Below are 72,089 nucleotides of genomic sequence, written 5' to 3' on the forward strand. Positions count from 1 at the left end.
TGTAGCCCGATTAACGACTCAGTTTGAATCAGTCTGAAGAGCAGATACTGAATCAACATCTGCTAGCTAAATGATCTGCAAGAAATCAATAACTTGTTCTCTGTAAAAAAAATTATAAACCTAGCTACTCTTAAAGACCAAGCTCTTCGGTGACCAGGAAGGGACATGTTCGGTTCACTTAGTTTTGTCGTGGCCACAAGATTATTTTGTCAGGGGAAAGATATCCTTTTGTTGTGTCCACGTGATGTGGAGTCGTCACTCTTTCTTCAAAACCTTAAACAAGTTCAGGCAGTTTAGACACAGTTCGCAGATCTCATACACTCTTTTTGCACCATGATAAACTGATGCAAAACCCTAAACACAAGAAAGCAAAATTTAAGCACAACTGCAACACAACTTTTATTGTTTACACAGAATAATTCAAAACGTGCACACTTATTTCTAAATATGTGAATGTACAAAATATAATCCAGTTCAAAGTGCAGAGATGGCATGGGTGCATCCTTCAATCTGAGAGGTACGGAAGAGTGTGTATATGAGGAGGAGGAAGAGGAGGATGAGGAAGAACAAGACTAAAAACAGTCATTTCAGATGAAACATGAGCTACTGTGAAAAAACATGTTCTTATGTATGGAATGACAGAGGCAGGACAAAGAGTTCAACCTAAATTGAGCAGATTCTCTGTGGCCACCATAATCAGTTGGAAAGTTCAAAAGAACGGCAAAAGAAGAGTGGAAGAGAATCTTGTGTAGAATTTCAAGATTACCAAGCACCAAGACTAAAGCACTCTTTCTACTAAACCTTAAACAGGTTCAGGCAGTTAGGCTCTACTTGCAAATCTCATGCACTCTTTTTGCAAAACTCTAAACACATTTTCATTCACTTAAACACTTATCACACTGCGATACATTTGTGCTGCAAAATGCTAAACACAAGAGGCAAAAGTTAAACACAACTAAAGCACAAATGTCATCGTTACACACAATGATTCAAAATTGTTCACACTTGTTTTTGATGATGTGATCAAACCAACTACAAAAAAAATCTGAGCCAGTTCAGAGTGCACAAGTTGCACAGGTGACTGAACGATGACACGAACAATAGATGGAAACAATCTGAGAAGGAGAGGAGGAAGAGTGCCTGTAAGAAGTAGGGGATGAGGTGGAAGAAGAGGATGAGGATAGAAATAGTAAGGTTAAGAGAGTGTTATCAAGGCTGGATCTGTTAGACCAGAGGGTTTTTTCTCTTAGTCTAGCAAAAAAAGACAACATTACAGGGCCTTCTCAAAAAATTAGCATATTGGTGATAAAAGTTCATTATTTTCCATGAATGTAATGATAAAAATAAACTTTCATATATTTTAGATTCATTGCACACCAACTGAAATATTTCAGGTCTTTTATTGTTTTAATACTGATGATTTTGGCATACAGCTCATGAAAACCCAAAATTCCTATCTCAAAAAAAATTAGCATATCATGAAAAGGTTCTCTAAACGAGTTATTAAAACCTAATCATCTGAATCAACTAATTAACTCTAAAAACACCTGCAAAAGATTCCTGAGGCTTTTAAAAACTCCCAGCCTGGTTCATTACTCAAAACCGCAATCAGGGGTAACGGACTGCCGACCTGACTGCTGTCCAGAAGGCCATCCTTGACACCCTCAAGCGAGCTGGGTAAGACACAGAAATAAATTTCTGAACGAATAGGCTGTTCCCAGAGTGCTGTATCAAGGCACCTCAGTGGGAAGTCTGTGGGAAGGAAAAAGTGTGGCAAAAAACGCTGCACAACGAGAAGAGGTGACCGGACCATGAGGAAGATTGTGGAGAAGGACCGATTCCAGACCTTGGGGGACCTGCACAGGCGTGTGCTTTTGAACCAGAAACAGCGTCTGTGGGACGCCTGACCTGGGCTACAGAGAAGCAGCACTGGACTGTTGCTCAGTGGTCCAAAGTACTTTTTTCGGATGAAAGCAAATTTTGCATGTCATTCAGGACAATCAAGGAGGGCCAGAGTCTGGAGGAAGACTGGGGAGAAGGAAACTCCAAAAATGCCTGAATTCCAGTGTCAAGTACCCACAGTCAGTGATGGTCTGGGGGTGCCATGTCAGCTGCTGGTGTTGGTCCACTGTGTTTTATCAAAGTGCTAGGGGTCAATGCAGCATAGCTATCAGGAGATTTTGGAGCACTTCATGCTTTCCATCTGCTGAAAAGCTTTATGGAGATGAAGATTTCGATTTTTTCAGCACGACCTGGCCTGCTCACAGTGCCAAAACCCACTGGTAAATGGTTTACTTGGACCATGGTATTACTGTGCTCAATTGGGCCTGCCAACTCTCCTGACTGAACCCCATAGAGAATCTGTGGGGATATTGTGAAGAGAAAGTTGAGAGGACGACAAGACCCAACACTCGGGATTGAGCTTAAGGCCGCTATATCGAAGCATCCTGGGCCTCCATAACACCTCAGCAGTGCCACAGGCTGATTGCCTCATCTGCCACGCCGCATTGAAGCAGTCATTTCTGCAAAAAGGATTCCCGACCAAGTATTGAGTGCATAACTGAACATAATTATTTGAAGGTTGACCCCCCCCCCCCCTTTTTTTGTATTAAAAAACACTTTTCTTTTTTTGGTCCGGATGAAAAATATGCTAATTTTTTGAGATAGGAAGGCAACTTTTGGCGTTTCATGAAGCTGTATGCCAAAATCATCAGTATTAAAACCAATTAAAAGACCTGAAATATTTCAAGTTGATGTGCAATGAATCTAAATATATGAAAGTTAATTTTTATCATTACATTATGGAAAATAATGAACTTTTATCACAATATGCTAATTTTTTGAGAAGGACCTGTACTTGTGATGTAGACAAAGTCCTCAGGCCAGACTTGAACACAAAGTCATTTCGATGGTTTTTTTTACAATCAGCCTTTGTAGTTGGACTGCAGTATTTTCGCAGTACAAACATTCAGTACTATTCAATATTCAGCACATTACTATTCTTGCAGTACATACAGTAGGCTTATACAATATTTCATCTTAATCAGTGGCCAATTTACTACACTTTTTTACAGAATTGCAAAATTGTTTACTCAATACAATATACTTTTTTCTGTAATGTTCTGGAAGCTGTGTTCTCCATTTTCTCTGTAGTGTCTAATGAATGCTCTGTAGTGTTTATTTTATTGACTCGTGTGTGTGATCTGAGAGCACTGTTTGATTTGGATTGCAAGTGAAATGGATTTGCAGTGATTGTTTGATTTTGATGAAAGAGTCAGATCGGTTTCGTGTGAATTTAGTTGAAGTGGTTGGTATTGGGTTTAAGGTTTTGTGAGAAAGAATAAGTGATGGTTTCAAGAAGAAATGTGATTTAGCAATTCAGAAAAAACTGTAATATATACAGTATGTATGCATTATATGCATGTGTACACAACTGTATATATATTATATATATACAGTTATTATTAATAATTATTATAAAAATTATTACATTTTAAAATTACAATACCAATACAATACAATATAAAGTTAGTAATAATGTGTGGATGAGTGCTCTTGATGCACTGTAAATGATCCGTTGTACTGTAAGGTTAATACTGTAATATGCAGCTCAGCAGCCAGCTGGTTTAGTTTTTTTTTTTTTTTTCATGTCAATGTGGTCCTGTCTGTATCCAAGCTTGACTTCTCTAAAAATTGTAAAAAAGCAGTCTTTGCTGTCTGCAATGTTTTCACATACTAATACAATTCTGATTTTTTTTTTTAGCATTTTTTTTCTTTCATATGTGCTCTATATGGGCTCCTTATATCATGGATTATTGGTGTCCTTTTGGAGTTTCTAGGGTCCTTTTTTGAGAGGGAAAATAGGTGTGATTCATTGATAAAAGGAAATGTGATCTTCTTTTGTTTATGTGTGTGTGTGTGTGTGTGGTGTGTGTGTGTGTGGTGTGTGTGTGTGTGTGTGTGTGTGTGTGTGTAAATGCCTGGTCTGGACAATTATGCCAATTAAGTTTATGACTTTTTGATTGTATATACTCCTGTATGTGATGCTAAATGAGCGTGTTGTGTTTTCATTACAAATAAAGCACAATATTGACTTCATTCCTTAATGAAACACTAGTATTTATAATTATAGTCTCTATTAATTAGCATAAAAAAAAAAAAAAAAAAAAAGGAAAGAAAAAAAAAAAAAAAAAAAAAAAAGGAAAGAAAAGTGTCCACAATCAAAAAAGCTTTATTGGCATGTCAAGCATATCACAGTAGGATATTATTAAAAAAAACTCAATCATTCAGCAATGCTATAGAGATTGAGATTGAAGGGGAAAAATTAATCAATACATAACAGCAAAAATAAAAATAAAACCATTAATAATAATAAAAATAATATACAAATATACGTAAAAAAAAGATGATCTGAGTTAATGCACTATAAGACTGTGGGATAGATAAAAATGATTTCTTGGAAGGGCCTATTTTATTTTATGTAACACTATGTAACGTATTTCAGTGGGACAAACTTCATTTTTGAATGCTGTCTACGATCTGTAATTTAAAAAAGTGTAATTTAATTTTATAATAATTAATATAAAAACTGTCTTTAATTCACTCTTAATTCTTATTAATAATTATTAAATATCTGATAATCGCAGGTTGCTATGGTCATGCAGTTTGTTTACTCAAGCAAACCCATGGCTATGAGAAATGGATTGTTGTTCCTATCAACGATAGGATCTCGTGGCCACATTGGGACATGAGGATGTAATTACCTTGACAAAATGATCTAGTGGCCAAAGACACATTCGGTGCGTTTCCAACGGGATATATCTCCCTCTGAAGGGCACTTTGGGGAGTGAAAACAATCATGGCCACCATATTGAAGGGTTTTTGTTTTCCAAACGGAAGTGCTCAAAATGTGGCCACTTTCAAAAGGGCTCTTCGGAATGGAAGGATTTTAAGGGTTCAACTTATGGACACTTCAGGTCCTCATGATCCTTTGCACTGGCAAGTTTGGCGTATTTATGCGTATTTGGTGAATAAGTTGTTTGGCATATTTGGCATGAATTATACATAGGCTAAATGTATCTATTTAAAACCAATTTCTTATGAAGTAATATCCATTGGTCTTGGTGCAATAAACCAAAAATATATACATAAATTAACTAACGGTAAACAAAGGCGCAGCTTGCACAATCTACTCATCATTCCAAGCATGTTTTTTTTGGTGTCAACCAGCGTACAAAATGTGCAATGAATGCACCTTCTTGATCGTTTCGTTAAGGTGACACAGAAGTGCATTCCAAAAAAAGTTTTTTTGACCCCTATACCCTTCATTCCTTTGAAGCCCGCACTACGGAGGGAGGGAGGAATTAGTGCGTAGGGATGAGCCCTTCCGAATGGAACGTAGGGTGTATCATGTTTCCACGAGTTTGTATGATGTGGCCACGACAAAACAGTAAACCAAACAAGTCCCCTCCCAGTCACTCTATTTTTCAGCTAACTTGGACTTTGGAGAGTTTGTATGATGTGTAAAGTGTTTGGGAACACACTGATTGTTTCTGCAATGCGCATGGATCTGTTATTATTTCACACTGTTGTCCCAGATAGATACATTTTCAGTGTTCCAAGTGCATTTTTGGATCCCAAGAAGGTTTGTGAGCAGGGGGAAAGAATCTGTGGATGATTGTCTAACATTTGTTGATGGTTATATAATGGTTTATTTTGTTACATTTAAATTGTCCACTTATCCACGTCAAAGGTTCACCGTAATCTGCAATGACCCAGATAAACTTATGCTCTTAATTTAGTTTTATGTTCGGCTATATGTGGGTATATCTGCTCAAGTCAGTAAAAACATATTATGAACAAGTTACAGTTAAAAGGGTAAGACGAATTGGAAAATCAGAGACAAAGCACTGAAGAAAAAACAAACAAAAAAAAAGATTTTGTATAACTGATTACGAATACAAAGCTGACCTACAAGCCAAAAGGACAACTTGCTATTGTGTGGAACTGAAAAAAAATAACTTTTTTATTTTATTTGTCCAGGACAATTATTAAGTAGGATTACTGGAAATCTGTCAACTTAGATGTTTAGTAATTAAAAGGATCTACATAAAAAAAAAAAAAAAAAAAAAAAAAAAAAAAAAAACGATAAACGACTATAAACATACTGTCCTCTGCCTTTGTATTGTCTGCAAAAAAAGTGAGAAGTCACACCAGGCAAGAGGCATTAACTTCCACAGTATTCAATATTTGGTTTGATGATCACCATTTACAAAATCATTATAGTAATTGTAGCAGTCCTTTCTAATGTCGACAAAAAGAGGCAGAGAGTTTTTGATGGGTGCTTCAATTTATTTTACTCAGTGCTATAAACTTTATTGCTGAAGTATTTGTTGTCTCAATTCTTTGTTGCAAACTTTATCCATGCATTAGAAACATTGATGATTCACAGCATCTTAACAATTTCACTAGCATCGCAAAAAAACTACAAAGAGAAACAAATAACAAGAAAAATACACAAACAAAAGAAAAAACTCAACCAGCATTCACAAACATAAAAATTCACTGCATTCAATAAACCATGTCATATTTACTTTATTCAATCTAATCAACAATATCAATACCAAAGAAATGCCATAAAAACAAAACAAACAAAGTTAATGTGACAGTATTGACAGTTATTACAGTAATTGTTTTTCCTGACTGTAAAAACCAGGCCAAAAAAGTTATTAAACATCGTGAGTGGCTACTTTTGCAACCCAAATTCTTTTGCAGTGCTCATGAATGGAAAAAAGGATGTAAGACAATAGCTACTATACTGATCATGCTACAGGGGCTATGCTAACACGGCATTAGAGTACATAGTCGTGCAACTTAGAAGTGGGCAGCCCGACTCACAGGCTTGCACTGAGTGATAATCTTCTTTTTGGAAAAGAAAAACAAAGATTTGAAAAAAACTTGGGCGTTTATTTACAAATTATGCTGTCAGGTTATCTAAGTCCCTTGCTTCTTTACATTGCTTGTATATGGAGTGAGTTTGGTAGATGGCAATCTCATTTGTATTTGTCTAATGGAACTTTTGTGTTTCTTACCTTGTCCATGATATCTGCATTTCAAGCGATTCTCGAACCATCTTTTTCCCTCGGAGAGCAATGGGCCATGCTATAAACACTATCAAATTTAAAACAGTCCACCTCAACAATATTGTGTTTACCTACACTTTATATCAGTATATTTCAGTGTGTCAGAAGTTGCTTCAGTGACAGATGAATGACAGTACACAGGCTACACTGTAATGTAAAATTGTTGGGCAAACTTTAAATGGGGTTCATATGATGGCAATTTAAAATTTTTCCTTTCTCTTTGGAATGTTACAAGCTCTTGGTGCATAAAGAAGATTGTAAAAGTGTGCAAAACACTAAAGTCTCAAAACCCAAAGAGGATATTCTTTATAAAAGTTAAACACTCGTTCCACGCCTCCCTGAAAATGGGCTCGTTCTAACCACGCCCCAACATTTCTACGTCAGTATGTGGGATATATTTGCATAATGGCCGCCCAGATGTTCATGACAAAGAAAGAACGGTGTACCTTTTATTCTCGTTGTCAGTATTGTTGTTAGCCACCGCTTGCCTTGTTGTATTAGATGCCTGTTGTGTTTGGTTCGTGAAAGAGAAAACTACTTTGTCACATGCCTGGAGCTGATCAAGTTCAAGATTACAAGATTTTTATTGGTCACATACACAATTATATAGAGCATATATAACCAGCAGTGAAATGTGAAGATAACCAGCAATGAAAATTCCATGATTGGTCACTGAGGAAATACATCAACTTTGCACAGTGGATCACCGGATCGGCTTTCATGTGGATGAAGGCGGGAATAGTCCAGCCCCGGGGTCATCATATGTGGTTATTGCCGCAAGTCTCAATATCAGACACCTCCTTCGTAGAATCTGCCGGAAGGCGTCGTTCTCAAGCTGCCCGCCTCTTCTCTCTCAAGCCGGCCGCAGCTCACTCTAGGCCGCGGTGTGTGATGCTGTTTCATTGAGAAAGCGAAACTACTTTGTTAGGCCTTCCAAAAGAGGACACGACTAGAAATCATGTTTATATCACGTTTATAATGGGTTGTAATGTTTATTTCTCGTCGCTCCTGCCGGATAGGGCATCACAATATGTTAAGGGGTGTAACATTTCCGTCACACACTTGAGGTATTCGGCCCAATCACAACGCACTGGATAAGATGGCCAATTCACAGCTCACCTCGGCTTTGCAGACCAATGAGTCTTGTGAAAATTGGCGGGTTTTCAGAAGGCAGGGCATACAGGGAGAAGAGAAGAGAAGAAATAATGTGTACAGTATGTGGAAAATAATGTGTTATTTGAACTCTTCTAAAATGCATTAAACACATTTCATTACACCAAAATACACAAAAATAATTGTCTTTTTCGCAGCCATTCATATGACCCCTTTAATGGGACAGTAACACAAAAAAGGCAGAATACTGATAACTCAATTTAATGGATCCAAAACAAAAAGTCACAAAGTTGCGTAACTGGATGCTTATACTGTGTTCTTGACTTGGTTTTCTTCATGGGCTTTTTGAAATTTCTGTTAAGGACAATCCATTATGTGTTAAAAAAAGCAAAAAAAAAAAAAAAAAAAATGACCTCAATGATAAAAAAGCTTAACACCTGATAAACGAGCCGGGTCTTGAACATCCCAAAAATATCAATAGCTTATTTTAGACCAAAAAGTTACAGCCTCTTGCCTTTCGACACATGCAGAGAAAGCATGTATTCTCTGGCGAGATATGGAGAAGAACCTTAATGGGATACCTTGAATCCACAGATTGACTGGAAGAGGATTCAATCAACTCATTCTGCAAGAAACATAAGCATGCAAGTTAAAGTACTGTATTGATTGAATTGATAGCTTAATTTTTTTCCATGGGTGAGGGAAAAAGGCTGCATTTACAGCAAAGCTCTTGTGCTGTGCAGAGTGGTTACAGCACCACACCACACACTGAAACTGGTACCAAGTTTTCAAAGGGGTCACATAACTTTCTTGGGGCCATTTTTTTTTTGGGAAACTGATTTCACATACTGTTTTATCATCTTTACCTCTGTCAAAGTTTGACTGATCGTCACCAAAATTGGTTCAAAATCATCACTGTGCCTGGATTGTGCTTTAATGGCTTTATGTTACAATATAGATCTGTCTAAATGTGTTGGAGCTCAGTGATTGGTATCAGTGATACTTCTGATTGATGTTCAACCCATTTAGTGTAGCCTAAAGAATGAACTGAAGGATGTGTTCACAGGTACGTTTCACTTATGTCCCAAATGTCGTAAAGTCTCACTGATACCGAACATGTTTATGTGGCTTTATATGTTGCCTTTTACAACAGATGCCAGTAAAATTCAGAGACTGGCCAGCTATAACACACACGAATCTCCAGCCTTGAACTAGCTGTGCCATTCATATCAACACATATATTCATATCTTCTCATCCAGAAGGTTGGTCCTGCTTTGTCAATAGACAGTATTTTAATTGTGACGATGCAGTTGCATAGAGATAACTGTGGATTATACAAAAGACTTTTAGGAGGTGATGTATTATAATTGGCTCTGATGACATGATTGTAATTACATTGAACATTGTGCTGCACCGACTTGTTTTAATCAAGTATATTGAAACAAGCAGCAGATTGTCTTCATCTTCTTCTTCTTCTTCTTCTTCTTCTTTTTCTTTTTTTTTTTTGTGAGTGTGTTGAATGACATTCCATTCAGAAATGCTAGGAAAAAGAAACAAAATCACAAAACCAGGTTCTAGTTTTATTTGACATGTCACCTAAATATTTGTACAGAGCGCATTTAAATATTCATAAACTTCATTGTACTATGAAGGCTCAATTTTTATTTACTCAAAATCATTGTACCAACATTGATGAATCAAGCTATCATATGTTATATTTATAATTCCAAACACCTTTTAATATGAATTGTAGATTTTAAAGTTTGGTTGTATCCTTAGGGTGCCACTGGCACAGTTCAGGCTCACTTGTTTTTCCAGTGCTTTTCCAAAGTGAACACAGTTCCACACCAGAGATCAGGCTGAATCGCTCTTTTCTTGACAGCAGTGGACTTTAAAGTCTAGTATGGAGGAAATCAGCACCTTTTTCTCATGAGGAAGCTTAGAATATTTTGTAATATTCAGCCCCTTCCCCCTTCACACGTGCGGATTTCAAAAACAAGTTTTAGTTCAAAAAAGTTTAGTTTTGCTATGACTCAAGAGCGGATGTAAAAACAGCCAAAGCGAACATCTTCAAAATTATTATCATATGCTGTATGTATCTTTGTATCAGACAAAGTATCATAGCATTTATTTTGTATGTCTCTTCAGAATCTGTATCGCTTCTGTTAACAGAAAGTGAAGTGAATGCCATTTAAATGCCTTGTCTTTGTATTTTTCTTTATCATTATAAACAGCATTATTTAAATCATCAAATACACCATAATCAGTGTGACACTTAAATGGCGATTAAATTATTCTTTTTCAAGTTTATGCTGTTTGGTCTTTTACATATGTCTGTACCTCTTTGCCAAAACGTTTTAGAATGCAAGCTATTACCTTATTTAGATATTCTGTCATCTACAAGGTTGTGCCAGTGTTCCCTCTACACCCCTCATGTATAGGAATCATCAATCTGAATCCGGGGTTTTGCCACTATACAGTGGATTTATCTTCCCTTCAACGAAGCAGCTAACCTGAGGATATTGTTGTCTCTTTGTCAGGATTCTGAGTTTTTTGTTTTTCGTTAGTTTCAGGTGGTTCAGTAGCAAGAGAAGATGCTGAAGATGTCGTTTCTTACAGCTAGATGAACATATGACCAATGATCGTTTCAAACACTTGAGATGAGAAAGCTTGGAGTTTTATATAGGATATCAAGCGTGTGTGTTCTGAGACGTCATGTGCTAAGAAGATTAAGACAGACAATGACCAACACACTTAACATTAGGCACAGTACAATTTTTAATTGTTCTCATTCAGTAACACTGACAAAAAACTGTAGAAAATCAAATCACAGGGAGTACAACTAAATAAGGTACATAACATAATGAAATCCTAGATTTAACCCTTCTCTCTACTGTGGGATCAAATAAAAAAAGAAAATTAAGGATGGCCAAATATAAATACTAGTTCTTGAAACCCCTTTGACTACAGACACGATCGTGATTCTTTTGAAACCAAACACTTCCTCCCTCAAGCTCAGAGGAGCACATATGAAGTGGTTAAGAGAGAAAAAAAAAAAGATTAGCTTATAATCATATTTAATATATTACTATTAGCCTGAAGTTTTTTTTTCTTTCGGTGTGATTCTGTTATACAGTATGTGACGGGGCTCAAACCTTTGCCACGACCAAATACAAACTGAAACTTGATGTAATGATGCAATTTTCCTAAAAGTGTATGTTATGCACAAATCGGAGACCACAGAGAAATATTTGTGTTGCAATACTTAGTACTGCATACTTAGTTTAAGTATGAGAGTGTGCTTAACCACCAACTACTGTTTTTTTCTATATGATTTTCTAATATTTTTTGAAAAAAAAAAAAAAAAATTCTGTAATCAATTTCATGAAATGTATATAATATTTCTAACAGGCATGTGATTTCACTTATTCAGTTTAACACTTGCAGAATTGTCAGATTGAAGCAATAAAAACAGTTTAGGAACTATCATTTAAAAACCATTAAATGCATCATCTTAACATTCAGAATTAACTGGAAACATCTGTGACTCCTCAAAGTGGACCAAAAATTTTTTTGAATGATATTCCTGAAGTTAGATTGAACTGAAGAAGAGTAACGTCTGTGGACAATGTAAATTCCAATGATTTTGGGAGTACTGGTTGTAAAATCTGCATATATTAATTATGTCGTTATCGCTCATTTTGGGGGTCATACTTGCATCTATCTGACACCTGTAAGGAAAAGAAGGGACCGGAGAAACCATGCCATACTGGAGTCTCACTTATATTGTATAACAGACGACTCTTCCTGGGCAGGATTACAAAACACTAAAATTCCAGAAAATTTAATTCTTTCAATGCTCTCTGATGCCTTGAGGAAGTGAAGTGTTATCTTTCAAAAGAGGTCCAGAAATTGTGTCTTTATAGTCAAAGCGTTGTTTCAAGACACAGAATACTTTTGCTTATTACGCATTTTGTGACATCATACAGAGAATTTGGCTTCAGCAGAATTTTATATTCTTAGCCTTTCCTGGCTTAATTTGATAGTGCTGTTTAAATGATGACAGGGAAACAGAGGTAAAGAGAGTAAAAGGGAACTGGAGTAGGAAAAGACCACCAGCCTGAACTCGAGATAAGCAGAGGCAGAAGAAGAGGAACCAAACACATGTTTGTTTGAGAGTATGCACAAGCAGCAGGTTTCCAAAAAAAAACCTTTTTTTTTTTTCCCAGATGCAACAGCTTCTTCCAAAACCCTAAACTATATATCTTGCAAAAAAATGCTCGGTGGATAAAAAAAAAGGTTAAATGAGGACCTGAAGAGTGAAATGACAAAGAAAAACAGCAGTCTCATGAAACATTTCAAATTAACAGTACAATGTTGTCAATTAAGTGGATATTTTGCCTTGAAGTGCTGCAAAATGTGAAAGGACGCAAAGTAATATTTTGTAGGAATGTATGCCAAGCAGGTTTTCAAACAAGCTAGTTCCTTATGAATGGGGGAGGAGTGTTATGAAGTCTCTCCTCCATGACTCCATTCAAATAAGTAAAGTATATAAAATATAAGTGATGTATTCTAAATAACATGCCTTCAGTTAGTAATTGACAAGCAAATGTCTCTCATTGAAGCAGTGATGGCATCATTGCAAAAAAAAGCTTGTAAACAACCGACGTCGCGTGGACAGAAGACAAGCATTTATTGGATAATGAGTGATTATGAAAGGACTGAAAAAATGGGCATTTGTTCTCCGTGCTCGTGTTAATTTTTCTAAGGTGGAGGCTCGAAAATACCCACACTCATTACTAGGCAAGGTTTAAAAAGGGGCAACTCATCATCTCTCGATGCTGTTGTTATGGCTGTTGAGTGCGACTGACTTTTATGCACCTTAGCCTCTCGATGTTGTCCTAACTCGGAACAACGGAAGCAGATTCAGAAGCCGACAGAAAAAGGGACAAGCGTATTCTCAGGTATTTGGGTCCATAGCAGTTGAACATGACAAGTTTAGGTGACCACAAAACATTCTTCATTTCTCTTTAAGGGTTTTTGTTATTTTTTTCTTACAAACTGTCATTTACTCTTTTATAATTTGAAAATTAAACTTGTTGTTCTGGTTGGCTGTTTGACTTTTTTCAGCATCGTCTCTTCTGGCACTTAGATCTAGAGAATGTAGAGAATATTGCTGAGGGAGGATTCGGATCTGCTGATCAGATGTATGCTGCTGCATCATTGTTAGAAGCTCTTCTTCTAAATTTTACTGCTCTAGGGACCACAGTACAGCTTGTGTTCGTAGTGTGAATATTACAGGACATGAATACGTGAATGATGAATCATTATGATTCTCTGTTGCTGCAGGATCACAGAGCAGCTGCTGCAAAGAAAGATTTTATCCACTGGAATATGGCACTGAATTGAAGTTATGATGATCAATAGATGGCTTGGTTGCGTTTACAGGGAACAACTGGCACCATCTGGTGACGACAACATATCCTAAAACGAAGGAAAATCAACTAACCTCCAAACTGATTTTTAGACAATGATTGCGCTCTTCAGGAAGGTGAAATTGTGATACGCCACAGCACCAGAGAGATAACATTTGAACAAGGAATCATTCAACTTGCCATTTCGGTGTACTACCAACGCTTAAATTGCGTACACATTATACCGCAATTGAAGATGGCCGGGTGCCTGTTCGTACGTATGGTAATTGCATAACTTTCGACACAAACCAGGATGTTAAGCACACCTTGGTATTGGTCACTTCACTTTTTGTTAAGCGATATGCGATTTACAAGCTATTATGACTCGACCCTGGAAAACACAAAAAGAAATGCAAGACGAAAACGTTATAGTGGTACTACGCAGTGAGAATTTTTGCAAAATGTCTACAGCAAATAACGGTTCGTTTCGGTCTCATGTACATTGCATCGTCTCTTGAACCGTAAAGCGGGCACAAGATTTTGGAAATAAATCTTTTGTTTTGAAATCAAATAAACTTGTGAACGGTGCTGACTGTGATAAAAATTTGACTCAAAGTATCCTGACCAGAAAGAGGGTGCTGATTCCATCCATATGAGAAGTTTTAAGTCACTTGCTGTCAAGAGCAAGAAAGAATATCATAAAAGTCTCTGGTGATGTGATACTCGTGTACAGGTTGAAAAGCTCGGGAAAATAGAAGTGCCCTGGAACTGTGCAAGATGGCTTTCAAGAAAAGCCAACTAAGCTCCCTAAAAATACATCCAACGTGTATAAACCACCTGTCTCGCATTTTGCAGATGCTTCTATACGAAAAGCTTAATGGCCAGTCAAACTGGCTTTTCGGATACAAACAGATTCGAGTTTATACTAGGTCCGACCATTGTGGTTGTCTACGAGACAGGGAAATCAGTCATGCTAACGAAGACATAACAGACTCAAATCCCAAGATGGAGAAGAGAAAACTCACACGGCCTCATATGTCGGTAAGTGTCAGAAAAAGACACACGGCGCTGCCTGTGTCTGCTGTGAAGATTTGAGGCGTACCGCAGTACGCATACTTCAAAAATGTAATGTTGAGGGTTTTTTTAAAATTTAGCCTTCCTTTGCATGATTTCCGATAGATAGTAAACATACTCGTTCGCCATAGTTTACTTAGTCGCTTTTTATCACTATTAATTTTTACTGTACGGTAAGTTTATGATCCAGTTTTGTCTCCAAAGTAAGTTACAGAGATGGGCAAAAATGTCTTCATTTAAGCTCGATACCATCACACGGTATATTGTTGTGAAGTAGTTATTTTCCAGTGCCTGTCGCTTTGCTATAATATGGGTTGAATTTGTGCTAGGTCAGCATGAAGTATATCTTCAAGGAAACTTGTTAGTAAATCAGCTTATTTTTTGCTTTTAAATTGTTTTTGGATAATCAGGACTAAATGCAGTGTTAAAATGGTTTTGAAATCAGACAAATCATATTTCTCTGATTGAATTCTCTTCAGTTCTAGACGGCTAACATAAACGTTTTGTCGTCACCCGCGACTGTAACTATATAGGTACAGAGTCGATGCAGTCTTGTGAATTTTTGGTTGAACGTGCTGAAGACGATATTTCTAAAGATAGTTGAGCATTATACATTGTTGTTTGGGGGAAAATGAACTCTGCGTGGCTCTTTGGATTTCCTTGAAACTTGAATTTGAAACTGAGAATTGCTAAATTACTGATTCAACCTTCCCTTGTATTGTGGAAAAGTTCTGAAGGGGGAAGGGACAGGTTCTTCAGTTCGGAATTGTGTATTGTCTGGACCCTAAATGAATGTGCAGGGTGGAGAGTAATTATATCTGCCCTCAAGAAGATGAGGAAATTAATCTCACTCTTGCCCCCCCCCCCCCCCCCCCCCCCTTTCGTGGTGACTACCTAGAAATAAGATGAGCCCAATTTATAACATCTTTCATGCTAGCATCCAAATACGTAGATCCACGGGGAGAGTATGAGGGGTTGGAGTCTTGTGCTTGGACAGTTAAATTACAGGTTTATCACGCAACTGGCAGAAGCCATTATAACCAATTTCCAAAATTAAACTTTTACATTGAACCTCTTTAAATTGTCCGTTGTAAACGAATACTGAAATCTCCTGGGAGGATACTACCCTTGTCACTAAGAGGCAGCTTCTGAGGGACTTGAGCAGCAAAAATGTTAAGATTTCTAATGTCTCCAAGATTATGTACTCAGATAGCAAATGGAGGGGAGTCAAGAACTGAGAAACTTCTCTTGTTAAGCATTTAGATGGGTATGTTACTGGGATTTCTTCCCCCAAAAAAAGGTTGATGCACAAAAATTCTGCAAGACAGTGAAGTAAAAATAAATAAGATTATTTTAAGAAAAGTATCAAGTTTTAAATGTCAGTGAAATACAGAAGCCTTGCGATTATTTAAAGCTGGATTATCAGCCCTACAGGGAAACCACTTGTTATTTAAAAATAGATTAGCACTGAGTGCAGTGGTCACATCCAGACTGCAAAGATGTCAGAAAAATCTAAGTATACTGACTGGATAATGGCTATGGAGGTAGGAGGTCCCTGGAAGAGGAATGAAAATATATAACAGTGCCCTGAAAATGTGTATAAACTGAGATATGAATGGCAAACTTTTGTGAATGTGCATGAGGATCCTTTATAAGGGACCATTTACGTCAAAAATGAAACATGTGATACATCTTAAATTGAGAATTGTGATACGCTGTTTGAGAGCGTCAACAAAAGCAATCGCTTGCTGTTACCTTTGGTATCTTTTGCCATTATGTTTGGCAGTGAAATCCATCTGACATGGACCCAGTATAAATGATTGCTGTCTGAATCACTCATATCAAATATTGTTTTATGGGGGAGCAGTTTTAAAGCATGTGACTGCCTTTGGTGGACGTTCCTTCCCTGTAATAATGCAGCATAATATGTTAGAATTCCCTCAACCATAACCCATAAAAAACTTATTTTTAAGATTTCCAGTTATTAGTTTGAATTTTGGCAGTGAACCAAACCAAATAGTGACTGTTAATGAAAATATAAACAAATTTATCAGAGACCGTGATGATGATTAATACTTAAAAATAGCAACTTGAATTAATGTTTCTTTGTTGCTAACGGTTAAATTATGGAGTGACGCCCAAACAGTAGATCGACCGGTTGATCATGGTAATCTTTGATCACTTTCCTTAATGAGCAAAACATTTTAGATGATCAGATGCATCACAATTATCACATCAGCTATTTATCGAATGATCAAAACAAATTAAAAACATTTTTGTGATACAGCTTGGCAATATTGCAGAAGTGGTATCGCCACTAATCGGTCAAAACATTTCATAGAACCACTGTACTAAGTGAAAACTTATTTCTGATCCAAATAGAAAATAGTTGTTTCCTTCGCAGTATCATCCTGGATGGTGTGTATACATACTAGATTTCTTATGTGGAGGGAGCGGAAGGCTTTCGAGTGAAAAGGGGGTGAGCGATTTAGTGCACTACTTCCCCCGCCCGTCAGCGGCGGACCGGGCCCGGGCGCGCGTATCAGAACGCACTAGAACCGAAAACGAATTGGCTAACTAAACATAGAGGCACACTGTCAGAGGGCAGACCCCGGGCCTCACTACCCTAGACGGCAAGCACCTGAAATGGGCCCGGCCGAGATAGAGTACGGAGGCCGCACCCCCCCGCAACACAGATGAAACATTACTCTGATGATGGGTCCATTTCTTACTACACACGCACATGCACACACACCAGACAGAAAATACACATAAAGAATATTTGAAATATAAAATTCCTCATCTCTTGGTTTGAAGAATTGTTGTTGTTTATCTGTGAGCGACTGACTTTTCTGATCGTCTCTCCATCGTGGCTCCTGGAAAATAGCCAAAGGAAAACAGAGAATCTGACAAAAATATCCTCAGGTAAGTTCTGTGTTAAATAAAAAGCTCTGCATATCAGTGAACATCATTATTTGATGAAAGTCATTATTTGATATGAATTTGCTATCCAACAGAAAATACTATACATTTAAAAGTGTATTATGTCAGAAGTGGTGCACACAGGTTTAGTGTACATATTCCTATTGGAGTCATATATTCTTTGTAAAATGCTGTTGTGTTTCTTGTCTTCCAGCATCTTCTCTTCACTAGATCTAGAGAATCTGAGGGATTTGACTGAATCAAGATGCTGCTGATCATTGAAGCTCTTCTTCTCATTTTAGGACAGGTAAGCTTGTGTTCTAGTATGAATATTACAGACATGAATACTGATGATTGATCATTATGATTGATTTCTGTATAATGTGTCATGTTTTACTAAATGTAACATTTGATTTACTTTATATTAGGTTTTGGCCTGTTTATAGCTATTCTGGGCTTGTCTGCTTTCCTGTGCATAATAGGCTAGCCTATATTTTATTAATAAACTGTGTACCATATTTTGGTTTTAGCCTATAATGTCTTTGTCCATTAGCTTCAATTAAGCATTTTCTATAGCCTAACGGTTTTAAATGGTTAATTTCAATCTGTATTGCATCTCTATCATTCATAGAGTCAGAATGGCTCAAAGTACAACTGATCTGAAGCATGTGAAGCTTTGTTACACATCTAACCAGAAGCCCAGAGTTTGTCCAGCGTGAAACCACACATAGACCTTCACAAGAGTTGCAATATGATGAGCTCAACTGTTTGTTTAACACACTTCAACTGTTATATCTCACAACACGCACACACATTATGAGTGGGACTGTATAAAAGAGCAACTTTCCCATCTCTTGGGTTGAAGAGTCGTTGTAGTCTGACTGTGACTTTTCTGATCTTCTAATCTCACTGTTGCTCCCCAACTCCAGAAAAATACTGAAAACCGAATCTGACAAAAAGAGACAACAGTATTCTCAAGGTAAGTTTGGGCTTAAAGTAAAAGTCAATATAATGCTTCCATCAGTGAAGTTCACAGGTTTAATTGCACTGTGCTTGTTTATAGGTTGTTTTCAGCATCTGCTCTTCACTAGATCTAGAGAATCTGAGGGATTCGACTGAATCAAGATGCTGCTGATCATTGAAGCTCTTCTTCTCATTTTAGCTGCTCTAGGACAGGTAAGTTTGTATTCTAGTGTGAATATTACAGACATGAATACTGATGATTGATCATTATGATTCCTGTTGCTGCAGGATCACAGAGCAGCTGCTGCTGCAAGAAAGATATATACATTGGATATGGCACCAAATTCTGTTGATGACCAGTATGACGGCTGCGAAGAGAAAATAGCAGACTTGGTGAAAACAAAATATCTGAAGATGGAAATGTGTAAATCTACTGAATTTAACAAAACTTGGCATGATGGTCAAAATAAAGCCAAGAATCCAGAGGATAATTTAAAACAGATTCATTCAGTTGCCATTTACGTTTACACTAACAATAATTCTGTTGTATATCGTGATTTCAACAATGCTGTCCGTAGTGAGAAACAAAAATACAAAGACGAGACATTCTCATGGTATTCACTTCACTTTTTGTTAACAAATGCAACAAAGATTCTGAAGAAAACACAAACTAAATGCTATTCAACGTATCGCGGTACTACAGTTGAATTTGCTAATGATGTTGTGAACAAAGAGATTCGTTTCGGCTCATTTACATCCTCCTCTTTTGATCAAGCAGTAGCAAGTGGTTTCGGACCTAGATCTTGTTTTGAAATTGAAACTTGTGAAGGTGTTTCTGTGATAAAATACTCTAAGTATCCTGACCAGAAAGAGGTGCTGATTCCTCCGTATGAGAAGTTTAAAGTCACCGATGTCAAGAAGAAAGGGCAGAAAGGTGCCTGGTGTGACACTGTGTTCATTCTGAAAAGCACTGGAACAGTGAGTTACCTGAACTGTGGTGTTGATGCAAAACTAGTTCAAGACAGGGCCAGACTTTAAGTCTTCATTCAGCGTGTTTCTTCAAAGTGAAAGCTTTATTATAATATATGATTGTTTGATTCATTCTGAAAATAATAATTATAATAATAATCTTCACAAGCTTTTAAGTAAATCAGCAATGACACTTTGCACTGCCGTAAAAGTTAGCAATCATCTAATGTTTCTGCTTTGTCTTATTTTGATCAAGTTTAACATGTAACTCTGTAAGCTGTGCATGGGGAATCTGAGTAGGCAAAAAAAAAAAAAAGTTTCAAATAATATTAAAACACTCTAAAACACACTCTATTCTCTATGTAATTCTTGTTATAAAACTTTATCATATTTTCATAAGGAGCCTAAACAATGATAATGGGTCTCTTCAAACTTATATACTGTATATATTTACAATGATATATTTGTCTTTTTTAACAAATGATCAGTAAAATGAGATGCTTCAGAAAATGATCAACCTTAATATTATGTAAGCTGTTTAATTTTCTATTCATTTATGTGAGGTTTGCAAATTCTGCAACACTTTTACTATTAACACTTTTTTTTTTACTGCTGTCTGTGAAAAAAAAACCTCTTGGCACAACTTTAAAGTTTGTGTTTGGTTACAGCATCACCCACTGGTCAAAGTGTATATATGACTTCAGACATTAAAAGTGATAGTTCACCCAAAAATTAAAACTCTGTAATTTACTGTCATTTATGAATTTCTATCTTCTATTGAACACAAAAAAGATATTTCAAAGAATGTGGGTAACTAAATGGTTAGTGGTAGCCATTAACTTTCATAGTATGGAAAATAATTTTCATTTTTGGGTGAACTATCCCTTTAACTTAACCATGGCCTAAAGCAGGGGTGTCAAACTCAGTTCCTGGAGGGCTGGAGCCCTGCAGAGTTTAGTTCCAACCTGGTCCAACACAGAAACCATATAGTTTTCAAATAAGTCTGAAGGACTTGATTATCTGGATAAGGTGCGTCTAATTATAGGGTTGAATCTAAACTTTGCAGTGATGTGGCCCTCCAGGAACTGAGTTTGACACCCCTGGCCTAAAGATATGTCTTTTTTTTTTTTTTTTTTTTTTTTTTAAATCAGCAGGTTTTGATTTTAAACACCGCATATATTTAAAACCACAAATACTTATGCTTTTGTCCAATAAAGAAAGGTGGATTCATGATCTTATAGCACACATAGTTTTCTTTATATTTAATTTGCTTAATTCAGAATCTATATCGCATCAGTAACTTCAATAGAGCCAAAACTGCTCGAATTACAACTACAACTACTAACAAGGAATGTAAAGGTTGTTTTGACATGTCTACCCTTATGAAAAAGAAGTTTATTCAAGTGTGCTGTTAGTATACTTCTTTTAAACTAAAAATAGGAAAGTATGCTTTAGGTTTACTTTTTATGTACTTCTCAGAAATGGGCTTTATGTACTTCTCAGAAATATACTTAAAATGACATTTAAGTATACTTGACTTATACTTACAAAAAGTCTAAATATACTTGAACTTTACTTAAGTATACTTAATAAAATAAACTTGAAGTATACTACTTTTTGGTAAGGGTAGCCATGAACTCAGAGTTGGTCTATTGTGAAACCACACACAGACCTTCACAAGTGTTGCATTATGATGAGCTCAACAGTTTTGTTCAGCTAAAAGCATCAATATCACACTTCACAGATCACACTTCAGCTCAGAACACACACACATTATTAGCAAAATAAAAAGACAACTTTAAGAAAATAGCAATTGTAATATATCAAAGTTCAGTGAAAGAATACAGAAAGTGAGAACTATAGTTTTGGGAAACACCGGCTCAGTGAACTATTCGACTTGGGCCACAATTGGCTAACAGTGAAACACACCCCTGTCTGAAATCCTGAAGAGTTTGATTGGCTGGTTCAGGTGTGTTTGTTTAGGGCTGGAGCTGAGCTCTACTGGACAGTGGGTCAGTTTTTAAGACAGTATTGGAATTTCCAATTTTCAATGAAAAGTATCTAAAACATGCCCAAAAAAGTCATTAAATGTTGTTAGAGGATGCCATGCACTGTATTTTAATAACATATAGGTGAATGTCAATACATTTATGCATTTAGCAGATGCTTTTATCCAAAGCAACTTACAATGCATTCAAGCTAACATTTTTATTTTTATACCTAACATGTGTTTCCTGGGGATCAAACCCACAACCTTCTGCGCTGCTAATGCAATGCTCTACCACTGAGCCACAGGAACACCCAAATAAACCTTATTTACATATTTTCTGACCTAGTTTTAACCAGCAATCTAAAAATTCACTTTATTTGTTGCTAATCACTTTCCAAAGAGGGAAAAAAAATCACTGTTTATTCACAAAGTCACTAAATTGCCAGCACTGGTTGATAACTTCTGTTTTAAGTGTTTTCACATGTTTTGCAGGACATTCATGGTCTTATACAAAATCTTCAAATATTATTTGTAAGGCCTTTTTTTGAGATGGAGACAGTAGAGATGAAACAGGAAATGACAGGGCATAAGAGATGGAGGCTGGGACTGGGAATAATTTTTTTATTTATTTTGCTTAGTTCTGATAATGCCTGATAACTTTCATAGAGTCAGAATTGCTTGACGTGTAAAGGTTTTTATTATATATATTTTTTTTTAGCCTTTGTTAGTCCAGTGTGAAACCACATGCAGAGCTTCACAAGTGTTGCACTAGATGCACTCAACGGTTTAGCTGAGCTGAATGCAACAAGATCACACTTCAGCTGTTATATTTCAGAAAACACACACACATTATTAGCAATATAAAAAGCAACTTCAGCCTCGACATCTGTTTGTTTGAAGAATGGTTGTTGTCTGGCTGAGAGCAAATGACTTTTCTGATGTTCTCTTTATTGCTCTTGAGCTCCTGAAAAATAGCAAAAAGGAAACTCAGAATCTGACAAAACATACAACAGTATTTTTAGGTAAGTTTGTATGGCAAGCCGTTTTGACTTTTTTAAATTCTCAGGATATTAATTCTTGATATCAACAATTCAGTTTTCACTAGTTAAAATGTTTATTCTTGATATCAGGAACTTGATTTCTACAGGTCCTTCTCAAAAAATTAGCATATTGTGATAAAAGTTCATTATTTTCCATAATGTAATGATAAAAATTAAACTTTCATATATTTTAGATTCATTGCGCACCAACTGAAATATTTCAGGTCTTTTATTGTTTTAATACTGATGATTTTGGCATACAGCTCATGAAAACCCAAAATTCCTATCTCAAAAAATTAGCATATCATGAAAAGGTTCTCTAAACGAGCTATTAACCTAATCATCTGAATCAACTAATTAACTCTAAACACCTGCAAAAGATTCCTGAGGCTTTTAAAAACTCCCAGCCTGGTTCATTACTCAAAACCGCAATCATGGGTAAGACTGCCGACCTGACTGCTGTCCAGAAGGCCATCATTGACACCCTCAAGAGAGAGGGTAAGACATAGAAAGAAATTTCTGAACAAATAGGCTGTTCCCAGAGTGCTGTATCAAGGCACCTCAGTGGGAAGTCTGTGGGAAGGAAAAAGTGTGGCAAAAAAACGCTGCACAACGAGAAGAGGTGACCGGACCCTGAGGAAGATTGTGGAGAAGGACCGATTCCAGACCTTGGGGGACCTGCGGAAGCAGTGGACTGAGTCTGGAGTAGAAACATCCAGAGCCACCGTGCACAGGCGTGTGCTTTTGAACCAGAAAAACAGCGGCAGAAGCGCCTGACCTGGGCTACAGAGAAGCAGCACTGGACTGTTGCTCAGTGGTCCAAAGTACTTTTTTCGGATGAAAGCAAATTTTGCATGTCATTCGGAAATCAAGGTGCCAGAGTCTGGAGGAAGACTGGGGAGAAGGAAATGCCAAAATGCCTGAAGTCCAGTGTCAGGTACCCACAGTCAGTGATGGTCTGGGGTGCCATGTCAGCTGCTGGTGTTGGTCCACTGTGTTTTATCAAGGGCAGGGTCAATGCAGGTAGCTATCAGGAGATTTTGGAGCACTTCATGCTTCCATCTGCTGAAAAGCTTTATGGAGATGAAGATTTCGTTTTTCAGCACGACCTGGCACCTGCTCACAGTGCCAAAAACCACTGATAAATGGTTTACTGACCATGGTATTACTGTGCTCAATTGGCCTGCCAACTCTCCTGACCTGAACCCCATAGAGAATCTGTGGGATATTGTGAAGAGAAAGTTGAGAGACGCAAGACCCAACACTCTGGATGAGCTTAAGGCCGCTATCGAAGCATCCTGGGCCTCCATAACTCCTCAGCAGTGCCACAGGCTGATTGCCTCCATGCCACGCCGCACTGAAGCAGTCATTTCTGCAAAAGGATTCCCGACCAAGTATTGAGTGCATAACTGAACATAATTATTTGAAGGTTGACTTTTTTGTATTAAAAACACTTTTCTTTTATTGGTCGGATGAAATATGCTAATTTTTTGAGATAGGAATTTTGGGTTTTCATGAGCTGTATGTCAAAATCATCAGTATTTAAAACAATAAAAGACCTGAAATATTTCAGTTGGTGTGCAATGAATCTAAAATATATGAAAGTTTAATTTTTATCATTACATTATGGAAAATAATGAACTTTTATCACAATATGCTAATTTTTTGAGAAGGACCTGTACTAGTAACAATTGCTATTTTTGATATCAACAATTACATTTTCACTAGTTAAAATGCTAATTATTGATATCAGGAATTATATTTCAACTAGTAAAAATGATAATTCTTGATATCTGCAATTGTATTTTTACTAATTAAATGTCACCATAGACTGCCATTCAAATTTAATTGTTGATATCAAGAAATGATTTCTTACTAGTTGAAATTCCGATTTCACATATCACATATCACATGGTTACTAGTACATTCTTGATATCAACATTTTAATTCTTGATATCAACGATTTAATTCTTGATATCAACAATTTAATTGTCACTAGTGACAATGTTCATTTCTGATATCATGAATGTGATTGTTACTAGTAAGAAAGCCATTTTAGATATCAGAAATTATATTGATATCAGAAATGCATTTTCAGATATCAGAAATAACAAATGTAACATGTTGAAAAACATTTACTGATATCAAGAATTAACATTTCAACTAGTAACAACTGAATTCTTGATATCAAGAATTCACATTTTTACTAGTAACAAAGTAATTATTGATATCATCAAAGGCCGTTGATATCTGAAATTGCCCTTGCAACTAGTGAAAATTGAATTACTGATATCTTAAATAACATTTTAACTAGTAAAAATACTTTTACAGATATGTAGAAACGGCATTTTTCCCACAAACCTCCTTTTAGCGTCAGCATTGGCCAAAGATGGCAGAAGAACGTCCATGCACAGAAACGGCGCCTCCTTTATTTATTTGTTTTGTCAGTGAAACTTGAAAATTATATTATGGCTGGATTCGTTTTCTTTTCTTTTCTTTTTTTTTTTTTTTTTTTGTTAATTGTAAAAAAACTAAATTTATGCTGTTTCTTTTTATTGGCCACCAAGTCCTTCGGATAATTAAAGGAAAAATGAACAATGCATTAATTTAGTTTTAAAAATAATTTCATGTCGTTTTTCCAGGTTTTTTTTTTTTTTTTTTTTTGGTTTTATTACACTTTCTTCTAATACATCAAATAAAAAAATACAACCAAAAGGAAAAATATAACAGGTAATAATGTGCCATACAAACATTTTACTGGACTTTTTTTTTAATATATATATTGTTGGCTACATGAATGAGTCGTGTCCTAATAGGCATTATTTTTATATAACATGTTGTCCAGTTCTTGAAGCATCGGTGGTCAAGATGAATGATAAAGTCTATTGAGCGTCTTTCTCATGTCTGTCTCAGCCATTTCAATGTTAACACTCTTGGGCATGGAGTTCACCAGAGCTTCACAGGTTGCCACTGGAGTCCTCTTCCAGATGTTAGATACCTTGCGCTCCTCCATCTTCCATTTGAGGATGCTCATGCTTGACCAATCCATCACCTTTACCCTCAGCTTCTTTAGCAAGCCAGTGGTTGTCTTGAATGTGTGTTTGGGGTCGTTATCATGTTGGAATACTTCCCTGGCTGCGGCCCAGTCTCCAAAGGGAGGGGATCATGCTCTGCTTCAGTATTTCACAGTACATGTTGGCATTCATGGTTCCCTCAATGAACCTGATCTCCCCAGTGCCAGCAGCACTCATGCAGTCCCAGACCATGACACTCCCACCACCATGCTTGACTGTAGGCAAGACACACTTGTTTTTGTACTCCTCACCTGGTTGCCTCCACACACGCTTGACACCATCTGAACCAAATAAGTTTATCTTGGTCTCATCAGACCACAGGACATGATTCCAGTAATCCATGTCCTTAGTCTTTTTGTCTCCAGCAAACTGTTTGCGGGCTTTCTTGTGCATCATCTTTAGAAGAGGCTTCCTTCTGGGACGACAGCCATGCAGACCAATTTGATGCAGTGTGCGGCTTGTGGTCTGAGCACTTACAGGCTGACCCCCCATCTCTTCAACCTCTGCAGCAATGCTGGCAGCACTCATACGTCTATTTCCCAAACACAACATCTGGATATGACGCTGAGTACGTGCACTCAACCTCTTTGGTCGATCATGGCGAGGCCTGTTCTGAGTGGAACCTGTCCTGTTAAACCGCTGTATGGTCTGGGCCACCTTGTTGCAGCTCAGTTTCAGGGTCTTGGCAATCTTCTTATAGCCTATGCCATCTTTAGAGCAACAATTATTTTTTTCAGATCCTCAGAGAGTTCTTTGCCATGAGGTGCCATGTTGAACTTCCAGTGACCAGTATGAGAGAGTGAGAGTGATAACACCAAATTTAACACACCTGCTCCCCATTCACACCTGAGACCCTGTAACAGTAATGAGTCAAATGACACCAGGGAGAGAAAATGGCTAATTGGGCCCAATTTTGACATTTTCATTTAGGGATGCACTCACTTTTGTGGCCAGCGCTTTAGACATTAATGGCTATGTGTTGAGATATTTTGAGGAGACAGCAAATTTACACTGTTATACAAGCTGTACACTCAATACTTTACAGTGTAGCAAAGTGTCATTTCTTCAGTGTTGTCACATGAAAAAGATATAATAAAATATTTACAAAAATGTGAGGGGTGTACTCACTTCTGTGAGATACTGTATGCTACTGTATATTTAATCAAGTTTGTTTTATTGGGATAAATGATCTACAAGCATTTCTCATATTTCTATGCACACTAATAATATTAAACTACTGTCGCTACACTACGGTTCTACACATTTATTGCATTTATTTTCAATAAAACTGAAAAAGGCTTAAAAGAATCCTTATAATGTGGCTCCCTCTAGTGGATAAAATTAATATCACAGCCTTCATCTTCCAGTTGAAATGGCTGATAGCTTAAAATTTGATTTTGGCAGGGGCTATTTGAATACAATGAATTATATTTTTACTAGTTACTAGAAATTATTTTTACTAGTAAAAATGTGAATTCTTGATATCAAGAATTCATTGTCACTAGTTGAAATGTTAATTCTTGATATCAGCAATTTAATTGTCACTAGTGACAATGTTCATTTCTGATATCTGAAAATGTATTTCTGATATCAACAATTGGGAGGCTAATTTCTGATATCTAAAGTGGCTTTCTTACTAGTAACAATCACATTCATGATATCAGAAATAAACATTGTCACTAGTGACAATTAAATCATTGATATCAAGAATTAATTTGTTGATATCAAGAATAGACGTCTGTACTAGTAACCATGTGATTACTGATATCAAAAATAAAGGTTTTTAGTAAGAATTGTATTTCTGATATGTGAAACTGGAATTCCAACTAGTAAGAAATCAATTCTTGATATCAACAATTACATTTGAATGGCAGTCTATGGTGACATTTAACTAGTGAAAATAAAATTGCTGATATCAAAAATAGCAATTGTTACTAGTAGAAATCTAATTCCTGATATCAACAATAAACATTTTAACTAGTGAAAACTGAATTGTTGATATCAAGAATTCATATCCTGAGAATGAATAAAAGTCAAAACAGCATGCCATAAGTTTGGGGGTAAAGTGCAAGGTCAAGGTCATTGGGCAAATCTATGTGTATGTTCATACCGAAGTGATATACATATTAAGTATTTGTTAATCCCTTTGTCTCTAGTTGTCTTTCAGCATCTGCTCTTCACTAGATCTACTAGAGAATCTGAGGGATTTGAAGCTCTTCTTCTCATTTTAGCTGCTCTAGGACAGGTAAGCTTGTGTTCTAGTGTGAATATTACAGACATGAATACTGATGATTGATCGTTATGATTCCTGTTGTTGCAGGATCACAGAACCACTGCTGAAGGACAGATATTTCCACTGGATATGGCACTGAATTCAGTTGATGACCAATTTAAGGGCTGCAGAGAGAAAATGGCAAATCGTGTGAGGACTAAATATCTGAAGAAGGAACTCAGCAACAATTTTAGAAATGCTTGGAAACATACTGAAAAGAATGTTACCCGTAATTGGATTATTTTCAGCAAATTTAAAAAAACAAACAAAAAACAAAACAAAATTGCTATCTGGGTGTACACTGACCCAAATTCTAAAATATATGTTCAGTTCAACAATGACACTCCTAATGGCAAAACAAACTACACAGTCATGACATACAAATGGTATTCACTTCACTTTCTGTAAACAGATGCGATACAGATTCTGAAGAAACAACAAAATAAATGCTATGATACTTATCGTGGTACAAATGTTACATTTAATGGGCGTGTTTTTACAGGCATTCGTTTTGGCTCATTTACATCCTCCTCTGTTTTTGTCAGGGCACATAGTTTTGCAAATGTATCTTGTTTTGAAATCCGCACTTGTGAAGGTGCTAATATTACAAAATATTCTAGGGTTCCTTTTGAGGGAGAGGTGCTGATTCCTCCATACGAGATGTTTAATGTCACTGCTGTCAAAACAAAAACAGATCAGAAAAATCTCAGGTGTCAGACTATGTTTGTGTTGAACAGCACTGGAATAAAAAGTGACATGAACTGTGCTCTATTCAAGAAACCATCCAAGACCATAACAAAGTACTATAATATGCACTGAATGAAGTGATTTGAATTTACTTGATATGTACATCAGTTAAGGACAATAAATAAATAAATAACAAAATGTTTATTAGCAGCATAAACACAAATAACATGGAAGCAGCAATTACGGGACCAAGCACTCCAGAGGCAAGTTGAGGAGCTAAGCATGGCATGGAGCATCAGGCCAAATGCAACAATGAGCAATAAAAGCAATTTTAGGATGATTGAAATCGTAATGGTGGAAAAATCATAAATACAACCTCTAGTAGCGTGATTTATTGGCTTATCAAGTGTGACCAATAGGTGGTGCTGTTATCAAATCGATGTGGTGTGTTCTGTGTGAGTTGACAATGACACACAAAGTTTAGTGTCAATATGCCAAAGCACTGCAGAGATACAGGTACAAGTGCCATTTTGGCATCATGCCTCAAATTCGTTGCTGTAGTATGCGAAAACGGTTTTGTCTATCAACACAAAATTCATAACTTTTAGTCAGCACAGTCTGAAGATCATCTTGCTCGATTTTGGTGAAAATCGAACCAACCGTTGATGAGGAGTTTGAAAAAGTAGGTTTTCAACATGAATCAAAATGGCAGAAAGGAAGTTCAGCTTACTCTGGCATATTTGGTATCTATGTTGTCGGCATAAGCCACGGAATATTTTCTGATGAGTTTCATTGCAATAAGCTAATGCAATAAAAAGTTATTAGCATTTTTATAAATGTAATTATTAATGATTAATGAATGGTTTATTACTCTTGACCAATAGGTGGCGCTGTTACCAAATTGATGTGGCATGGTCAGAGTGAGGTGACAATGACACATACAAAGTTTGGTGCAAATATGTCAAAGCTTTGCAGAGATATAGCCTCAGAACCAGTTTGGCACTGTGCCTAAAATCTGTAACGGTGCTGTATGAAAATGGTTTTGTCAATCGACATGAAATGCATAACTTTTTGTCAGCACAGTCTGAAGATGATCTGACTCGATTTTGGTGAAAATCGGACCAACAGTTGAGGAGGAGTTAAAAAAGTCGGATTTTAACATAAATCAAAATGGCGGACAGGGAGTTAAGATTTCCTACTAAAAAATTGATATGTCTGTTGTCGGCATGACCCAAGGAATATTTTGAGACCAGTTTCATTACAATAGCCTAATGCAATCAAAAGTTATTAGCATTTTTGGAAATTTTATAATTAAGGGTTAATGAATGGTTTATTACTCTTTGCCAATAGGTGGCACTGTTACCAAATTGATGTGCCGTGGTCAGTGTAAGGTGACAATGGCACATACAAAGTTTGGTGTAAATATGTCAAACCTTTACAGAGATACAGCTCTCAGATGCAGTTTGGCATCTTTCCAGCAAATTCGTTCATGCACTAAACGAAAACCGTAGCAACACGAAATCCATAACTTTTTGGCAGCTTTGTCTGAAGATGATCCGAGCCAAATTTGGTGAAAATCGGACCAACGGTCTAGGAGGAGTTCGAAAAAATAAGTTGTCAACATGAATCAAAATGGTGGACAGGAAGTTCAGCAAATATTGGTAAAATTGGTATCGGTGTTCTCATCATGATCCAAGGAATCTATCAACATCAGTCCAGTTACAATAGGCTAATGTAAGCAAAAGTTATTAGCATTTTTCAAAATTTCATCATAACTTTTGACCACAAGGTGGCGCTGCCACCAAATTTTTTGAGTACCTTCAGGGCATGGAGCCGAAGATTTTTGTAATTATTTTCGTAACAATACGATAATGCGTTCAAAAAATACAGCATTTTAAATCATAATTCAAAATGGTCGACACCTAAAATGGCTGACATGGGAAAATTGGATATCATTCGACTCGACATGAACCACCGAAACTAAAGAGACCAGTTTTGTGATTTTTGGGCAAACCATTCAGAAGTTATAAGCAAAAATATGCATTTTTCATATCTCCTGACCACTAGGTGGTGCTGGGTCGAAACACTGCAGGTAGTCTCAGGTCATGCTTGTTATAACACCCACCAAGTTTGGTCTCAATATGCCAAACCTTTGTGGAGTTATAGCCTCACAAGCATTTTTGCGTGCTTTTTGTAGAATTTGTTTGCATGGTATTCGAGAACGATTGGACGAATCAACTTGAATTCCATAACTTTTTGCCGACATCATCTGAAGATGATCTGAGACAATTTTGGGGAAAATCGGACTAACCGTCTAGGACGAGTTTGAAAAAGTAGGTTTTCGAACAAATGAAAATAGTGAAAAAACTAAACCATTTTTGAATTTTGGGGTCCATTCGACTCGGCATTAGCCAAGGATTCAGAGGTAAAAAGAATTTTCCTTCTGTGCTTTATGGTTCAAAAGTTATTAGCATAAAGATATTGAAATTTTGGACAAGTGGTGGCGCTAGAGAGTTGGAGTTAGAGACTCCATATTTGCTATGGTTAATGTTGACACTGTCCTTTATCAGTGTGCCAAATTTCACAACTTTCCAACAAGCGGTTCTATGGGCTGCCATAGACTTGCGGCGGAAGAAAAAAATCACGCTAACGAATACAATAGGTGCCTAAGCACCTTCGGTGCTTGGGCCCTAATAATGTTTTTTGTTTGTTTGTTTGTTTGTTTGTGTTTTTTTATGTGTTTAAGTACTAACCATTTAACCTGTAGGTACTACTTTTTTGTTGTTATTGAACACTGATTGTCTTGTTATATTGAATTACAGCATTTGTGTGATTATACAGACAAATTAGAGTGCTTAAGATTTTATTTATTATTTATTTTTTCAGATACACATTCAGCTTCTATTAATTAAATAAATCTCTCAAAGCATCTTACTTTCTCTCATAATTCTCTTTGATAACAAACAAACAAAAAAAGTGATTGCATGTTATGGTGGGTTTTTTTTTGGTGATATTGTGGGTAAATTCTGCATTTAAGCAAATATCTTGCATTGTAAAGTGTAGTATTAGTGGCCAAGCACCAAAGTTGGCATCTATCTATCTATCTATCTATCTATCTATATATATATATATATATATATTATATATATATATATATATATATATATATATATATATATATATATATATATATATATATATAAATGGACCCCTTTGCCATTAACAAGCATACCCTTATGAAAAAGAAGTTTATTCAAGTGTGCTATTAGTATACTTATTTTAAACTAAAAATAGGAAAGTATACCTTTAGTTTACTTTTTATGTACTTCTCAGAAATGGGCTTTATGTACTTCTAAGATATATACTTATAATGACAATTAAGTATACTTGACTTATACTTACAAAAAGTCAAAATATACTTGAACTTTACTTAAGTATACTTAATAAAATAAACTTGAAGTATACTACTTTTTGGTAAGGGTAACTAAATGGTAAAATGTTATTAAATTTGGAACAGTTATAGTGCAGTTTCCGAAAAATCATGTGATTAAATATGGTGTCAATAAATGGTCTAGAAGCAACTTTTGTTCTGAATAAAGAGGTTTGTTTTGGTTCTGTCACATCACTTAGGTTTTTGGAACTGTATCTTGTTTTGAAATCATGCAAAAAGATTACATACCCCAGAATCTTTACATCTTTACATTCCTGAACAATTTCACAAAGGAGTGCATTCTTGCTAAATATCCAGGTGGGTCTTCTGATTTTAAGAGCTGGGCCAAGGTAAGCTAAACATTTTGTCAAGATGACATTTGTGATATACAAAGCCACTTTCCTCATCTCATAGTTTGAGTTATCATCTGGCTGTGAGCGACTGACTTTTGTGATCTTCTCCTCTTGTTGTTGCTTCTGAGCTCCTGAAAAATTTCCAAAAGGAAATAGAATTTAACAAGAACCAAATACTTGGCTAAGTATTCTCAGGTAAGTTTGCAAAGGTTAAACTAAAAAGGTCAACAAAACACTATATAATTAATTCTTTCAAAAAGTTTGGCTACTATAATGAATATAATTTTAAAACTTGTATATGTTGGTATGCATGTCCATGTTCCTATTGTGAAATATTTTGTACTTGCTAAGCCCTGTTGTTTCTGGTTGTCTTTCAGAGTTTTCTCAGGTCTAGATCTACTAGAGAATCTGACGGGATTCGACTGAATCAAGATGCTGCTGATCACTTAAGCGCTTTTTTTTATTTTTTATGTTGTAGGACAGGTAAGCTTGTGTTCTAGTATGAATATTACAGACATGAATACTGATGATTGATCATTATGATTGCTGCAGGATCACAGAGCAGCTGCTGCTGTTGAAAATATATTTCCATTAGATATTGCACCAAATTCTGTTGATGACCAAAATGAGGGCTGTACAAATGAAATGGCAGCCAAGGTGGAGAAATACTATCTAGGAAAGATCTGGATCAGCTGGATTTAATAAGACTTGGCAATAAGGTGAAAATAAAATGCAATGAAAGTAGAGGATATGTAACCAAGATTTAAATTAATTTGCAGTCCAAGAAAAAAAAATACTAAATATAAATATAAAGAAAGACACAGAGAGAAATAAAATTGAAAGAAAATATTTTATTTTATTATTAATCAAACTATTAATATGCATATTACTGCGGCATAGTTCATCCAATAAGAATTGGTAATAGGCTAGCACTGCAGATGTTAGTCATCCAATTAGAGAAATCTTGAAGCGGCGCTGACTCCTCCCCCAGAGAACGACGCAGACTCAGTCCTGTGAGCAACGCAGATAGAACGGAGATAGAATACAGAGAAGAGAGAGAGATTTAGAGAATGAATTGATGGAAAAATACCTAAAAAAGAAACACAAGAATTTCACCTAGGATCAGTTTTATATTAAAACTACATCGATTGAGAAGTTGTTGAAAAAAAAAAAACCTTATCTGTATAACCTTAGAGTTCCTGTTGATCCTGTTGAATGTTTAAGGCCTAGCTAATGTAATTGAAGCTAATCATTGGTTCATCTGGTGCCACCTGGAAAGAAACAAAAAAAAAAAACAAACAAAAAAAAAAAAAAATCCTTAATATACAGAGGAATCGGTGAGTTGAATGTATATTTTGATAAATGTGGTGAACTGTGAGTGTTTTTCATTGATGTTAGACTCAACAGGATAATCTGTATTTCACTGTGTGTAAAATGTGACACATTTTGTTAATTGTTGTTCAGAAGTTGCTGAATAATGCTAATGTAAAGTAGATTCACTAAGGACATTGTGCTGTTGTGTGCAGGCCAGGTTTGCATGCATATGTTTTGAAGCTGGATTTGCTTACTGCGGATTGCGTTTTTGGCATGGATGCATCGAGTCTCGTGTCGAAAGAAGGAAATAGATGGCGAGCCACCGTGAAGACTGAACTTGGATCTCCTTTCTTACCTTCCATTGGATTTGCATCGTTCCGCCGTTTTCGTTTATCTGTGGGAGTTCTTCTTTGTGAACTTAAGGACTGAGGTATCTTTTTTCTGTTGGAACTGACATTTTCTAAGAACTAAGGAAGAACATTCTTATTAGGGCCTCTTGGAATTGCTCTGTTTATTCTTCTTCTTCTTCTCTGAAATTAATCGCATTTTTGAGGGCTTAAACATGCTCCTAAACTCACAAAACTTTGCACATGCATCAGAACTGGCGAAAATTTACATCTGATATAGGTTTCAGAAGTGGGTGTGGCAAATAGCGCCACCTGTTAAATTTCAACGGAGTGCGCCTCGAGCTACGTTTCACGTACATGCATGAAAATCGGTACATACGTGTAGCACACCTTTACCTACAAAAAAGTCTCTTGGTACAAAATCCAAACCCCAACAGGAAGTAAGTTATTTTGAATTACCTGTACGATTTTTGTGCAGTTTTTGCCATTTCCATGCCTCGTACTTTGATGAACTCCTCCTACAGTTTTAATCGGATTATCTTCAAATTTGGTGATGGTCATCATAAGACCTTTGTGACGTTAAATTGTGAAGATTTTGAGTTTTCGTCAAGGGATTTGTCCCTGGCGGCCTGACAAATTTTGATGTTTCACAATGAAACAGGAAGTTGCTGTAACTCAGGCAAGCAATGTCCGATCTGCCCCAAGCTTCACACGTTTGACAAGAGTCTTGTCCTGAACAAACACCCATGACCAAATGCAGTTATAGTCATAGCGCCACCTGCTGGTAACAGGAAGTGACATGTTTGACACTGTTATGGACACCTAGGAACATATTAAAAAGTGTCAACAAGTGTTAAATAGGCTGCCAACATGCTAGAAACATACTAATACATGCTAGCAATACTTAGCTAAGTGCTAAAGCATGCTACTAATGCAGTGAAAAAGGAAGTTGCTGTAACTCAGGCAAGCAATGTCCGATCTGCCCCAAACTTCACACGTTTGACAAGAGTCCTGTCCTGAACACATCAACGTGCCCATATTCGGTTATAGTCATAGCGCCACTTGCTGGCAACAGGAAGTGTCATGTTTAACACTGTTATGGATTCCTAGCAACATATTAAAAAGTGTCAGGAAGTGGTAAATACACTGGCAACATGTTAGAAACATACTAAAACATGCTAGCAACACTTAGCTAAGTGGTAAAGCATGCTATGAATACAGTGAAGCAGAAGGTTACTGTAACTCAGGTATGCAGTGTCCAATCTGCCCCAAATTTAACAAGTTTGATAAGAGTCCTGTCCTGAACACACCTACATGTCTATATTCGATAACAGTCATAGCGCCACCTGCTGGCAACAGGAAGTGACATGTTTAACACCGTTATGTACTCCTAGCAACACAATAAAAAGAATAAACCAGGGTTAAATAGGCTGGCAACATTCTAGAAGCATGCTAAAACATGCTAGCAACACTTAGCTAAGTGTTAAAGCATGCTATTAATGCAGTGAAGCAGAACATTACTGTAACTCGTGCATACAATGTCCAATCTGCCTCAAACTTCACAGGTTTGATTAAAGTCTTGACCTGAAGATATCTACATGCTCATATTTGGTTATAGTTAAAGCGCCGCCTATTGGCAACAGGAAGTGACATGTTTTGCAATTTTATGCACTATTAGCAACACAGTAAAATATGCCATAGTGTGCTAATCATACTAGGAATATTCTTAAACATGCTAGCAACACTTACTGTGTGCTAAAGGATGCTATTAATACTATGAAACAGGAAGTTGTTGTAACTCATACATACAATGCCCAATCTGCCCCAAACTTCACACATTTTATAAGAGTCCTGGCCTGAAAACATCTAAAGGCCAATATTCAATTATAATTATAGCGCCACCTGCTGGCAACAAGAAATGTCTTATTTTAAACTAAATTAAACATGCAATATCCGGTCTGCCCAAAGTTCATGTGTTTGATATGAGTCCTGGCCTGAACTCATCTTTAGGCCAATATTTATTTATAGTATTAGCGCCACCTGCTGGCAATAGGAAATTACTTTTTACACTAACTTAAACATGCAATGTCTGATCTCCCTGAAACTTTGCATGTTTTGTAAGAGTCCTGGACTGAAGACATTTACATGCCAATATTGAGTTATAATCATAGCGCCACCTGTTGGAAGCAGGAAATGTGGCACAAATATTTACCATTTTATAAGCATATGGCCCAATGTTCACTGTTCTCCTAAGGCCACTGGGTGGTTGTGAGCCCGGGTGCGAGGGCCCTTTCATCGCTGCTTGCAGGTTTAATTCTCTTTTGGACTGGAATGTTTGAATTGGAATTAATTATTTGAACTGATAAGAATTGATACGTGTTTTCTACATTATTTTCTTTAATTGTTGAGGTGGTAATCCAAAGTTATTGTAAATTTATTTTTGTTGGATTATATTGGATGTAAATGTAATTTTGGTTTGAAAAAGAAATTTCACAAAACACGCTGAAATTAGGAAACAGAGATATAATCTAACCTAAATCATTTAAACCTTTTGATAAGGTGTAACTAAATCACACCTAAAGCCACAGAAGCAAAATTCTAAAAGGGAAAAGGAGCTTTTTTAATTTGGGCAATCGTTTTATTTTGTGACCAAGTGAAATCACAACTGATTTTTTTCTTTAAAGTGTATTATTGATTTATATTTATATTTGTTTTCTCTTATTGTTTAATCATTTCATTCCAGTCAATATTTTCATAAAAATCAGTGTGTCTTAGCTTAGAATCGCTGAGGTCTTTGACAGTTGAATTCAACTCTGGTCTGCCAGTTCAAACCCTCCAGACAGTGCTCCCATGTGTTCAACAAGCAAAGAATAATCCTGATGTCTCTTTCCATGTGACAGCTTCATCGAATTTCTATGTTGAGAGGCTGGGACGAAACACAACCCAAACTAGAGTTGGCAAGTCGCAGTGGAGAAAATTATGAGGATGTCTTGAAGGGCATGTTAGCGCATATTCACGAGACAGTGGTGCCAAAGCCATGTCCTTTACCTGTTCTTCGTGAAGTGGATGATACCTCACATGCTCATTCAACAGATCCATTCATGACTGAGTTTCTTTTCAAGCAGGCTCAGGTAACAGCAAATGCTGCACAACGTCCCTCTGTTCCACTAGTGTCAGCAGCCACAAGCCCAGGATCCCAGTTAATCACTGTCAGTGATTTAAACCAACCTGGAGTGCAGAAAATTGTAGTGGAGCATCTTGTACACACCAGTGACTTAGCCATACCTGGAAACTCACCATTACGGCTTCGTGTTTTCTCTGGGCGAACTCCCCGTCCACCCAATGAGGTTGATTATGAAACTTGGCGCACCAGTGCTGAACTTCTCTTTCCAGACCCAACAGTGTCTGATTTCCACAGAGTGCGCAGAATCTGTGAGAGCCGCCTTTCTCCGGCAGCAGACATGGTTAAATCTGTTGGCCCAGCGGCATCGCCTTCAACATACATTCAGCTTCTTGATTCTGCTTTTGCGCCCATTAAGGATGGTGATGTGTTATTGCCAAGTTTTTGAACATTCCAAAACCCAGGAGAACAGCCATCTGCTTGCTTGCAAATTGCATGTGGCATTACAGACCACCATGCGGCGTGGTTGGAGTCCTTGGTTCAGAAGTGGACAAACATCTGATTAAACAGTTTTGTAGAGGATGCTGGGAAAATTCCTTGATTCTAGAGTTACAATTAGAGCAGAAAAAGCATTCACCCCCATCCTTTGCAGCGCTAATTACCTTATTACAAACCTAGGAGAGCAAGCATGCTTCCAAATGTGTACGAATGAAACAACACCTGGGAAGTGTTAAGCAACATGCCGTAATGCAGTCTCAAACAGCCACTAGAGATGACGTAGCTCAATTTAATTCTGTTACTGCTCAGTTGGCAAGTCAGATAACAGAACTCCAAAATCAGCTTTCATTATTATCTTCAAAGCAAAGTTCCAGACAAGTCTCAGCCGTTTAGGCCGAAGCCAGGCTATTGCTTTAAGTGCAGAAAGGATGGCCACATTGCCAGTTCTTGTTCCAATGACCCAAATCCAGCATTAGTATAAGAGAAGAGGGATGAGCTTGCAAAGAGACAGCATGAATGGGACTTGCGGAATGGCACTACTAAGCCACTGTTAAACTGACTGCAGGTCCTGTTGTGGGACGAATGGGAACTGGGATTGAATCAGGGTGTCCCATGTCTTTTAGGGCACTGTCAGCCCGCACGCAAGTGCGAAATGCACTGCACAAGTGGATGTTGCAGGAGTAATGTGTGACTGCTTACTTGACACTGGTTCACAGGTCACTACCTTCATTCAATCCTTTTATAATGAGAACCCGTATGATCAGCCAATTTATTCCTTAAATTATCTTTTGGAAGTTGAGGGGGCAAATGGCCAAAACGTCCCTTACCTTGGCTATATTGAGTTGACCATCACTTTTCCCAAGGACTTTGTGGGAATTGACACAGAGATACTTACTTTAGCTTTGCTTGTCCCTGATCTTACATCTACTTCTCAGCCTTTAGTGTTGATTGGCACAAACAGCTTGGACAACCTGTACAAAGATTTTTCACAGCAAGAAACTAGATACTTTTCTCCTACTTACGGATATAAGCAAGTGCTAAAGATTTTGGAATTGCGTCAGAAGCAGAATGTAGTAGGGAATGTTGGGCTAGTGCGACTGTCTGAAAACCATTCACAGGTAATACCCGGTTGCCAAAGTGCAGTTCTTTGTGAATAGGCTTCTGTTGCTGGATACCATTTAGATAAATGGGTAGTTATCAAACATCCATCTTTTTCCCCTCTACCTTGTGGTCTGATTGTAAAGACATGCATGGCCACATTTGGAGATGAGAGACATTGTCACTTATCTGTTGTAGTCACTAACCCTACCACACATGACATCACAATCCCTCCTAGATGTGTTGTGGCTAGGGATATGCCAGTATCAAATTTTCCTGTTGCGATTAATTGATAATGTTTTGTCACGGTATGCGGTATTATCACGGTATTGGAATTAAGTTTCAAAAAAGTGGTCTTAATACAGTATAACAGGTTAAATAACTTTTTTCTTATAACAAAAATAAATGAACATTTAAATATAATAAAGCAATACAAAAATATATTTAAAGTTAAAAGTTTTACACCGATTAAAGTGCAAAAGAACTTTAAAGACCCATAGGTATCACTTTACAATAAGACCTCATTTGTTAACCTTAATGCATTAACATTCACAAAGAGCAATGGCTACATTTGCTATAGAAGTTATTAATCTTTGTTAAAAAATACAAGTCTTAGCTCATGTTAGCTCATTAAATAACAAAGTTGCAACTTTTGATTTTAATGTGTTATTAAATATTTTTCATTGGCAGTTTGTTAACTAAAGAAGCCCTAATGTAAAGTGTTAATGAACAATAAAGAATCAAAACACTTTCCAACAATATCTAGGGCATGTTGTAGTGGAAAAAATTTATGGAAATATATAAACATTATTTTATATTCTTTAAATGTTTAGAAAGTAGCAGCTGCTTTTATTTATGGGGTTTCCAGGGTAAGGGCTGCATTTTCTGCAGTTTAGCGCCATCTGCTGTCAGAGAGTGAATGTGCGTTCATTCAGCACATCTCTCACGTGTTCCCCCATGTGCTTCTCATGCATGCTTGTTTACATCAGAGCGGCACACTCATCTTTAAAGCAGCATACAGCGGTGTTGTGCATTTTGATCAGTTGATGGGAAAAAAAATCTTAAAATGCATTCAAAATTTGGAATAATTTTTAATATATAATTATTCTCGGTATTTAGAAGTGCCCACGATAACAATATCGTGCATATTCATTACCGCGATATTATCGCATCACCGAATATCGGCACATGTCTAGTTGTGGCTGAATTAAATGCCGTTCAGTCAGTGTATTTGGAGGAGCATAATGACCATGATGGTAAAACAAGCCCAATACCAAAGTCCGTTCTTGAGTTTAATTTCGGTGATTCCCCCATCCCACCAGAGATGGAAAAGTAGGCTGACCCAAACGGCTTCAAGGAATGCCAGAAGTCTTTTCCTTACATCCCCAGGACTTTGTGTGCACGGATAAGGTCAAGCACCAGATTAATCTTGTGGATGAAAAACACCTTTCAAACACGGGCAAGGCCCATACATCCAGAAGATGAGGAGTTACTTGATGCGGGGAGTCAATCCGAGAATCTCAGTCTCCCTTCTCTTCTCCCATTGTTGTGGTCAGAAAGGAGAATGGTGACGGTCCGATTATGCATTGGACTATGGGAAATTAAATCAAAAGACCATCAAGGATGTGTATGCACTCTCAGAACTTAAAGACACATTCATGGCCTTAACGGGGTCCAAGTGGTTTTCGGTACTTGACCTAAAAATCTGGTTATTACCAAATTGAGGTCAAAGAAACTGACAAGCAAAAATGGCTTTTGTATGTCCACTTGGATTTTATGAATTTAATCGTAATGCCACAAGGGGTCACTAATGCCCCAAGTACATTTCAAAGAATAATAGAAAAGTGTATGGCAGACATCAACCTTCGCAAGGTCCCTTGTGTTCATAGACGAGACATAGTTGTCTTCTCCACAGATTTTGGAGGAACATGAGGAAAGGCTGGTCAGAGTCCTTAACAGGCTTAAAGAATACGGTCTCAAACTTGCACCAGAGAAGTGCGTTTTTGCACAAACCTCAGTCAAGTACCTCGGCCATATAGTGTCAGACCAAGAAGTGAAAACTGATCCCGAATAAAGTAGTAGCTGTCAAAACCTGGCCTGTTCCTAAGAATTTTAAAGAACTTCGTTCTTTTCTCGGATGTATTGGATATTACCGGCGATTCATCAAAGATTTCTCCAAGAAGGTGAAGCCTCTAAATGAGTTAACTTCAGGGTACCCCCTACTCGTCGGAACTTTGTCAATGAAAACTGGCCAGTACAGAAACCCTAAAGATCTCTTTAATGGCAGGGGGACAAACCGCTTGTCAGGATGCATTTGAACTAATCATTGACGAGCTCACAACTGCACCGGTGCTGGTTTTTGCTAACCCCAGATTACCATACATCCTGCATACTGATGCAAGCACATCAGGTCTGGGCGCTGCTTTGTATCAGGAACAGGATGGGCAGGTTAGAGTTATTGCCTGTGCAAGCCGGGGGCTTTCGAGTAGTGAGTCCAGGTACCCTGCCCATACATTAGAATTTCTGGCACTTAAGTGGGCAGTGGTTGAAAAGTTCCATGATTACCTCTATGGAAGCATGTTTACAGTGGTGACAGACAGTAAGCCCCTTACCTATGTTCTTTCCACTGCTAAACTTGATGCAACTGGGTATAGGTGGTTAGCTTGCTCTTTTCGACCTTCAATTTTAAATGATGCTTACTCACAGGAGGATCAGTGTGGAGGATTACCAACCATTCCTCATTTTTCTCTTTCTGAAATTCAAAGTGCACAGTTAGCCGATCCTTGCATCCGAGAAGTTATTACACAACTTCGAACTGGAGAAACTCCTTCGAGTATCCTAAGGCACCTATTCTTAACCATGGGGCCGCGGCCCAAGCGCCACCTGGAGGGCCGCAAAAAACTTTACGTTTTTCACCTGTGGGCCGCGAGGGCTGCGGGACCAAACAAGTTATCAATTGAAGACACCAGAATGACCACTGTTATCCATGAGACAGTTACAATACACGATCCCACCACTAGTGGCAGTAATGCCTCAGTTAATTGTTTAACAATCGCTAATAAGCAGAAGAAGACACTCAGTCAACCGTAGCCTGTAGCAAAAGTTATGGAGAAATTTTTAAAGCGGAAAAGGGGAGACCAAAGTTGCGCCAACCCGTCCCCAAAAGTCAAGATTTTGCCGCAAATACAATCCTGACTTCATTAAGTACGGATTTGTGAATGGAGGTGACGAGGCAGAGCCGAGAGCCCAGTGTGTGGAGTGTGGGCTAATGCTATCCAACGAAGCACTGAAGCCTTCAAAACTAACGCGGCATCTAGAAAACCAAACATCCATCGCTTGTGGGAAAGTCGGTGGAAATTTTCAAGAGAAAAGAAAATGGGCTTCAGATGCAGAAAAGGTCTGTTGTGTCACTGACTGGAAATTCTAAATGCGCTTTGAAAGCCAGCTACCTCGTAGCCAGACGAGTGGCACAGACTAAGAAAGCATTCACGATAGCGGAGGAGTTGGTTTTACCTGCCGCTGTAGATATGTGCCGTGAGATGATCGGAGAGGCTGCTGCAAAAAAGCTGCTAACCATCCCACTCTCAAACGACACTGTTAGTCACCGTATCGCGGACATGGCCACAGACATACAGCATCAGTTGCTAGAAAGAATAAAAAGCAGCCCCATTTTTCTCTTTGCAACTAGACGAGTCTACTGACGTCACAAATGCTGCACTGCTACTGGTTTTTGTTCGCTATCGCTGGGACAGTAGTTTGCACGAAGGCATACTGTTTTGTGGAGAGCTACCCACACGGACTACGGCTCAGGAATGTTTCCGCTGCATGGATAACTACTTCAAAGAGAATGGCCTAGACTGGCAGAACTGTGTTGGGGTGTGCAGCGATGGTGCAGCGTCAATGACAGGCAGGCATCACGGTGTCGTCAGGCAGATACTTGATCGTGCCCCAGAAGCTAAATGGACCCACTGTTTTCTTCACCGTGAAAGCCTTGCGGCAAAAAAAATGTCACCAGAGTTACATGAGGTGATGGATGTAAGTGTGAAAACCATAAACTTCATTAAAAATAATGCTGTGAACTCCAGATGTTTTGCCAAACTTTGTGAAGGCTTGGAAGCAGATCATGTCCAGCTGCTCTATCACAGTGAGGTGAGATGGCTCTCAAGAGGGCTGGTCCTCAAGCGTTTTTGTTTGAACTGAGGAATGAGGTCCTATCTTTTCTCACTGAGAGAAATTCTCCTTTTGCACATTATTATGCCAATGCACAGTTCACAGCTAAACTTGCCTACCTCTGTGACATTTTTTCACTGCTGAACCTGCTGAATATCTCACTTCAAGGGAGAAATAGCAACATATTTTTTGTTGCAGATAAAGTTCAAGCTTTTAAGAGGAAAGTTGCTTTGTGGATTAAGAGGGCTCAGGAAAAAAGGATGGACATGTTTCCCCTTTTGTCTGACATTTTGGAAAACTCCCCCCAGGTGAAGATTAGTGACTTAGTCTCACAGCACCTCTCACAACTGGCAGTGAAATTGATGACTACTTTCCTGAGGATCCCAGAGAGGGACACATGTGGATTGTGGACCCATTTTCTGTGGATCCCACTAAAAATGATGTTGCTTTGCCCTCACATCTGGAATCCCAGCTTCTGGAAGTAGCCACTGACAGTACTTTAAAGTTGCAATGGGGCAAACTGGATCTGGGCTCCTTCTGGATTGCTGTCTCAAAAGAGTACCCATGTCTAGCACAGAGGGCTGTGAAACAACTACTCCTCGCATTCACAACTACATACCTGTGTGAATCAGGATTCTCCATTGTGGCCACAACTAAGACCAAGGCCCGAAACAGACTCAAAGCAACACTGGGAGGCTACTCTGAGAGTGAGCCTTTCCCCCATTCCACCCAGGCTGGATCTGATAATGTCTGTGAAGGCAGGCCCAAGTGTCTCATTAAGAGGGGAACATATATAGGGAGTTGTAGCTTGTTCAAATTGGAATGTTGTGACTGTTATTGTTCATTTATAACAGATATGAAGAGCAACTTCAGGTTCTCCCATGCAAAAATGTAGACTGCTGAAACAATTGTCAAATTATTTTGCAGATTATAAAGCTATATTTTTTCATTTGCACTTTATTTCAATATTCATTTACAACTTATTTAATTTGAAAAATATTATTTTTGAATTTATTTATTTTAGCAACACATTTTATTGTTTCTATTTTATTTATTTTTATTTATTATATTAATAGTTTATTTTTTGTCAAATCTGATTTTTGTGTTAATATGCCTGACTTGAGCCTTTTTAAATTTGTTCTTGATGCAGATTGATTTTTGTTCCATGAATTGTTGTGTTTGGCATCTTGTTGTATGTGCAGGTTTACATACACATGAATAATAAACTGTTAAGCTGCAAGTGGATTTCATTTAGTTATTGAATACAAATCAACCAAGGGTGAGATCAATAAACCAATACAGTGCTAATATTTGAATGGGCCCTGGGCCACTTTGTACTGTAAAATTTGGGCCCCGACATCAAAAAGGTTAAGAAACCCCTGTCCTAAGGAATGCCCTTCCCAGATTGCCTTACCTCCTCAGGGAGAAAGACTGCCTGGAGTTTCATGATGGAATCAGTTTGCTGGGAAAGCTTCGTACTCTAGACCTAGTTAGAACCAGGTTCTATTGGCCCAAAATGGCCTCAGACGTTGAGCACAAAGGTAGGACCTGTGGTCGGTGCATACGAAGAAAGATCTCAAAAAAACTGAAAAAGCTACACCCCTTGTGAATATTTTGGCCACTCGTCCCTTGCAGATTGTGTGCATGGACTTTCTAACTCTAGAGCTTGACCGTAGTAATATCAAAGATGTGTTAGTATTCACTGACCACTTTACTAAATATGCACTTGCTATCCCAACTCCTAACCAGAAGGCCATAACTGTTGCGAAGTGCCTGTGGGAGCAGTTCATTTGCCATTATGGTTACCCCGAGCGCCTTCACAGTGACCAAGGCCCTGCCTTTGAATCGCATCTAATCAAAGAGTTATGCAAAGTAGCCGGAGTGCGAAAAGTCAGGACAACACCATACCACCCAAGAGGAAACCCTGTTGAAAGATTCAACAGAACATTAAGCATGCTTGGAACTCTGGAGAACAAAAAGAAAGGCTGTTGGAAAGAGTATGTAAAACCCCTTGTACATGCTTACAATTGTACTCGTAATGAGACCACGGGGTTCAGCCCTTACGAGTTGATGTTTGGGCGTCAGCCTAGACTTCCTGTAGATCTAGCATTCGGGTTACCTTTGAAAAATGAAGGAGAAATAACACATTCACAGTATGTAAAGAATCTCAAGTCACAACTTGAAGAAAGTTACCATATTGCGACTGAATATTCCAAGATGGCGGCAGAAAGGTATAAAACCCGCTATGACAAATAGGTGAAAGCATCAACATTGCACAAGGGAGACCGAGTTTTAGTCAGAAATGTTCGACTCAAAGGAAAGCACAAACTTGCTGACAAATGGGAAGGAGTAGTCTACGTAATCATTGACCAACATGGTGATTTGCCAGTGTATAAAGTATGCCCTGAAACTCAAACAGGACCATCCGGACATTACAATCGGTATTTGTTACTCCCTTGTGGAACTCTTCCATCAGAAATACGAGAATGTAAGACGCAGAGTCCAGTTCCCAAGCACAAAACTCTCAGTGAGACAGCCTGCAGACGTTCTGAGGGAACAGAGGAAATCCCTGTCTCTAAGAAAGAGGAAAGTCATTGTATGATGCCTCAACTTGATATTGTGAAGGAGTTTTTTGTGGTTCACACTCCTGAAGTGGCTCACCCAAACAGGAAAAATGCTGTTCCGTCATCTGAAGCAAGCTTAGAGGTCAGCCATGGAGTTCAGAGTGACATACCTGAAAGAGAATTTCAGGTCATTGATGAATTACCTGTAATCAAAACTGTGAATTCTGGAACCAACTTACCTGTTAATCCTGGAACTGACTTATCTGAAAATCCTGAGGTCCAACCTGAAAGAGAAAAGAATGCTGATACGAGTTATTCACCTACCTTGGTGGTGCAGGATCCAAATCATAAGAGAGAATCATCCATCGAGGGATCCAGTTCAGCTGGAAGAATTTCCCAGCAGAATTTCTCTCAAATAGTACACCCCATAACTCGGGGTTATGCACCCACTGGTGATATGCAAAGGGACTTGCATACTTCTAGGAGGGGAGGGTGTAACCCAGATTTAAATTAATTTGCAGTCCAAGGAAAAAAAAAAAAATTTCTACTATATTAACTTACGTAGTGAATATAAAGAAAGACACAGAGAAAATAAAATTGAAAAAAAAAATATATATTTTATTATTAATCATACTATTAATATGCATATTACTGCGGCATAGTTCATCCAATAAGAATTGGTAATAGCAGTGCAGATGTTAGTCATCCAATTAGAGAAAATCTTGAAGCGGCGCTGACTTCGCCCCCAGAGAACGATGCAGACTCAGTCCTGTGAGCAACGCAGATAGAACGGAGATAGAATACAGAGAAGAGAGAGAGATTTAGAGAATGAATTGATGGAAAAATACCTAAAAGAAACACAAGAATTTCACCTAGGATCAGTTTTATATTAAAACTACATCGATTGAGAAGTTGTTGAAAAAAAAAAAACTTATCTGTATAGAGTTCCTGTTGATCTGTAAATGTTTAAGGCCTAGCTAACGTAAATGAAGCTAATCGTTGGTTCATCTGGTGCAACCTGGAAAGAAGACAAATTAACAAAAAAAAAAGCATTAATATACAGAGGAATCGGTGAGTTGAATGTATATTTTGATAAATGTGGTGAACTGTGAGTGTTTATTTATGTGAGACTCAACAGGAAAAATCTGTATTTCACTGTGTGTAAAATGTGACGCATTTTGTTAATTGTTGTTCAGAAGTTGCTGAATAATGCTAATGTAAAGTTGATTCACTAAGGACATTGTCCCGTTGTGTGCAGGCCAGTTTTGCATGCATAAGTTTTGAAGTTGTATTTGCTTACTGTGGATTGCGTTTTTTGGCGTGGATGCATCGAGTCTCATGTCGAAAGAAGGAAATAGATGCGAGGCACCGTGAAGACTGAACTTGGATCTCCTTTCTCACCTTCCATTGGATTTGCATCGTTCTGCCGTTTTCGTTTATCTGTGGGAGTTCTTCTTTGTGAACTTAAGGATTGAGGTATCTTTTTTCTGTTGGAACTGACATTTTCTAAGAACTAAGGGAGAACATTCTAATTCTCTTTGGGACTGGAATGTTTGAATTGGAAATAATTTTCAACTGCTAAGAATTGATGTGTTTTCTACATTATTTTCTTTAATTGTTGAGGTGGTAATCCAAAGGTATTGTAAATTTATTTTTGTTGGATTATATTGGATGTAAATGTAATTTTGGTTTTGAAAAAGAAATTTCACAAAACACACGCTGAAATTAGGAAACAGAGATATAATCTAACCTAAACCATTAAAACCTTTTGATAAGGTGTAACTAAATCACACCTAAAACCACTAAAGCAAATAATAAGGGAAGTTAGAACAGAAGCAAATTTCTAAAAGGGAAAAGGAGCTAAATCTTTGCCATTGTTATTTATTATTTATTTATTTTTTGCATTTTTTTTTTGTTTAATTTGGGCAATCATTTTATTTTATGACCAAGTGAAATCACAACTGATTTTTTTCCTTTAAAGTGTATTATTGATTTATATTTATATTTTTTTCTCTTATTGTGTAATCATTTCATTCCAGTCAATATTGTCATATAAATCAGTGTGTCTTGGAAAGGCTATGTGTGTGTGCCTTTTGCCTCCTACGATTCCTGTGTCTTCTGATTGGCCCATTGATCCGTTACATCGCAATTGCTGAGAGATCAAAATTAGTTTGAAACTTTTAGCCAACCCTGTTAGTGAGGTTTACCTACACGATTTCAGCAAGCAGGTGTTACAGATAACTTGCAGCAGATTCATTCCGTTGCTATTCATGTTTACACTAACTAAGACTCTTCAGTATATAATAATTTCACTAGTGCCACTCGCACTGACAAACAAAAATACAGAGGGGACATTCACATGGTATTCACTTCACATTCTGTTAACAGAAACAATACAGATTCTGAAAAAAAAGAAAGAAATGCTATGTAACTTACATGAGTAACTTACCTGAGTTGTGCATTGTTTAAGTGGGAACCATGCTGCTTTCTCTAATGTTCTACTAATTTTGCAAATATTATTTTGCAAAGTGTTTATCCGCTAACCTGTTAACTTATAGATTTGTTTCTGATTGTTAACCTTTTTTAATTTTATTTCTTCTTTTTTCAGTTTTACTTCACTCATGTGGTACAATTACGTGGTCTTGTTTCTTGAACTCATTGTATGTTTTTAGTGAAATGTTACAACATGCCCTTTAAAGAGGGTGCACTGTAAAGCGACAGGCATGTTACATCATGTCCATGTGACAGGTGATCTAATAATAAAAACACAAGATTTACTAAAATATTGTGTCAAAAGCAGTTTATTCACTTCAGTAGGAAAAAATTGGGCACATGAGGATGAACAAACAACACACAGTCAGCAAAAACAATGCAGGTAAATGAAGACTCACAACTCAGATGACAAGACAGACAGAAATCAATGTAGAAACATTCAGATAATCACATTTTTATATTACAGAAAACATGCACAGTTAAACTGGGAGTTTTGTGATGCATTGACAGCTGTCTCTGTATACAGAAAGTTTAGGGATTCAGTGAAATTCAAAATTGATTCACACTTGTAGTATATTTCATGAGATGCTAGTACTGTGAAGTGGACTTGTTTGTAATTTGCAAACAACTGAGCGAAGAGACAAAAGTGTCAGAAATGCTATCTGTGGGAAGCATTTGAGAAGTTTCAAGACTTCTTGTGTGATTTACTAAAAAAATCTAAAATTAAATACTTTGGATCTTCTAAGTGTTTTCATAATTCCTGCAGGAAATCCATTTGATACAAACCCAGCCAGTAAATGACACTCTCTCCACCATCATCTCAGCTATGTTCATGGAAATGAGTTTGAATACTACGACCCAATGTTTCAGGATTATGACGAACAAACCAAACAAGCACAACTACATGACTGGGTGTGTTGTGATACAGGAGCATTCATCATTTTTAATGTCATTTATTCATGTCAGATAAACGGATACAGATGCATTTTTAAAGTTGGAGTGTGTTTCCACCTGCAGATCAACATATGTCCGGTTCCGGCAGAAAATGTGGAAAGCAACCTTGCATTGGCATCTTTTGAATCCATTAGATTTATTTATTTATTTATTTATTTTTATTTTTATTTTATTTTTTGCCATAGACAGGCAGAACTGCATAGTAAAATGTTACTAAATTTTGCACAGTTATAGGACAGGCACAAAAAATAATCTGACCAAATTTGTGGTCACTCTCAAACCCTATAGCACCACCAAAAGTGAAAATATCACTTCAGTGTTAGAAATGTATGGAATAAAATGGTTGTTCAGACTTGTCCTAGAGCTTTCATCAGATCAACCCAAATTTGGGTGAAATGTTTTTCAGGCAAAAGTCAAAAACATCTTTTGTGATAGTCAACCATTCCCATGTGACACAATGAATAAATGGAGTGTGGACTTCAAAAGAAGTGACATCAGATTTTTGATGTATTAACATGAAGCCCTAAAGTCCATAGTGATTTCAACCAACATTAAAAAATGGTATACTGATAGAATTCACCTTTTTTTTTTTTTAACAGAAGTCATACAGATTCAAAAGAAAATTAAATAAATGCTAGTTTTCACAATTTTATGGGGGCTTGCAATCTTGCTATCTATCTATTTGCTGGGCAGCAGGTTTTATGAATTTAATTTGCATTAAATTGGTTCTGTTTTCAGTTTACACTTTCTTAAGTGTAAAATATTAAACTTGCAAAATGTTATCTTATCTGATGTAAAGAAATTGCTTGAACAGTGTTTTAGTAGGAAATTATGCCAACAAGAGCATTTTGTTGAAATACCTGTTCAAATGTTGTTCCAACTGACTCCAAATAGAGTCATCTGGATGAACAATGTACTGTGATGCATCATTTATCTCACTCACAGGCCCACACAGAACACATGGACACAGATGATCTGTAATATACAAAAGCCAATTCCCTCATCTCCCGGTTTGAAGAGTTGTTGTCGTCTGGCTGTGAGTGACTGATTTTTCTGATCTTCTCCTCTCGCTGTTGCTTCTGAGCACCTGAAAAATAACAAAAAGAAACTCACAATCTGACAACAAGAGAGAACAGTATTTTTCTTAGGTATGTTTGGGTTTAAATTAAAAGGAAAATATAACAGTTTTATTGTAAAAATCTATGTAAATAGTTATTTCCATTTATATAGTTATAGTTAAACCCTGCTTTGTTTGACTTTCAGAATCTGTGCTTCACTAGATCTTCTAGATCTAGAGATTTGACAATCAAGATGCTACTGCTCACTGAAGCTTTTCTTCTCATTTTAGCTGCCCTAGCACAGGTAAGCTTTTCGTTCTGGTATGAATATTACAGACATGAATACTGATGATTGGTCATTATGATTCCTGTTTGCTGCAGGATCACAGAACTGCTGTTGAAGGACAGATATTTTCACTGGATATGGCACCGAATTCTGTCGATGACCAATATGACGGTTGTACTATGGAAATGGCAAATCTGGTGAAGACATTTCTAAAGAAGGAAAGATCTGGATCAGCTGAATTTAATAACACTTGGGAAGAAGGTGAAGAGAATGCAAGAAAAGCAGAGGATAACTTGCAGCAGATTCATTCCGTCGAGATTTATGTTTACACTAACAAAGACTCTAGAGTATATAGTAATTTCACTAGTGCCACTCGTACTGAAAAACAGAAATACAGAGAGGGGACATTCAAATGGTATTCACTTCACTTTCTGTTAACAGAAGCGATACAGATTTTGAAAAAAAAAGAAAATAGATGCTATGTAACTTATCGTGGTACAAATGTTAAATTTGATGTTAAGAGCAAAGAGGTTCGTTTGAGCTCATTTTCATCCTCCTCTCTTGATCGAACCGTAATACAGGGTTTTGGAAATAAATCTTGTTTTGTAATCTACACTTGTGAAGGTGCTAATCTGACAAAATACTCTAAGTATCCCAATGAGAGAGAGGTGCTGATTCCTCCATATGAGAAGTTTAAAGTCACTGCTGTCAAAAATAGGACAGATCAGCCTGATCTCTGGTGTGAAACTGTGTTTGTGTTGAACAGCACTGGAAAAAGTGACCTGAGTTGTGCATTGTTTAACAGTGGAAACCATTCTGCCTTCTTTAATGTTCTACTAATTTTGCAAATATTATTTTACAAAGTGTTTACCTGATAACAGGTTTATTTTACATTTCACGTTGTTACTAAAATTTGAATTTCTTGTCATGCTTAATTTAATGTAATATTCCAGGAACAGTATAATACTATTTAGTACTGATGGGAGTAAAGAAGCTTTTCTAAAAAAAAAAAAAAAAAAAATCTTTGTTTTTCTCAACTTGTGTAAATTAACTTTGGTTTTAAAAGTGTTTTTTATTTTACATTAAATTTAGACACTTGGTATGATTATGTGGTCTTGCTGCATGAACACATTGTATCCTCTAGGCGAGCGTACAAAGTATAAAGCTTAAGGCATGTTATAACATGTTTATGTGACTGTTTAAATCTTAATGTGAATGTATAATAAAGCAAGATAAACAAAAATATTGTTTCAATATTTTAATGTTTTATTTATTCACTTAAGTAGTAACAAAAAAAAAACTGAAAATAAAGTAAAAAAAAAATAAAAATAAAAAATGCAGGTTAACAAACATAAGAAATGCTGCTGCACAAATAACATACAGTATGCGATAACCATCATTTATAACATGCATGAAATCACCCAGGAGGTGGAGGGTTTCTGATGCATACTGCAATTGCTACAGTGTGTGTGTGTGGGGGGGGGGGGGGTTGGGTCTAAGGGCCGATGCACTTTTGGGGCCCCCGTGTCACTATCAGTTCAAGACAACTTTAGAATTAGCCAGTGCAATAGAAATATAAATGTATCTACCAAAGAGTTACAAATAACACAAAATTACTTCTTTTTTCTGCATTTCCGGCAAACCCCCCCCCCCCCCCCCAATTAACAGCTTGGTTCTGTTCCATCCTATGCTGCCTAGAGATCAGATGATAAACTGTTATTAGATGTCTTTGAGGGCAAATATTGAAATATTTGTGTATTGGAAACAAAAGGAAAATTTACTAGCTTTTGCTGCAATTCTATGGATGTTTTGCCTGATAGGTCTTCGAGCCAGTCACATGACTATGAACTGTAAAAAAAAAAAATTCAAAACTACACTAAAAAAAAAAAACTCTAAATGCAATACTTTTGTTTTTACCCCCATTTTTCATAAGTTGAACTCAAAGATCTAAGACTTTTTCTATGTACACAAAAGGCCTATTTCTCTCAAATATTGTCCACAAATCTGTCTAAATCTGTGTTAGTGAGCACTTCTCCTTTATTGAGATAATCCATCCACCTCACAGGTGTGGCATATCAAGATGCTGATTAGACAGCATGATTATTGCACAGGTGTGCCTTAGGCTGGCCACAATAAAAGGCCACTCTAAAATGTGCAGTTTTATCACACAGCACAATGCCACAGATGTCGCAAGTTTTGAAGGAGCATACAGTTGGCATGATGACTGCAGAAATGTACACCAGAGCTGTTTCCCATGAACTGAACGTTCATTTCTTTACCATAAGCCGTCTCCAAAGGCATTTCAGAGAATTTGGCAGTACATCCAACCAGCCTCACAACCGCAGACCATGTCTAACCACACCAGCCCAGGACCTCCACATCCAGCATCAACACCTCCAAGATCGTCTGAGACCAGCCACCCGGACAGCTGCTGCAACAATCGGTTTGCATAGCCAGAGAATTTCTGCACAAACTGTCAGAAACCGTCTCAGGGAAGCTCATCTGCATGCACGTCATCCTCATTGGGGTCTCGACCAGACTGCACATTTGATGGCATCTGGCACTTTGGAGAGGTGTTCTCTTCACGGATGAATCCCGGTTTTCACTGTACAGGACAGATGGCAGACAGCGTGTATGGCATTGTGTGGGTGAGCGGTTTGCTGATGTCATTGTTGCGGATCGAGTGGCCATGGTGGTGGTGGGGTTATGGTATGGGCAGGCGTATGTTATGGACAACGAACACAGGTGCATTTTATTCATGGCATTTTGAATGCACAGAGATACCGTGACGAGATCCTGAGGACCATTGTTGTGCCATGATAGTGCACGGCCCCATGTTGCAAGGATCTGTACACAATTCCTGGAGGCTGAAAACATCTCAGTTCTTGTATGGCCAGCATACTTACCAGACATGTTACCCATTGAGCATGTTTGGGATGCTCTGGATCAGTGTATATGACGGTGTGTTCCAGTTCCTGCAACCTGATCAACTCTATGCGAAGGAGATGTGTTGCACTGAGTGAGGCAAATGGTGGACACACTGGATACTGACTGGTTTTCAGAACATCCCCCCACCCACCCATCACCCCCTGGGACCCACCAATACAGTACAACTGCACATTTTTAGCATAGATGTTTCGAAAAACTGCTCCGAAGTGTGATTCAAAACACCCATGTCACGTGACAATGGCCAAATGAGGCTTTGGTGTGGTTCACAAGCATTTTGTGCGACAGGCACCAAAAAAATAAAATAAAAAATCTTACACTGTAACAAATGAGACAGATTGTGGCTTGATTTCTTTTATTAATGTTCACATGCAAGTGACCACAAGGTGTCACAGTGGAGACAGGTGTCTGATTGTTTCGAAACCTCAACACAATTTGGCACATTTGCTTCAACTCTCGGTGAATTCCAAATGGGATATTTCACCCTCCGAAGGGCACTTCGATTACATTACATATACAAATATACATTATATTTAATGTAAAAGATGATTGGAGGTCAACCAGCATACAAAATGTGCGACGAAGGCACCTCCTTGATAGTTTCGTGAAGCAGAAGTGCGTTCCAAAAAAGAGTTTTTTTGACTCCTACACCCTTCATCCCTTTGAACCTCTCACTCTGGAGGGTAATCCCTTTGACGGGATTAGAGCAGCGTTCTTGGTATTCGGCAGGCACGGATATCCAAAAATCCACCAGTGGTTTCTCCGCGAACCTCTACTTCAGGCCCATGTCTGTTGCCATGTAAATGAGTGACTCTTCCAATTCAATTGGCATTCCTATCTGTGATGTCTCTGTAATAGGGTTTCTGATACACTCTTCTGTTACAGACATGGCTTGATTTTCAGGGTAATACTCACGGAATTGCATTTCCATTTCACTGACGCAAACTGGCTTTTGGCACAGTGCTCTCGTTAAGGAAATCGTCCAGTAACGGGAAAGCGTCAAAGTTATCATTGTCCAAGCGAGTTCGCCATAATGACAGTTTTCTGATCCTTCAATTTTATCAGAAAGAGTAAAGAGTATTTTTGCCCTGAAGACCTGTGTTCAGATCATTAAGTCGGCTGAAAATGTCAGCCAGGTAGGCCAGAAGAGCAAGCCATTTTGTCATCGGAAAATTTTGGAGCTAGCTGGGAGTTTTTCTCCAAAAAGAAAGATCCTCACCTCTTCTCGGAGCTCATGGAGTTGACTGAGAACTTTTCCTCTGGAAAGCCAATTAAATTCAATTTAATTCAAGTTTATTTGTATAGCGGTTTTTACGATGCAAATCATTGCAAAGCAACTTTACAGAAAATTAAGTTTCGACAATATTTAGGAGTAGCTTATCAGTGGTGACTGTCAGTTTATGTGCATACGGCAGAAATGTTCAGAAAAAATCAATAAAAGATGTAAACAAACAGACGATTAACACTTTTAACAGCAATTATGCAATCAAACTTATAGCAAAATGTGGTAGTTCTGTATGTTGTCTCTGGGTAAGCATCATCTGAGGTCCTCTGAGGGGCTGGCATCATCTCTTCTCAGGTGTTCTGGATCCAGACTGGAGCTTGTGTAAACCCTAGTTACCATGGGATGTAAACAAATAAATAGAGACATAATTAGCGTAGCTGCTGTTCCAGCCAAGTAAAATTAATTAGTTTAACCCAAGCTAAAGAATAATAATGTTCATTTGATCAGATATAACTGCAGTCCAAAATTATGAGATGCATTATTTGAATGCTTGGCCAAAGAGGTGTGTTTTTAATCTAGATTTAAACAGAGAAGGTGTGTCTAAACCCCGAACATTATCAGGAAGGCTATTCCAGAGCTTGGGAGCCAAATGCGAAAAAGCTCTACCTCCTTTAGTAGACTTTGCTATCCTAGGTACTATCAAAATTCCAGCGTTTTGTGACCTTAGGGAGCGTGGTGGATTGTAGTGTGGTAGAAGACTAGTTAGGTACGCAGGAGCTAAACCATTAAGGGCCTTATAAGTAAGTAATAATATTTTGTAACTGATAAGGAACTTAATAGGTAGCCAGTACAGAGACTGTAAAATTGAGGTAATATGATCATATTTTCTTGACCTGGTAAGGACTCTAGCCGCTACATTTTGGACTACCTGTAGCTTGTTTATTGAGGATGCAGGACAACCAGCTACAGTAGCAGTGCATTACAATAGTCCAGTCTAGAGGTCATGAATGCATGAACTAGCTTTTCTGCATCAGAAACAGGTAACATGTTTCGTAGCTTGGCAATGTTTCTAAGATGGCAGAATGCTTTTTTTGTAACATGGGAAATATGATTTTCAAAAGACAAGTTACTGTCTAATATAACACCCAGATTTTTGACAGTAGAGGAAGTAACAGTACATCCATCTAATTGCAAATTGTAATCTACGAGATTCTGTGTAATGTTTTTTGGTCCAAAAGTAATATCTCTGTCTTATCTGAATTTAATAGGAGAAAATTATTGGTCATCCAATCTTTAACATTTTTAACACACTCTGTTAGCTTAGATAATTTAGAAGTTTCATCTGGTCTTGTTGAGATATATAATTGATTATCATCAGCATAACAGTGGAAAATAATCCCATATTTTCTAATGATATTACCAAGGGGCAACATGTATATTGAAAATAGCAGAGGACCTAGGACAGATTCTTGTGGCACTCCATATTTTACTGGGGATAAATGAGATGACTCCCCATTTAAATAAACAAAGTGGTAACGATCGGACAGGTAGGATCTAAACGATCTTAAATCCTGCCCTTGGATACCTGTATAGTTTTGTAATCTATCTATGAGTATGTCATGATCTATGGTGTTGAACGCAGAACTAAGATCAAGTAAAACTAGCAATGAGATGCAGCCTTGGTCTGATGCAAGAAGCAAGTCATTTGTAATTTTAATTTTGCAGTTTCTGTGCTATGATGGGGCCTAAAACCTGACTGAAATTCTTCATAGAGATCTTTTTTTTTTTGCAGTAAGGAGCACAATTGAGCAGACACAACTTTTTCTAAAATTTTAGACATAAATGGAAGATTTGAAATGGGTCTGTTATTTGCCAGTTCACTAGGATCTAGTTGTGGTTTCTTAATAGGAGGCTTAATAACCGCCAGCTTGAATGGTTTTGGGACGTGACCTAAAGATAACGATGGGTTATTAATATTGAGAAGCAGTTTTTCTGCTACAGGTAACAACTCTTTCAGTAATTTAGTGGGTACAGGATCTAATAAACATGTTGTTGGTTTAGATGCAGTGATAAGTTTATTTAGCTCTTCCTGTCCTATAGTTGTAAAGCACTGCATTTTATCTTTGGGTGCGATGGATAAAACTAAAGTATTAGACGCTGTAGAATCTACGTTTGCTATTGTATTTCTGATGTTATCTATTTTATCAGTGCAGAAATTCATAAAGTCATTACTATTTAACTGTGAGGGAATATTTAGATTGGGTGGCGCCTGGTTATTTGTTAATCTAGCCACTGTGCTAAATAAAAACCTTGGATTGTTTTGGTTGTTTTCTATGAGTTTGTGGATATGCTCTGCCCTGGCAGTTTTTAGAGCCTGTCTATAGCTAGACATACTGTTTTTCCATGCAATTCTAATTATTTAGTTTTTTTTTTTTTGTTCTTTTGGGTTTGAGTCTATGATTCTTGAGAGAGTGGGTATTACTGTTGTACCATGGCACAGTACGTTTTTCTTTAAACTTTTTCAATTTGATGGGGGCAACAGCTTCTAATGCATTAGAGAAGATAGTGCCCATGTTGCCAGTCATTTTGTCTAGTTCATGTGTATTTATGGGTACACAGAGCAGTTGAGATAAATCAGACAGGTTATTTGCGAATCTGTCTTTGGTGGCTGGAACAATAGTTCTGCCCAGACGATAACGTGAAGCCATATAGTTATTATCATCAATACGCAGAATGCACGATACAAGGAAATGGTCAGTAACATCATCACTTTGAGGTACGATATCTATCAGTAAGATCAATTCCATGCGATATAATTAAATCAAGCGTATGATTAAAACGATGAGTGGGCCCGGTGACATTTTGCTTTACTCCAAAACAGTTTAATAAGTCAGTAAGCGCAAGTCCTAATGCATCATTTGTATTATCAATGTGAATGTTAAAATCTCCGAAAATTAGCGATTTATCAGCGGTAACCAACAGGTCTGAGAGGAAATCTCCAAATTCTTTTAGGAATTCTGTATACGGCCCTGGTGGTCTATACACAGTAGGCAGAGGAAGAGGTACAATAGATTTCTTTTGCATATCTGACAGTGTAACATTAAGCAGAAGTATTTCGAATGAGTTAAACCTGTATCCTGTTTTCTGGGTAACATTGAGAATATCACTTTACACAATGCACTTTACTATGAAACAGCAGCTGCCGGTGTTCTTTGCCCATCTCTTGACAGAGAACTTTGAAAAGCCGTGTGCTTGTTGAGCTCATTTTTATCTTGCTGACTGCACGAATGGCTTCATCCATCACTTGTTTCATATCAGGTGGCATATTCTTTGTCGAAAGGGCTTGTGTGTGTATCATGCAATGCGACCACACTGCAAATGGAGCGACGGCCTGTACTTTGGTTACCAATCCACTGTGTTTACCAGTCATTGCCTGCGCTCTGTCGGAGCAAATTCCCACACAGTTCTTCCATTCAATGTCATGTTCACGTACAAATGAATCCAATGTGGTGAAAAGTTGCTTACCTATTGCACGTTCATGAAGAGCGTAATAGAAAAGAAAATCCTCCTTAATTTCTCCTTCATCAACAAATCTAACGTAAACCAACAACTGCATTTCTCCAGCAATATCAGTGCTCTCGTCAAGTTGGAGAGAAAAAATGAACTCGATTTAATTTTTGTTTTTCACATCCATTGCCATTCGACCAATACGGTTAGTCACTGTATCATTTGACACTGGAATCAAGAAGAAGAAAGGAAGAAAGTCTCACCTAAATTGTGTGGTTTTCCAGTTTTGGCAATCCAGTGAGAGATAATGAATGATGCACGAAGAGCCCTCTCATTGATGGAATTCTGTAGTATTGATTTTTGACCACGTAGCTCCTGTAGTTTTCACATAAAAAATTCAAGCATTTTTGACTGCAGTGATTCGCGTTTAGTTGTCAAGTGTCTTAGCATTTTGGAAGGTTTAATACTCTCCTTTGCTAACTCCTCGCCGCAAATCACACTGTGGTCGGTAATCCACCCGATCGCTGGTCTTAGTGAAACCATATTCCAAGTACTTCTCGTGATATTTTCTGCTTTTGGCCTTCTTTCCCTTTGATTCGGTCTCAGATGGATGTTTTTTTTTTTTTGTCAGCACCAATTAAAAACTGCTCCATGTCTAATCAGCAGTCCAGCTCATGTGAGTACTTCAAATTAGCAGTTAATTTGTTATATTATGTCGCCAGCAGACGGTGGTATTAGGCGAGCATTTTATACACATACAAAATAAAAGTCTTCCTGTCATATGTGGAAGGAGAGAGGAGAGAACAGAACAAAAAACACTGGTCATGAATTAGAAGTAAAAGATGAATATTGTAAAGAAAAATGTTGGAGGATTTCGATATAAACAAGAGTTGGTTTTCCTTTGCGAAGGAAACTTTGCTTTTTTTGATCCTGTAAACTAAACTTGATTCTTGCTAGACTAGCATATTCTCACCAACGCATGCGCTTCCACGTACGACAGTTAGCGCAAGATACAGAAAAGTGGTTATAAAATATGTTTCTTACAAGAATGCATTGATTTTGCTACAGGAGGCCTATATTCACCCGCTGCAGCCGTGTGAGGCACTTTTTGTTACAGATGGATGATTGTTATATGTGCTGTTTAATTTTCTTTTATTTTATTTTGAGGTTTGTAAATTTTGCAACTCTGCACCACAATTTGGGATGGCTAAAAACTGGTCTAATCAAGGTCTTACTAGACATACTTGAAACTTCCAGGCAGATGTGCTGAGGCTAGTTTGCAAGACACCGGCCCTCCAGGACTGAGTTTGGAGACCCCTAGACTAAAGTACTTACTTGAATAATACTTACTTACTTGAATGGATACTTTGAATACTATAATACACATTTATGAGAATGAAAATTAGCTTTGTACTAAATAGATACTAGATAAGGATTTTCTGAATACACGTTGTTTGTTATTACTTTGTCTTCTTGGAGCAGAGGTTTTCAAACGTTTGATGCCAAGGAACCTCAAATATGATAAATCCCCTTTTGATCGACCCACTGATCTTTTCTTATTGATCTTAAGCTTTGAATGAAAGTGTGGAGATTTAGGGCTAAAAATATGTAAAGCAACAGGAGAGAAATGCAGGAGCTGATAGACGTCTTATACAAGACCTTGAACCTGCGGATGATTATTGACTCCTTCCTCATCCACAAACAAAGCATAGAAGTAAAGTTTTATATGAATTCATGGTTCTCTTTTTCCTGTTTTGTGAATAAAAGCTGAATTCAAGCAAATCTCTTTTGCAGTCAGTAATTGAAATGACCTTTTAAGGCCAAGTAACAAAGTTGAAAATCAGAAAATGTGAATCTGACTGGATTAGGGCATTAATGGTAAAAAGAAAACAACAACAAAAAAGGGTAAATGTTTTTTTTTTTTTTAAATAATGAATTGAACTGTGCAGTAACCACTCTGAAATTTTGTTAACAAAAACATACAACTTACTCTCCCACAGCAGCAGCAGTGTAGCAGATCTATATCTACACCAAGACCAAACACATTAACATATAACCTTGCTAAACTCTTTGAGAGTTGTCGGGACAGAAATGATTTAAATAATATATTATTACAAATGAATGAAGGATAAATGGATATAAAAGAAAGAATGAAGGTAATACTTTACAATAAGGTGTCATTTGTTACCATTATTTAATGTATTAACTAACATGAACAACGCATTTATTACACTATTTATTAATCATTGTTAATGTTAGTTAATAAAAATACAATCAATCATTGTTAGTTCACAGTACATTAACTAATGTTAACAAACACAACTTTTGAATTTAATAATGCATTAGTAAATGCTGAAATTAACATGAACTAAGATTAATAAATGGTGTAGAAGTATTGTTCATTCTTAAATCATGTTAACTAATGTAGTGAACTAATGAACCTTATTGTAAAGTGTTACCAGAATGCAAAACATGGCACAAATGTATGGTTGCTCTCTTGAAACAACACACGGCATGCTAGGACGAATCCTTAGATCCACTACAGTTGAAACTACCATCTGCTCATACGCAAAGAGAAATTGTATAATGTAAAATATCCAACTTGCAACATGTTCCCCTAACTAATATGATGCTTTAACAGCAGCTTGGACAGAGTTTTTAATAGAAGGAATCAATATGATTTTATGTAATCTGAACAGGAATACTGAAGTGAGACCCTTGAGCAAGAACCAAACCCCCAATATAAGGACCAATATAAACTAGGTGTTTAGGAGCCGAAACGAACTCCCCCAGAAAGTTTGCTATGGTCAGCTGTTTCGAATTGCCGAAATGAACTCAAAACGAACTTCGTTTCGGCCTGATTTTGTTTGAAATTACATTATATCAGTTCGTTCTTCGATTTCGTTTGAAGTTTATCGGGGCCTTAAGTGTCAATGTCACATTTCACTGAGAACACCACATAAGTTTGGTTGTCACACTACCAAAACCACCTTGGAGGTTTTGTGCCTTTTCTCTTTTTCACGTAACAATGATGATTAACAGATTTAAATGACTAACAAATTAAAACAAAACTATACCTTTAAATAGGGCACTATTTGAGGGGACAGCCATTTTTAGTGGTGACATTAACCTTAGTGAAAGGTACCCATACCCATAATGCCCTGTGAAAGTCATGTGCCGAATGATTTGCCGCGTCTCACCAGAAGATGGCGCCTGTCAAACCTGTTTTCTGGTACTGACATGACAGGAACTGTCCTGTGTGAAACCACATAGTGATGGAAAGTTCAGATCATTTTACTGACTCAGATGATCTTTGAATCTCGTTCAGCAAAATGAAGGAATCCTTTTTCAAGTAATTTCGGCAGAATATAATTAAAATGTTACGTGTTAATAGCCAAATACCCCAACACATTTATTCACCAAAACATTGAGTCACATCCCAGTAAGGTTAAACTATGCAGTCTTTACAGGAAAGAGAAATTATTATTAATCTCCTGAGTCTTCGGGTTCATGTCGTTCATTCATCATGTAACAGCCCCATAGACTAGAAGCTATGCAGTGTGTGTCAGGTTTCACTGAAATGAAGAACCCAAATGCAGTAGAAATGCAACAAGAGTTTTATTCAGTGATAAATCGAACTGCTGAATTCCAGATCCACAATCCAAGAACTCAACAGAAGAGATCAGAGTCCAAACAGATACATTCCAGGTGAGCGGTAGTCAGAAACAGGCGATGGTCATTAAAGATGATAGTCCAGGCAGATTCAAAGAGATCCACAAATCTAGATAATAATCCAGAGCAAAAATCCAATAGTCCCAATGAACAGACCACTGGCCAAGGAGCATTGACAGTCCAGACAGCAGTTGCAATAACTGGGCAGAAAAAAGAAAAACTGAAAAAAAAAAAAAAAATACAAAACTATAACTGATGAACCAAAACAAGAAACACATAAAAAGCGTTAACAACAAAACACACTGGCAAAGACTAAGCGAAAACATGAGATTTAAATAAGGAAAAAATAAATGAGGAAATGACAAACAGCTGTGAATGCATACACGACCGCGCTGATTGCAAAGCGCAATCAGCTGAATGCGGCTGGCACGCGCAAGTGAAAACCAAAACAAATCAACACGTGCACGACCATGCTAATCGCAAAATGCGAACAGCTGATCGTGGCTAGCACGTGCAAACAGAAACAAAAACAAAGGTTCCTCCAGGAGAAAGAGACAGATCAAACCTGAGCCCTGACAGTACCCCCCCTCCCAGGAACGCCACCCGGCGTACTCCTGGTCGAGGGAGACTGACGACGATGAAACTCCACGATGAACGAGCGGTCCAGAATGTCCTGAGCTGGGACCCAAGATCTCTCTTTCGGACCGTAGCCTTCCCAATCCACTAAATATTGAAAGCCCGTCCATGGCGCCTGGAATCAAGAATCCGTCTGACGATAAAGGCAGGAGTGCCCTCAATCATCAGGGGAGGAGGGGGGGTGGGAATAGAAACATGAGAATGGGAAGAACATAGAACAGGTTTAACACGAGAAACATGAAAGACAGGATGGACACGACAGAAAGGTTGAGGCAACCGAAGCCGCGCCGCCGCCGGACTGACCACCTTGACAATGGGATAAGGCCCTATAAATTTGGGTGCCAACTTACGGGCCGGAACCCGAAGTGGCAGATCTTTGGTAGAGAGCCACACCCTTTGCCCACAAACATACCTGGGTGCCACAGTCGGACGGCGGTCAGCAGCTCTTTTAGTGCGTCCCCCAGACCGGACCAACGCTTCCCTGGCCCTCCTCCAGGTACGATAACAGCGCTGCATAAATGCCTGGACTGAGGGAACTGCGGCCTCAGCAGCCTGAGAAGGAAACAGAGGGGGTTGATAACCAAGGCAACACATGAACGGGGAAAGCCCAGTCGAGGACACCGGCAAGGAGTTATGGGCATATTCAGCCCAAGTTAGCTGCTGACTCCAGGAGGAGGGGTTATGGGAAGCCAGGCATTGGAGCATCCGCTCGAGATCCTGGTTTGCACGCTCGGTTTGGCCGTTGGTCTGTGGATGGAATCCTGAGGACAGACTGGCGGAGGCACCCAGTCGTCGACAGAATTCCCTCCAAAACTGGGACACAAACTGGGGCCCCCTGTCAGAGACCACATCCTCCGGAAGACCATGAATCCGGAAGACGTGGTCAATGACCACCCGGGCCGTCTCCCTAGCCGAAGGGAGTTTAGGAAGGGGAATGAAGTGAACCGCCTTAGAAAAGCGATCCACAACAGTAAGGACCACAGTATTGCCACTGGATGGAGGGAAACCAGTAACAAAATCCAGGGCAATATGTGACCAGGGGCGGGAAGGAATAGGGAGGGGATGAAGCAGACCAACGGAAGGTTGATTGGAAGATTTGTTTTGAGCACAAACCTCACAAGCACCCACGAACCGACGGATGTCCTCAGCCATGGCCGGCCACCAAAAACGCTGATGGATGGCTGCCAGCGACCTCCTCACACCAGGATGACACGTGAGTTTAGAAGAGTGACCCCACTGCAAGACGGCGGTGCGGACTGTATCAGGCACAAATAACAGACCCGCCAGACACCCCATGGGCACCTCAACCTGAGCTAATGCTCGCCTGACCCGGCCCTCGACACCCCAGGTGACGGCCCCCACCACACGGTCCAAAGGCAAAATGGTGTCAGGAGGAGACTCGTCAACAGGCACGTCAAACTGCCGTGACAGAGCGTCGGGCTTACCATTCTTAGAACCCGGCCTGTAAGACAACACAAAGTTGAAGCACCCAAAAAACAGTGCCCAACGAGCCTGTCTGGAGTTCAGCCGTTTTGCCGATTGAATATACTCCAGATTTCTATGATCAGTCCACACCAGAAATGGAATTATCGTCCCCTCCAACCAGTGACGCCACTCCCCCAAAGCCAAGCGTACTGCCAGCAGCTCTCTGTTGCCGATGTCATAATTTCGTTCTGAGGGAGAAAGGCGATGAGAAAAATAAGCACAAGGATGCAACTTATTATCATGAGGGGATTTTTGGGAAAGAACTGCTCCGACACCCACCTCTGACGTGTCCACCTCCACCACAAACTGTCTGCTAGGATCCGGCAAAATAAGAATAGGAGCAGTAGTGAACCTGGATTTCAAATCGTCAAAAGCTGCCTGAGTAACACTAGACCAACAAAATTTGGATTTGGTGGAGGTTAACGCTGTCAGAGGGGCCGCCACCTGGCTGAAATTTTGAATAAAACGCCTATAGAAATTAGAAAAGCCCAAAAACTGTTGTAAAGCTTTTCTTGAGCCAGGTACCGGCCAGTCAGAGACAGCTCCAACCTTCGCAGGGTCCATGCGAATCCCCTCCGCTGAGATGATCGACCCCAAGAATGAAACCGACTGGGTGTGAAAAGTACACTTCTCCGCCTTCACGAACAATTGATTCTCCAGCAACCGCTGAAGCACTCGTCTGACGTGCTGGACGTGCACCTGGAATGATTGAGAAAAAATTTAAATATCATCCAGGTACACAAAGACAAAGTCGTTAATCATATCTCTCAGCACATCATTGACGAGCGCTTGGAAAACGGCTGGGGCATTGGACAGCCCAAAAGGTAAAACGAGATATTCAAAATGCCCGGTGGGCGTGTTAAAGGCCGTCTTCCATTCATCCCCCTCCCTAATCTGAACTAGATGATAAGCATTGCGTAGATCCAATTTTGTGAAGAACTTTGCACCCCACAGGACCTCGAAGGCTGTAGACATAAGAGGCAGGGGGTACCTGTTATTAACAGTTATGTCATTCAGCCCACGATAGTCAATGCAGAGGCACAAAGAGCCATCCTTCTTCACGAAAAAGAACCCCGCTCCTGCTGGAGAGGAAGAGGGACGAATCAAACCTGCTGCTAGAGAATCTGATAAATACTTCTCCATGGCCACCCGCTCGGGTGCAGACAAAGAGAAAAGACGTCCGCGAGGAGGAGAAGTGCCGGGAAGAAGATCGATAGCACAATCATACGGTCGATGGGGAGGAAGAGAGGCAGCTCGGGACCGACTGAAGACCGCACGCAGATCGTGGTACATGCCAGGGATCAGAGAAAGATCCACCTCCTCCTCCTGCAACACAGAACAAACAACAGAAGACGGAGCAGACACAAGACAAGCAGCATGACAGCGAGAACTCCAAGAAAGAATTAAATTCTCAGCCCAGTTAATATGTGGGTAATGAAGAGAAAGCCAAGGATGACCTAATACAATAGAAACAGAAGGGGAGTTAAATAAATAAAATTATATTTCCTCCCGGTGGTTACCAGAGGTAATCTAACTCACCGGACCAGTGATCTGAGTAACTGCCATGAGCTGCTGTCCATTAAGGGAGTGAACAATGAGAGGAGAGGAAAGGGAATGAATGGGCAGGCCATAGTGATGAGCCCATTCAACATCAACAAAATTCCCCTCTGCACCCGAATCAATTAACACAGAGCATTTAATGACCGAGCCATTCAGTAACACTGAAGCAGGAATGAGAGTATGAGAACCCTCTGATGGAGAAATTGAAGTACCGCCCGCCAGAATTCTCCTGTTTACTGGTGGGCGTTGGCTTTTAACGGACAGCCGGCTGCAATATGACCATGACCGCCACAATATAAACAAAGCCCCTTTAAAAGTCGGCGTTGTTTCTCCTCAGCAGTAAGACGCATTCTCCCCAGCTGCATAGGCTCAAGGTCAGACGATTCAGGAGCTCGGGAAGCAGAGGAGGAAACAGACGGTTCTGGCCGCATCCAGCGGGTATTTCCCCGAACTTTACGCCTCAATTCCATACGGGAATCCAAACGAATAGCGAGATCAATAATATCGTCAAGCAGGTCCGGAGGGTCGCGTGCGTAGATCTCGTCCTTAACATCTGCCACTAATCCATCCAAAAAACGAGCCACCAGCGCTGCTGAGTTCCACTCACTTGTAGGTGCAAGAGTATTAAATTCAATAGAATAATCAGCAACTGACCTCTTGCCTTGACGCAGCGAAGCCAATTGCCGGGAAGCCTCTTTGCCAAACACGGATCTGTCAAATACTTTTATCATCTCGGCTTTGAATGATTTAAAGTCATCACAGCACAAAGAGCACGAGTCCCATATGGCAGTACCCCAGTCGCGGGCGCGTCCAGCCAGAAGAGAAATCATGTAAGCCACTCTGGATCTGTCTAATGCATAAGTCTGGGGTTGAAGTGAAAAAACTACTTCACACTGAATAAGAAATGATCGACAATTAGTTGGTTCACCAGCATAAATAGGAGGGTTATTAATACGTGGCTCATGACCAGTGGCCTGTTGGGGTGCTGCAGACGAAACATTGAGATCGGCGGGCTGAAGATAGCGTAACTTGTCCGAGAGCTCAGTAACTGGTGCAACCAAGGCATCCACGGTGTGACGAGCATGTGAAAGTTCCTCAGCCTGATGATTCAACATCGCTCCCTGATGTTCAACGACAGCTCGGAGCTGAGCTTCTTCTGCTGGGTCCATAATGGCCAGTCCTTGTTATGTCAGGTTTCACTGAAATGAAGAACCCAAATGCAGTAGAAATGCAACAAGAGATTTATTCAGTGATAAATCGAACTGCTGAATTCCAGATCCACAATCCAAGAACTCAACAGAAGAGATCAGAGTCCAAACAGATACATTCCAGGCGAGCGGTAGTCAGAAACAGGCGATGGTCATTAAAGATGATAGTCCAGGCAGATTCAAAGAGATCCACAAATCTAGATAATAATCCAGAGCAAAAATCCAATAGTCCCGATGAACAGACCACTGGCCCAGGAGCATTGACAGTCCAGACAGCAGTTGCAATAACTGGGCAGAATAAAGAAAAACTGAAGAAAAAAAAAATACAAAACTATAACTGATGAACCAAACAAAAAACGCATAAAAAGCGTTAACAACAAAACACACTGGCAAAGACTAAGAGAAAACATGAGATTTAAATAAGGAAAAAATAAATGCGGAAATAACAAACAGCTGTGAATGCATACACGACCGCGCTGATTGCAAAGCGCAATCAGCTGAATGCGGCTGGCACGCGCAAGTGAAAACCAAAAACAATCAACACGTGCACGACCATGCTGATCGCAAAATGCGAACAGCTGATCGTGGCTAGCACGTGCAAACAGAAACAAAAACAAAGGTTCCTCCAGGAGAAAGAGACAGATCAAACCTGAGCCCTGACAGTGTGTACTAGAAAGAGAAATGATTAGTTCATCTCCTGAGTCTTCGGCTCTGTGTTGCATCATTGTTCATTTATGAATTAGCTCTGGACTCGCTCATATATTATGTGTACGCTAAAACGTTGTCCTCGCATCACTGAAGACCAGAGGAGCTTTTTTGTTTTCTTACTTATTCAGGTGAAGAGTAGGCCTTTCTCACTTAATGGAAGCAAGCTGATTATAGTCAGCCTTCTTTAGTTATTTATTTGATTAATACTTATTTTAGTTAAGTGATTAAATTGTAAATATGCATTTATTAGATTATTTTATTTAGTGCATTTGTATTTTGTTGTTTTTGTATATAATTATAATATAAAAGTGTATCAACCAGGTTCCAGAAATAATCACTAAGGGTGCTTCTGAAATTAGTGAGAGTGCTCTAGTCTTAAGGCACATTTTCACATATTTTGTCCCGTCTATTGCTATGGTTATCACCATGTCAATCACTGCTACTTCGAGAGAGAATCCCGCATAAATATTCAGATGTCATGTGTGGCTGAAAAACAAAGTTCTACATTTTGAATGGATTATTGCCTAGAAAGTTTGCAAAGAGCACTCATAATAATCACTAAAAAGCTGTCACTCTTTGTTCATCACGATCTCACAAAGTTCTGTTACCATAAATCTCACACTGCAAAAAATTATGAAGATCATGTATACACTATGACAATCCATCCTTCCGCTCACATGATTTTAAATCTGTTTCATTGAGGTTCCAAATAATGGCTCAGTGGCTTACATATAAAACCTAGAAGCATATATTCTATTGCTGTCAAATCGATTAATCGTGAATAATGGCATCCAAAATAAAAGTTTTTGTTTACAAAATGTGTGTGTACTGTGTAGATTTATTATGTATATATAAATACACAAACATGCATTTATATATTTTTTGAAAAATATGTTTTGTTTATATATCAAATATTAATATTTAAATATAAATTATATTTGAATATATATATATATATATATATTTACACACACACACACACACACACACCTGTGTAAATATTTTTTTAAATATATATATATATATATATATATATATATATATATATATATATATATATACATACATGTATGTTTGTGTATTTATATATACAGTACATAATAAATATACACAGTCAACACATTTTGTAAACAAAAATCTTTATTTTGGATCGATTTGACAGCACTAATATATTCTCATGCACACAAGGAAAGTCTGTTGCAGTTATTATTTCTATGAAATAATTTTGTCTTTGCTATTCTGTTACAAAACTTGTATTTTTATTTTATTTATTTTCTATCTATTTTTTTTTTCTATTTTCTGTCCTATTTTGGCAGAATCCCTGAATTTAACTTGAGTAGTTTTCTAAGGGCACCCATCTCACATGAAATTTAACTGCTATGTCAAACATATTCTGTGTTCCTGATATTAATTACTATAAATTTGATATGGTAAATAATACTGAGACACTAATTCGGGCAAAGAGCACTAATGAGTTGAATCTTAAAGTTGAGGACTTGCAACTTGACTTGGACTTGCCTGTCTTGACTCGAGACTTGAATGCAAAGACTCAAGACTTGTGACTTGCAAAACAATGACTTGGTCCCACCTCTGACTGTAAGAGTAAAGAAACAAACTACATGCTTGTTTGTAAGGAAGGTTGGAAATTATTAACTAATTTCTGTATCCATTGCTGCTCTTACTTCATATGACAAAATAACGAACGACTCGGGAGAGGAACTAATCAATTCTCTTTCTCGTACAGACTGCATGGCCTCTACGGTGCATGAGGCTAGAACACAATGATTGGAAGCACTTCTTCCCTCCTTTTATAGCAATCAGTCTGCTCTTACAATCTAATTAGTATGATAGTGATTTCACCTGACTAGTACACTTTCACATGTGCTGCTGATATGATTAGGATTAGTCAATTAATGTAAGCTGTTCATTTCAAAAACAGTGAAATTAGTTTTTTTTTTTTTTTTGTGAAAAGTACATTTTTTTGGCCAGTGAAGCTTTTAGCAATTATTTAAAATGCATCTGATCACTCTACACAATAATCTAGAAACAATGTGAATGAATAATACAACGGCTTAAGCAGCAAATTATGCAAAACACAAAATTTATGTCACTCATTTATGTCATATATAGGTGCATCTCAATAAATTAGAATGTCATGGAAAAGTTCATTTATTTCAGTAATTCAACTCAAATTGTGAAACTTGTGTATTAAATAAATTCAAAGAACACAGACTGAAGTAGTTTAACTCTTTGGTTCTTTTAATTTTGATGATTTCGGCTCACATTTAACAAAAACCCACAATTCACTATCTCAACAAATTAGAATACGGTGACATGCCAATCGGCTAATCAACTCAAAACACCTGCAAAGGTTTCCTGAGCCTTCAGAATGGTCTCTCAGTTTGGTTCACTAGGCTACACAATCATGGGGAAGACTGTTGATCTGACAGTTGTCCAGAAGACAATCATTGACACCCTTCACAAGGAGGGTAAGCCACAAACATTCATTGCCAAAGAAGCTGGCTGTTCACAGAGTGCTGTAACCAAGCATGTTAACAGAAAGTTGAGTGGAAGGAAAAAGTGTGGAAGAAGAAGATGCACAACCAACCGAGAGAACCGCAGCCTTATGAGGATTGTCAAGCAAAATCAATTCAAGAATTTGAGTGAACTTCACAAGGAATGGACTGAGGCTGGGGTCAAGGCATCAAGAGTCACCACACAACTGGCTACAGTTGTCATATTCCTCTTGTTAAGCCACTCCTGAATCACAGAAAACGTCAGAGGCGTCTTACCTGGGCCAAGGAGAAGAAGAACTGGACTGTTGCCCAGTGGTCCATAGTCCTCTTTTCAGATGAGAGCAAGTTTTGTATTTCATTTGGAAACCAAGGTCCTAGAGTCTGGAGGAAGGGTGGAGAAGCTCATAGCCCAAGTTGCTTGATGTCCAGTGTTAAGTTTCCACAGTCTGTGATGATTTGGGGTGCAATGTCATCTGTTGGTGTTGGTCCATTGTGTTTTTTGAAAATCAAAGTCACTGCACCCGTTTAACAAGAAATTTTGGAGCACTTCATGCTTCCTTTTTCAAGCAGGATTTGGCACCTGCCCACACTGCCAAAAGCACAAAAAGTTGGTTAACTGACCATGGTGTTGGTGTGCTTGACTGGCCAGCAAACTCACCAGACCTGAACCCCATAGAGAATCTATGGTGTATTTTCAAGAGGAAAATGAGAAACAGACCAAAAAAATGCAAATGAGCTGAAGGCCACTGTCAAAGAAACCTGGGGTTCCATACCACCTCAGCAGTGCCACAAACTGGTCACCTCTGTGCCACGCCGAATTAAGGCACTAATTAAAGCAAAAGGAGCCCCTACCAAGTATTAAGTACATGTACAGTAAATGAATATTTACTGTAGATATTTTTTGATCTTATGAAGTATTCTAATTTGTTGAGATAGTAAATTGGTGGGTTTTTGTTAAATGTGAGCCAAAATCATCATAATTAAAAGAACCAAAGACTTAAACTACTTCAGTCTGTGTGCATTGAATTCATTTAATACACGAGTTTCACAATTTGAGTTGAACTACTGAAATAAATGAACTTTTCCACGACATTTTAATTTATTGAGATGTACCTGTATATATATATATGTGTGTGTGTGTGTGTGTGTGTGTGTGTGTGCGTGTGCATGTGTTTGTGTGTTTGTATGTATGTATGCATATTGTGGTTTTGTTGTGGGAGCTTATAACACTATGATGCTTTATTAAATGAGCAGTAGCTGTTACAATTTGTTCATCTTACACAGACAGAAACTTTGTTTGTCCTGCTTGAAACCACACAGACCACATCTTGTGCTGCATTATCAGATGAGCTTGATGCATCAAGATTACTTCAGCTCTATTTGATCTCACAGGGCCTGAAATACATTTCCGAATGTGAAAATTTTCTTTGAGGTACCGCAAATCTGAAAATAAGAATCTGAACGCTAATTTGCATCATCTTATCTTGATCGTAACAGAGTAAAATATTTTTGGAACTAAATCTTGTTTTGTAATCTACACTTGTGAAGGTGCTGATGTGACAAAATATTCTAGACTTCATTATGAGAAAGAGGTGCTGATTCCTCTATACGAGACGTGTAAAGTCACTGCTGTCAAGAAAAGAGGTCAGAAAGATCTCTGGTGTGAAACTGTGTTCACTTTGAAAAGCTCTGGTAAGAGAAGTGACCTGAACTGTGCTCTATTCAAGAAACCACCCAAGACCATAACAACATACTAAGACTGACAATGAAAGTACTGGACAAAGTGTGTTGAATCTAAGATATGTTCAGCAATTCCAACATATGTTCCTCTTGGCTTAATTTAAAGGGGTCATATGATGCGATTTCAGTTTTTCCTTCCTCTTTGGAGTGTTACAAGCTCTTGGTGCATAAAAAAAGATCTGTAAAGTTGCAAAGACTAAAGTCTCAAATCCAAAGAGATATTCTTTATAAAAGTTAAGAGTCAACCACGCCCCCCTAAAATGGCTTATTCTAACATGCCCCCACATGTCTACGTCACGATCTGGGAAGATTTGCATAATGTTCACGCAAAGAAAGAAGGCGTAACATTTATTCTCACTTTTGCCGCCACCGCCATGTTGTGGAGACACTGTGTTACATTGTGAACGCAAAACTACTTTGTTTGGCCTTCCAAAAGAGAACACAACTAGAAATCGGTGGTTAAGTTGTATTTCAACACTGTTCCAGAACTGTTCAACTTAAATATTCAGGTGTGTGCAGTGCATTTTTTGGAGGATGAG

The 72,089-nt window shown here is 38.1% G+C and overlaps 2 protein-coding genes, 1 long non-coding RNA gene and 1 pseudogene across 3 annotated transcripts; 3 read left to right on the forward strand and 1 right to left on the reverse strand.

Moving 5' to 3' along the window:
- Positions 1–18,244: 18,244 nt before the first annotated feature.
- Positions 18,245–19,947, forward strand: LOC109053825 (ecto-ADP-ribosyltransferase 5-like). Its single transcript, XM_019071130.2, has 3 exons — positions 18,245–18,645; positions 18,730–18,842; positions 18,918–19,947. Exons 2-3 carry the CDS (start codon positions 18,792–18,794, stop codon positions 19,665–19,667), a joined length of 801 nt encoding a protein of 266 aa, XP_018926675.1. The 5' UTR covers positions 18,245–18,645; positions 18,730–18,791; the 3' UTR covers positions 19,668–19,947.
- Positions 19,948–26,299: 6,352 nt separating this feature from the next.
- On the forward strand, positions 26,300–28,793 carry LOC109053837 (annotated as a pseudogene).
- A 4,530-nt stretch (positions 28,794–33,323) lies between these two features.
- Positions 33,324–34,250, reverse strand: LOC122136128. The gene is made up of 3 exons (XR_006153939.1): positions 34,114–34,250; positions 33,634–33,715; positions 33,324–33,455 (listed from the first exon to the last, which is right to left on the reverse strand). It is a non-coding gene; the product is annotated as an uncharacterized LOC122136128 (long non-coding RNA).
- LOC122136125 (ecto-ADP-ribosyltransferase 5-like) lies at positions 34,054–51,575 on the forward strand. Its single transcript, XM_042717647.1, has 4 exons — positions 34,054–34,188; positions 49,949–50,151; positions 50,267–50,365; positions 50,443–51,575. Exons 3-4 carry the CDS (start codon positions 50,315–50,317, stop codon positions 51,220–51,222), a joined length of 831 nt encoding a protein of 276 aa, XP_042573581.1. The 5' UTR covers positions 34,054–34,188; positions 49,949–50,151; positions 50,267–50,314; the 3' UTR covers positions 51,223–51,575.
- Positions 51,576–72,089: the final 20,514 nt, after the last annotated feature.

The sequence above is a fragment of the Cyprinus carpio genome, chromosome A3 (genome assembly GCF_018340385.1).
Source record: "Cyprinus carpio isolate SPL01 chromosome A3, ASM1834038v1, whole genome shotgun sequence".
NCBI lineage: Eukaryota > Metazoa > Chordata > Actinopteri > Cypriniformes > Cyprinidae > Cyprinus > Cyprinus carpio.

Excerpts from the sequence above, each read along its gene's own strand:
- LOC122136125 (XM_042717647.1), top strand. The coding sequence starts at position 50,315 with ATGCTACTGCTCACTGAAGCTTTTCTTCTCATTTTAGCTGCCCTAGCA. Across the intron at positions 50,366-50,442 it reads TTTTAGCTGCCCTAGCACAG|GATCACAGAACTGCTGTTGA; the intron begins GTAAGCTTTTCG and ends TGTTTGCTGCAG.
- LOC109053825 (XM_019071130.2), top strand. The coding sequence starts at position 18,792 with ATGCTGCTGATCATTGAAGCTCTTCTTCTCATTTTAGCTGCTCTAGGA. Across the intron at positions 18,843-18,917 it reads TTTTAGCTGCTCTAGGACAG|GATCACAGAGCAGCTGCTGC; the intron begins GTAAGTTTGTAT and ends CTGTTGCTGCAG.